Genomic DNA, 72,089 nt, shown 5'->3' on the forward strand with positions numbered 1-72,089 from the left:
CTCTCTTCCACCGCTGAGACATGACCATTAGTCCAGTGAATAAATAAAAAACTGTTATTTCAATTTGTGCCTCGTAAGTAATAGGCTACAACAACTGACCTCTGACCAGTGTTATCATATAGCCTAGCTTAAGACTTAACTTTGAAATATAAGGGACACTACGTTATTTATAATAAGGGATAGGCCGACATGGAGAAGAAATCAGACCTCTCTTACTATATATGAAAATAGGCAAATGAATGAAACAAATTTACTTCCAGTCAATGTTAATAGCCTATAATTTTTAGGAAATGCACTCGGCTTGCATTTTGACTCATGAAGGGATCTCGACTAAAAGAGGTTGGTGACCACTGTTCTGGTCTATATAGCAGGGATAATCAACTACATTCAGCCGAGCGGATGGTCAGGGGGCTGGAACATAATTACAAATAATTAGTAGACTACAAACTGACCGCAAGAAGCCCAAACAGATATCATACTGTGACTAAACAGAATCATTTCAAACCTTGCTTACATTGTATACGATCACATATACTGTATCTATCTATTATGGGTGGGAATACTTCAGAACAGATTTCCAAAATGTAAATTACTTGGAGCTGATTTGCTGATGTTTTTACAGTATTTTATGTACAAGAACAAAACTTGGGAGGCCAAATAAAATCCCCCACTGGGCCAAGTTCGGACAGTTGGTGAACTCTGTTACATTAGGGATTATTATTCTTATACCAAGGCATTATGTTCTAGTCTCATAGTCTATTAATTATAGGCTAATGGTTAATGATGTGTAGGTCTATGTCAGTCACATGTTAAATGCAAGAGTCATGGATTTCCGTAGGCCTACAAGACTATTTGGTCTGTAAAGCGAAATCACATGTTAGATGGTTTGTTGTGTGTAATCGATTACAGTTGGGTATATGGTAGGCTATGCTTTTATGATTATTTAATGATGATTTGAGTTCCCAAATTGTGGCCCACCTACATTTTTGCTGGCACTGCAATCAACGGATTTCTGGCTACGCCACTGCCAGGAACACTCCATATTATTCAGAGCCACATTAAATGACACCCTATAAAGATTCTACAGACACTACTGAGTTACTCCCCACCCCACTTTTACATCAGCACAAATAATATTTTTTCCTGTACAGTGCTGTATTTGTACCATATAGTATCCAGTCAACACATTTTCAGCTGTTTGACCACAGTAAAAGTCCAGCAACACTCCGTATTATTCAGAGCCCCATGAAATGACACCATATCTAGATTCTGAAGACCCTGCCTACTGAGTTAAATATGAACAAAGTATGAATCCTTATTCATGTTTAAACATACTTCATGAATAACTACCGGTTAATGCCACTTTTCTACCATTACGCGCGGGACTTTTATTTGAAATAGTCCGCCGTTCCGTAACCGAAGTACTTATTTTTAGTGTTGCTGATAAGATGCTGATAATTTATTCGCTCCGAATAATCTTTTGTCGAATTCATAACAACTTAACAGTTTAGAGCTAAACCGTTTCCTAAAATGTAACGTTGGCTGAAAACTTTTACTGAGTGTCCCTTGGATTGTCTTTAAATTCTCACATAAAAGGGTTCGTATTGCTTATTTCTTTACACTAAAAGACAAAGGTTGCGTTAGCTTCCGTTCCTTCCCCCCTGGCTGGAGTGAGAGGGTCTGCAGTCAGCTCTCTCCAGCCCTGCCTCAACTATCAAATCCCTGATGAGCAGGGGGTTGCGGGATTAGTAGCCTATATAATCAGGTGTGTAGAGTAAGGTTGGAGCAAAAGTCTGCTTACCCAGTAGTAGCTGCTATTAGCAAGGCTTGTTGTGTTTACACTACAGCGTTGGCCCCTTTTGTATTGGCATTGAGTGTTCAGTTCGGAAGCAGTTGATCGTTTAAGAACCAAACGGCAGCAAACAGCAACACGAGAGTTTGTATTGAAAAAAGTAAGGTATGTCCCTCCCCGTTTCGTTTGCTTCCGTTTAAGAAACGTTTTGCAACAGGTTCGGTGTAATGAATACGCCTCAGGAAGTTAAATATAGCGTTACTTACACAAACGGACTGTGCCGGTGGTCATGACGGTTGGTCATTACAACGGGGGAATTTGAGTCAAAATATCTGAAGAAATAACATTTATTAAAGAGTTTCCAAACGTGGTTCTGTTGTAGACCCATTCTTCTCCACTTACCTCGTTCAAAATAACAGTCCTTCAGGTGCGCCATATGTTGACAAAAAAGGAATACTTGTGGGGGACTTTATTTTGACAGGAGGTAAGCAGAGGACTTTTGTCCTACAACAGACCCACGTTTTGGAAAGTTGTTTAATAAGTTGCTTTAGATATTTTGACCAAATTCCCTCTGTGTAAAGGACCAACTGTCCTACCACTGGCTCAGTAGTTGAAGTGGAATTTATGTAAGCACCTCAAGGTCTTAGCACTGTGATAGCCTGTATTGTGGTGGTCATTGTTGCAAATCATGCGTGTTTGTTTCAGAGATGTGAGGGGTACATACAGCTGACTGAAGTGAAGACCGAATCTCAACCATGGGGAAGCGGTATTACTGCGACTACTGTGACCGGTTCTGTCAGGACACATGCACAACAGGAAAAAACACCTGTATGGTGTTCAACACCACAGATCTAAAAAGGCCTGGTTTGACAATTTCAGGGGTAAGTCATTTCATTTCCCAGAGTTCATGTGCGTTTAAGACAACTGAGAACAAAAAAAACTAAACAGGTCAGGGAAGTCAGAAATTTAGGATGATGGCCGTCTTTCCTTCCAGTTCTCTGCTGCCAATGACTGGAACGAATTGCAAAAAATCTCTGAAGCTGGAGTCTTATATCTCCCTCTAACTTTAAGCATCAGTTGTCAGAGCAGCTTAGCGATCACTGTACCTGTACACAGCCAATCTGTAAATAGCCCACCCAACTACCTCATCCCTATATTGTTACTTATCCTCTTGCCTCTTTTGCACCCCAGTATCTCTACTTGCACATCATCTGCACATCTATCACTCCAGTGTTAATGATAAATTGTAATTATTTCGCCTCTATGGCCTATTTATTGCCTACCTCCCTACTCTTCTACATTTGCACACACTGTACATAGATTTTTTTCTATTGTGTTAATGACTGTACGTTTGTTTATGTGCAACTCTGTTTTGTTTTGTCCCACTGCTTTGCTTATCTTGGCCAGGTCGCAGTTGTAAATGAGAACTTGTTCTCAACTGCCTACCTGGTTAAATAAAGGTTCAATATTATTCTATTTTTTATTTTTTTATGCCTGAGCTTCGGACTTGTAATTCCGAGTTGGATGACCGTAAAAAGTGTCTTCCCAGTCAGATTTCTTTGGGGGTGGGAGTTCCCAGTTGTCTTGCATGCACCATTTGTCCAACATGGTTTGTGGGTCAGAAAAAAACTGCATGGTGCTCTTAAAGGGCCAATCAGTAGTTAAAACAATAACAAAGCCACTGTTTCGGTAGAAAGCTGAGGGATGGGGCTGGAGAAATGTAATCACTCCCAAATTCTAGACAGAGCTTTGGATGCAAGGACAGGGACTGACCATCGATTAATATCAGAATTATTGTTTTAACCATGTTTTTTTTAGGCTATACAGTGTTTGTTTACATTTACTTTGTTTACAAACATTGGAGTAAAACAAGCATATTTTGCATTCCGATGACGGTTAAACTAAGCTCATGAGGCATTTATAAGTTATAGTCTTTAAGAATCAGTGGGGTACATATCATTAATTTGTAACTCTAAAAATGATTAGGCAACTGCTGATTGACCTTTAAAAAAAATGGCTCATAATGGAGACTTGGTATAAGGTTGCTCTTTGAAAAGGATGGTGGCCACTACTTCAGAAAATGTTAAATGTAGAAAAAATAATTATCTTGTGCTCTTAAAGAACGAATGCAGGCACGTCTTGATTTAAAAAGGCTTTATTTACTTGGCATTTCAATAGACATATTTAAAAATAGCAGGGCCAACATGTTTTGACATCAGATCAGGGCTTTAAAGGTTTGACACAGTAACCAATTAGAAGACATGTAACGTAATTAAACAAAATAACAGCATAAAGAGATGGTTGGGGTTCAATTCAGATGATGTGATCAAATACATTTCAGTTCGAGTCCTTTTCTAATGAAATTGCAGTCCATTGTTGTTTATGACAGTTGCCAGAAGATGCCAATCCTACCCTTACGCTTGTTACACTGAGCTGCACTGTGGTCAGAAAACATACCTCAGTACAGGGATGGGGATATGCCACTGTACTCCAAATGTTTACCGTTATCCACACTGCTCCATCGAGAAGATTGAAAAACTTACTGCCAGTTTTCCTGGAAAACTGCCCTTATCGTCTTCATGCTAGCTAGCAGTAGCCACAGCAGTCATTATTGAATGGCACATCACGTTGAACAACATGGAGATAATTGGCTGACACTGCCATTCCAAAGTGGCTGCTGTGGCTACTGTATGTTTCCGTTAGGGTTGGTATCTTCTGGCAACATCTGACAGATACTTGTCGTAACAGGCTGTAGACAATATGACACCCTCTTCTCTCATCACAGATGCAGCAGCCATCCTGTATGATGAACAACTAAGAAACCCTGCAGGAAATTTCTTCAGACAGGTAAAGACAACAAAGATATAATGAACATTTAATGAAAGACCCTTACAACTATCGGTGTGTAATGCTTCTTTTTTTGTCTTTTGCATCAGGCCAGTGTGTGTTTGGCAACAACTGTAGGTTCTCTCACATGTCAGAGAGGGACATGGAGAACTTAAGAATGCAGATTGAAGGTAAGTTGTTTCCACAAGATGGCACTGTCTGCCATGGACATGGTCCTCATATTGAGAGTGTTAATTTATGAGCAATGCTGTCGTTGTTGTCGCACCTTGCGTGATGCTAACATTTTTAAGAAGTACAATTTTCCATCATTGTGGTGTCAAGTTACTCTGGTATTTCAATTATGAACACACAATGCCACTCTGTTAATTTAGGTGGTTCAATGAAATCTCTAATAGTAATCATCTTCACTAATTTCACTCAGAATCAATGTTCCCATGGTGATTGTGTTAATGAAATCCATATTAAGAGGTGTAGTCTAATGTCTAGATGAAAGACGGAGCAGAGAGGACCCGGAGCACAGAGCGTCCCCTGAGCGGAGCATAGAGGAGTGGCTCACCAGGAGAGAGAAGAAGAGAGCCGCCCTCAGCAGTGGAAGGTACAGTATGAATCAATGGTCAAAGGCTGTCAGTACTTACATACAGTGCATGTTAGTGCTAAAATATGTTATTTACGCTTGCATGGAGTCAGATTTGATACAGTTAGTGTGAAAATATACTTTTCCCCTTTTTCTTAAAGTATTATATTCTCTACAGTGTTCTGAAAGAGGAAGATGAGGAGGATTGAAGATAATCAACCAGAGAATGACATACCTCCACATTTCCTCACCATTCCTGACCTTCCTCCCTCCCTTCTGCCCCCTCCCCCTGGAGGATGGAAAGTCAAAGTCAGAACTGAATGGGGTTGAAGGGGCAGTGCAGTAATGGCAAGTCCACACTGAGGTCAAAATAACAACCTGAAATTTGTTACAATTGTGATAATGCCCCTTTCGTGAAAAGCTGTTTGGGGGGGGGGGGGGGGAACTAGAATTTCAAACTAGGGTGGATTTTTTTATTGGCAAACTGATCTGATTATTCTGACCAATGACCAGTCATCTTCTATTTGCATATGTATCCTACTTTGAAGGGGTAAGCAGGGTAGGCTCAGAGTCTAGATGATCCTATCTGCCAATCAGGGTTGTGTATGTTAATATATTTAAATTTGTATCAACACGATCAGACTGAGCATTTCAATGGCAAAAGGAGCCTCAGGGAAATAAATATTTTCATGAAATAAACACACACAGTGATTTATTAGACATACAGTGATTTAAAAATTATTAAGACTGCATGGTAGCTTTAAAGCTGGTTCATCATTTCTTGCTCAAAGTTTGATGTGGTGATGCAAGAACGGATCATAATTGCTATTAGGGCTCAAGCTTTTACTTGATAGAAGTGAGTGAATTTGTAATCTTCACATTTTAATTGATTTTCTCCATCACAGACTACATTAAAATTGAGGTTGCGTGCATGGCAGAGATTTTGTTGAGTAGGTCCTTGTTTTAAAGAAAATGTATTCTGAATTGGAAATGTACAGAATGTGAGGTTCTAATGCTTTTTAAATGATGGCCTCTGGAAAGCATCAGAACAGGAGTGGCTACCGTGATATAAACTCAGAAAAAAAAGAAATGTCCTCTCACTGTAAACTGTGTTTATTTTCAGCAAACTTAACGTGTAAATATTTGTATGACCATAAGATTCAACAACTGAGACATAAACAGAAGAAGTACCACAGACATGTGATTAACAGAAATTGAATAATGTGTCCCTCAACAAAGGGGGGGTCAAAATCAAAAATAACAGTCAGTATCTGGTGTGGCCACCAGCTGTATTAAGTACTACAGTGCATCTCCTCCTCATGGACTGCACCAGATTTGCCAGTTCTTGCTGTGAGATGTTACCCCACTCTTCCACCAAGGCACCTGCAAGTTCCCGGACATTTCTGAGGGGAATGGACCTAGCCCTCACCCTCCGATCCAACAGGTCCCAGACGTGCTCAATGGGATTGAGATCCAGGCTCTTCGCTGGCCATGGCAGAACACTGGACATTCCTGTCTTGCAGGAAATCATGCACATGTGTTTTGTTCAATAAACTCCATATTTATGTCCAAATACCTCAGTTTTGTTCGCACGTTCAGATCACTAATCCAAAGGCATAATGCGTGAGAGCAAAACCCGAGACGAAAAGTCAAATAGTTCCATTACAGTTCGTAGAAACATGTCAAACGATGTTTACAATCAATCCTTAGGGTCTTTTCAACATAAATCTTCGATAATATTCCAATTGGACAATAGCGTATTCATTACAGAGGAAAATAAGGAACGGTGCGCCGGCGTGAGCGCGCAGTAAACAACTCACTGGTCCCAGGCTTGAAACGGCTCTTATTCTCTGCCCAGTAATAGTAGGAGCATGAAACAAGGTTCTAAAGACTGTTGACATCTAGTGGAAGCCTTAGGAAGTGCAAAATGACCCCACAGACACTGTAGTTTGGAAAGGCAATCAGTTGAAAACTACAAACCACTTCCTGGCTGGATTTTTTCTCAGGTTTTTGCCTGCCATATGAGTTCTGTTATACTCACAGACATCATTCAAACAGTTTTAGATACTTCAGAGTGTTTTCTATCTAAATCAGAGTAGCAGGCAGTTTAATTTGGGCACGTTATTCATCTGAATTTCCAGATACTGCCCCCTGTCACCAAGAAGTAATGCTGTGACACACCGCCCCAGACCATGACAGACCCTCCACCTCCAAATCGATCCCGCTCCAGTGTACAGGCCTCGGTTGTAACGCTCAGTCCTTCAACGATAAATGTGAATCCGACCATCACCCCTGGTGAGACAAAACCGCAACTCGTCAGTGAAGAGCACTTTTTGCCAGTCCTGTCTGGTCCAGCGACGGTGGGTTTTGTGCCCATAGGCGACGTTGTTGCCAGTGATGTCTGGTGAGGACCTGCCTTACAACAGGCCTACAAGCCCTCAGAAGAAGGATTACTTAATCCTATCCCAGTATTCCTTAAGAGGTGGGGTTCAGGTGTCTCCGGAAGGTGGTGATTGACTCCGCTGTCCTGGCGTCGTAAGGGAGCTTGTTCCACCATTGGGGTGCTAGAGCAGCGAACAGTTTTGACTGGGCTGAGCGGGAACTGTGCTTCACAGAGGTAGGGAGGCGAGCAGGCCAGAGGTGGATGAACGCAGTGCCCTCTTTGGGTTGTAGGGACTGATCAGAGCCTGAAGGTACGGAGGTGCCGTTCCCCTCACAGCTCCGTAGGCAAGCACCATGGTCTTGTAGCAGAGTTCATTGAACAAGCATGGGTAACAGTGTTTAAACCCTTTACAATGAAGATCTCTGAAGTTATTTGGATTTTTACAAATTCTCTTTGAAAGACAGGGTCCTGAAAAAGGGGCGTTTCTTTTTTTGCTGAGTTTATTTAAAAAAAACTTTTTGTATTTTGTGATTCTATGTGATGGGAAAGTGGTTTGTCCATGTTGGGATGATTTATTTCTAATGGATGGCATACTGTTTACCACCGATTAAGTTCAGGGTTCGTATTAAGAGAACGAGGATCGGAAACCGGAACAAAGAGCTCCACCCTCTCTCTGAGTTACATGCAAGTCTATTGTCCGAATGTCCCCTTCCCTTATGTTTTTCGAAAGAAGAGAAATCATGATTTGTCCAAAGCATCGGAACTAATGCTGCTCGTTATCAAACCTTCCCGTATCATGACAGATCTACGATACCATTTATGTTTACGTAGTTTGTCCACGAGTGATTACCTCGCCAATGATGTTGGCCACGTACCAAGGATGGCTGGCCACTTTGTAACAAAATGGTTTTAAATGTCCTATCTTCTGGTAATAAAATAGTGTTTTAACTGGACGTATTGTTATTTCCCCTGTTTCACTTGGAACAACAACTAGGGGATAACAGAAGAAGTGGTATTCAGGACATTACTTCAGTGTGTTAATGGAGGCCTGTCCGTATGTGCCACACAGCTGCGGTCCAGACCAGATCTTGGTAGGATGTCCCATCACCCTGTGACAGGGACCCTTTGCTGGCAGCATCTGCCTTTCCTGTGACAGTGACACAGATTGAAACCGAAACCGCTACACCCTAAAAGAACATTTCAATTTGTTTCAGATAGTCTCCCTGAGGGAGATAACAGGACAGTTGGACCCTTCCCTGGTGGTTGGCCGGCAGTGTGAATAATATTCTGATGAATATTATGACCATGCTGGCTGTCTCGCATCTCTGGGTTCTGTGATAAAAACTTGGCAAGGCCAATATTGGAGCTGGACTACAGTTAATGACTTGTCTCAAAGCCTTAGTGTCTGTGTAACTGCACCGAGAGCTTTGATATGTTTCACTGGCCATGAGATTCCCAGGCATACAATAACTTCACATAATTAAGTTGATAATTACCAAAAAGTTATTACATTTTACTGTGGATAACTTGCATCCACACTTGTACTTTTGCATGTACTCAAACTATTCACCAACATGTACCCAAACACAATTCCAAGTACAAAAGTTTTTAGCTATCACTAGTAACGTCAATGTCATTAATATGCAGCTTGCATTGATTGCTTAATTGTCAGTTCACTCTGTGCCCTGCTCTCCTTTACCATCATAACTGCTCTTTAAGACCCTTAACCTTCACAAACGAAAAGTTGCAGTACTGAATACTGAGTCAATTCCCTGCTGAAATGTGACACATCAACAAGCTCTCTCTCAACTCAGCAAGAGAGACTTACAAGCCGAGTCCCAATGGAGCTCTGTTGTACATAGAGGCTGTCTCCTTGAATCCATGATGAAACAAGTTGCCTGGTCTTGGAAATATCGCAGTAGGCTATTTTATAACAGGATGATGTTGAGCGTTCTTGCGAGAGTGATTGCGTTTGACATAGGTGTTACTAAAGCACCTTGTGTTGTTTTGTTATTCTTCAGAAGTCCCTACAGATGTTCCGTTATTGACTTGTGCTCTAGGCACCAGGCAGTAGCAGAGGTCCGTTCGCTGTGACTGTGAGTCAATTTGTTTTTCACAATCCAGTCATTCAAGCATCGAATCTGAATGTTATGGGCTTAAGGTTAAATGCAGAGTAAACACCAAATCAACACTAGCATTTTTTACTTTTGATTTGCAACACAGTTGTAAAGATGGCTCCCTAGCAGCAAGTCTTCAGCTTCTCTGTTGAAAGCATATGCACCAGGAACAGATGTGGATGTTGACTCAGTTGTTTGAGGAGCAGCACGTGCCAGCCAGGTCAAACCTCATTTCACAGATTGGTCATTAATCATTCATGTAATCTTTTTATCTTATATATCCCCCTAGTAGATAGCTTGGAATTAGGGTCAACACGTGGAATTATCATGGTAAGAATGTAGATCATTATGCAGTTCTAGAAAACGACAACATAAAACAATTGAAAATTAATATTGGCTGATAAGTATCTAATAAACATTTCACTGCTTTGTTTGGAATCCAAAGGTTGATTGAAATTCATGGAAATAAAGTTTGATTAATGCATTATGCCGCAATAATAGTTGTAAAGACGAATTGGGATAATTTATCATATATTCATAGTGTAGGCGGCTGCTTGGTTGGACCCATCATTAGTAGGCAGTCCGAGATGCATGAATTAATCATTATTGAGGCTGGGCACATTCTCCCCTTCCCGAGACAAGCACCAAAAGGTCCTAAACATTTAATAAGAGACGAGCAGCCTTCTGCATCGCTTTTGGGGAATGAGTCCAAGGCTTACCCCCAGTTGATCTCTTGCCTCTCAGTAATTCAGTACCTGCAGGCACTATTCCAAATGTAGATCTGTTTTTAAAACCGTCCCACCATTTCATCTTTCTCTTCAGTGGATGCTCCTCAGAGGAGGAATGGGAGGACCATCCTCCTCAATGAATTTCATAAAAATTGAAATAGTGAAACAGAAAACATATATATCCTTTTTAGATAAAAATATACTAAATACAGATTCACTTAACCAAATAACTGATTGAAACACAATGTTTTGCAATGAAGGTCTACAGTAGCCTCAGCAGCACTCTGTAGGGTAGCACCATGTTTAGTCGGAAGACAGCAAGCTTCTGTCCTCCTCTGGGTACATTGACTTCAATACAAAATCTAGGAGGCTCATGGTTCTCACCCCCTTCCATAGACTTACACAGTAATTATGACAACTTCCTGAGTATGTCCTCCAACTATCAGAGCTCTTGCCAGCATGAACTGACATGTTCTCCACAATCAAAGGATATAGAGAACTGAATCTAGTATGAAAGCATAAGTTATCAGCTAGCTAGCACTGCAGTGATAACATTGGTGATTAGTTGTAAGTCGCTCTGGATAAGAGCGTCTGCTAAATGACTAAAATGTAATGTAAAATGTAGTGACTCAAAGAGAGAGAACGGACAATAGGTTGAACAGTTGTTGAACATTCATTTCTTCCAAAATTAAGGAGACGCAACAGAGAGAGAGAGAGAGAGATTTGGTTGTGTTTTTTACTTTCACATTTACTTAGCTAGCAAATTCAGTTAGATAGTTTAGCCTACTCAAACACCCGCCTCAAACAGAGAGGGATGATTTGTTAGCTAGCTGGCTATGGCTATTCAATACTGGAACTTCCAAGTCAAGGTAAGCTTTTGGTTTTATGAATTTATTGCCACTGGGGCCCACCGGTGTAACAGCTAAACTGCTTATGCAGCTAGCTAGTTTAGCCTACTCAAACACCCGGCTCAAACAGATGGGCATGCTATGTTAGCTAGCTAGCTATAGCTATCCAACACTGGAACTCTTCCAAGTCAAGGTAAGCTTTTGGTTTTATTAATATATTGCAACCAGGGCCGTTGGTGTAGCTGCTTAACTGTTTTCTGACTCTACACTGTACTGCATGATTGTAACGTGTTTACTAAGTTCTAATAGTTCTAATTGACTATGAAGTGACAATGATGTAGGCTGTGTGTAGCGGTTAGCGGTCATAATATGAAGGTTTGGCCTGGAAAGGTTTTTCCGCCTGGTCACAGACAGCTGACGTGTTGTGCACTGAAGTCCACAAGCAAAGGAAAAAAGAGAGAGGAGGCGAGCACATATATAGTTGCAAGAAGGAATTATATATACAATGAGCAAAGTGATCATGCTGTTTTTATGTGGCAGCTATGAAACTGAGCTGTTTGTGTGTGATCAGGGGTGTATTCATTCCGTCGTTTCGTAAACGGAAGCAAACGGAATGAAACGGAGATAAACATACTTGTCCAATAGAAACTCAAATTTGCAACTGTTGGACTAATGATTACACCCTAGATCAGATAGATGCAGGCAAGAGTGTGCAAGGCGGTATTGAATGTGTCACTGTCTGTCACCTTGATTACTCAAAATTCTCTACCTGTGCACCTACATTGTAAACTTTAATTAATAGGCTAGGTTGTAGCAAACTCATGATCGGTACAGGACATTTTTGAGTATTTTATAGTAGCCTAAACCTATTGGTGTTACATTGATCTGGATGAATGGAATATGAATGACAGTCATCCAATATGCTGTAATAGAAATAAGCCCGTGCTCATAAAAAAACGAATTATCCTCCCTCATCTTAAACGGCACTGACCTCCACTGTTTCTCTTCGAACAAATATAAATACTTTAAACGGCTTGGCAAATCTCAGGAGAATAACATGTTGTATGAATCTTTAAAACAGAAGTGTTGAGTCTTACTCTACCCACAAAAATATGCTAAACTTAAAATGTGTCTCAGGGATTTATTTTTTCCATTGTCTGGAAAGTTGTCTAGATGTTTTCAAAGGGATGTCGATATTATTAGATTTTGTAGTCCCCTAGAATATAATTTATTTAGACTCTTCTCTTTTCTAAGATGGTATGTGTTACAGTCTATGAAGGGCGATAAGGAAACCGGATATGCAAAAGAAAAAAGATGGAAAAGGAATAAAGGCATAGATTACCATCATTCAATTTTAATTAGTTTCTGCATATCTGCGCTGCTGAAAGAAAGCCATTATAAACAGCACTGTGGTGTATGGGCACCATTTCCTCTTTTAGATCCATTACATCATCATTTCAGTTTATTGTATTCTTTGGCTATTTACCAGCATTCAAAAAAATAAGTTCCTATGATCAAGTAAACAATTAATTCTGTTCTCCCAGGGGACCAAATATACAGTTGTCAATATGATCCAAAGTCTGTCTAAAAGTCTGAATTGTCCTGCCAGTCACATCCATCCTCTTCTGTGTCATCACTTCTGGAGCTCTCCCTTAGCGCCATTAGAGTCCTTTGAGAGATCTTTGGCTATAGACAGTCTGCCAGACTCGTGTTGTGAGATGGAGGGCCTCGAGGGAGAAAGGGAGTGCTTTCCCTGTGTGTGAGTCATAGCCCTGTCACTGTCAGGGGGTAAAGAGAAGGCATGCCTTGTTTGGGACTAAACTCAGAATTCAGTGAGAGCCTCCATGTTAGAGCCTCTCGGGTCATCAGCTTGTCAAGACACGATATCATCAAGTAGGATTCTGACACGTAAACAACCAGAGATTTGGGAACCCTTTGGGCAGTAACTGGTGAAATAACAATAAACAAAGTATCTGTGAAGAATACCGTGTAGGAATTTCAATATGTTTAGCTTAGTTGCTTGGTTTCATAGAAAATCGAGCCGCGTGATCAAATGACAGATTTAATTTGCAATGGGACAGTAACTTATTACTGTCAACTATGTTTCATCTGTTTCCAACGGAACCTTGCCTTTACTATGGTGTATTGATTTTACACTATTAATATTGATTTTATATTCATGGTGATATAATATTAATGCTAGGTTGGCTGTCAGGTTAATATGCCACCCATCCATCCCTTGAAAATATATTTCCATACAACAGCATAGCCATATGTTTTACTGCTGATTTATCTTCAGATAATGTCACTTTATCAATCACACTTGAGTATTCACTGTTTTATCATTTGCATCATGTTAGGAAACAGGGCAGAAAGATGTTCCATTCTGTTGTTATCAGACCCTAGAGGCTGTGGGTGGGAATTTCATACAGGTTTCCTGGTATTTTGCCATATGAATAATTGATTAATAATTATAGTCACCTAAAACAGAACTTTCAATTCACTCTCCTCTCTGGTAAGACTTCCCATGTGATTTAATAATGGTAGGCTGAAAAGAAGGTGAAATGGACCAAGAACATTGACATTCCAATTTCCAATCTGTCTCCTACCCAGTCTCTCCTTTTCCATCACTGTATGGTTTACTGAACATTGGGATGTTTCGTAACAGAAGTGGGATGATAAACTGAAAACTATCGACACCGACCATACCAATCACTTATCGCAGGCATTTTGCTGATGTAGTTTATTACAACAAGTAGCCTATACTAGAGAAATGTGAAGTTTGAAATGAAATAAGTTTGCTACTATGGGTGATTGTTAATGGGACCCATACAACCATCAAACCAGTAGTAGTACTTTAAAGGATCTTTTTTTAAACGGTGGTGCACATTGTTATAAACGTATCGTTCTATTTATTGTTATTGCATCAATTCAGGCAATTTATTGAGATATGGATTTTGTCCATATCAACCAGCGATTTATCTTAATGATGTCTGCCACTGTTCAGTATAAAACTGAAAACTGTTGTCCTGTCTACACATGCTGGGGTTTGAGTCCCAGGGACCCAGAGCTCCTTATGTCTGTCTGAAGGGAGGGCCACCATCTGTCCTGTTGGGATTAAACCGTATAGATACAGCCACAACACTAATGGTGTTGTCACAGAAAGCAGCTTGAAGATTCATATTCAAACTTCATTAGAAAGCAGCTACACAATTCTGTATAATTTCCTAATTTCTGTCACATTCTAGTAACTTCCCTGAGTAGATTTTGAGACCATCTGATATGAATGTGTATATCACCTATTGGCTCACATCATAACACATGGTTTCCAAACTTCGGGGAGCTCCCGTTAGGGATGGCGCTGTGTCGTCCCCCCCCACCCCCCCACACACACACAAAAAATTACAATAATATATATTTTTGTTTGTTTGTTCAGGAACTCAGTCCGGCTTTAAACGTACTCTTGAAAGTTGTAATAGTAGAATGCATAAGGTGCAATTTCAAAATTGGGTTGTGCATCATCAGTTCCTCTGTCATGTCAGTCATTACATACCTTAGAAAGCTATTTATAACTTGTCAGAAATGTCCAGATCAACTAGCCCATGTCAGCTAACGTTTTTTTATTTTGTTTTTTAGCCCATAGATATTGTTGTAATTTTTTTGTCACTCAAATAACACATGAAAACTTATTAGACATGGCAAAATGTATAGAATTGCAAGCAAATCTGCTTTAAAACGGCAAAGTTTTCTTTGCACCCCATGACAAAATATGTAGAATTTCAGGAAATAAGCTTTGAACCTGCAAAATTCTCTCCACCAACAAGAGGGGTGTGAACAGTTTGTGTCATAAACAGTGCTTGTGCCCATAGAAATAGTGGCGTGTGTGAACGCTTGCGCGGCGAGGGAGACTTGTACACACTAGAGCTTGAAACATTACAATACTCATGTCTGTTCCGTTAAAAGTTACAGTATCCGTACGATAGGTATAAAAACAACATTTGACAAGGCTATTACGTTTGTGTTTGTTTATTGGACAACATGCATCCAGACATCATGTTTATAAATGTATATTTGATGTGGTGACGGGTACATATGTGCAATTACAGTGCATAGGATGAGATTACTGATGCTGAAAGAATGCCATAGAAAGTTCAACCAAAGGCAACAACAGACAGTGCGAGGACACTTGAAGGTTCACATGAGAGGTCATTTCTATACACCATGTCCATACAGTATACAGTATATTGCGTTAGTTTTTATTTGCAAGACATTTATTTCTGATAAGAAATACATTTGTTTGCAAGTTATGTTTCTATCAAGAATATTCGATCCCTAAGACATGTTATTCTGAAATGATTGATATGTGCATTTTCCCCCGCGTTTGGCACAAAGTATCAGAGCTGCACTATGTTTGACTTGATGAAAATCACAGTCACATATAGAGAACAAAACTGCTTCATATGACAACACATTGAGGGATATGAAAAAACATCAGATCACGCTCAACAAACTGTACATTAACATATTCTCCTCATTATTGCAATGTAACATTGGTCATATACAATATCATTGCTTTACAATTTTTTTATGTATTGTCTATTACACTGGCTATTTCACATTTGCACAAATGCATATAATGTCAAATAGTTATTTCTCATATATGAACAGATAACCGAGCAACATTTTGTCAACCTCATCAAGGTAGACTTTTGCAAGCCCTGTTCTTTTTCACTATTTGATATACTATTTTCTGGTATGATACAGACTTGATTCAGCTTGTGATAAAAAGAGCAAGAGATATATATAGCATTTCATTAAAATGATAGTTAAATTCTTCATATATGATAAAGAGAAAACAGATTTCTAAAAAAGTAATATGACAAAATGTAAAATGTAAAATGTAAGTACATGGCCATTAACAGATTAGTAGTTGTGTTAGAATGATGTTTCAGTAAACCTGGGAATCATACATTAGAACCCTGATTTAAAAAAAAAAAGTATATATTTGCATTCTTGATATCTTGATCTTGATATAAAGTATCTCTTCTTCCATTAAGAAAATAGAACCATGTAAAAATCTAAACAATAGCTTAATGTTGTTTTGGTGGATCATGTCAAAAGCCAAACAAAACATATGTTTAAATGTCCTTTGAAACTGTCTCCACATTCACAGAATATAAATATTTACAGAAAACGTTAATGTACGATGTACTTTTTTGCAATAATAACTATCATTTGCATAATCATTTCAATAAATACATCTGACTTTGGAGGTAAACACCACAGAGGAAGTACACAAATCATATAACTTGGTATTATTTACATGTACATGTGCTGTGTGTTTAGAAGGAGAATTGGGCTGAGCCAGCAATCCGAACAGTGACTCGAGAGATAGAGATTGGCAGATGCATCTCAGGTTTGCTGATGATAACTATTATTATCTGTGTCTACGAAATTCCCCAAATGATATCTCCACATTTCTAAATTCATTCTCTACAATAGGTAGGATACTTTCTTTAGAAACTGCCGTTGGTACTGTAGGTTTATGTTGTGTATGTACTGTACATGTTCTTTATGTGCTGTTGAATAAAAATGTATGTAGAAAAAATGCCGTTGGCTACGTGCTTTGCAAGGGCAGGCTGTAATGCCACATGATATACACTAGTAATGTCGATATGTTTCAGACAACATAGTTACCAACAGAGCACAGACACTACGGCTTTACTCATTTATCTCATAGGAAATAGAAGGCCAATAAATTACCTTATGAATGGTATAGGGTGACATTATGGTGAGTTACATTTTAGTAGCCGCTCTTTATCCAGAGCAACTTACAGTAGTGAATGCATACGTTTCATACATATTTTTTCTCCGTACAGGTCCCCCGTGGGAATTGAACCCACAACCCTGGCGTTGCAAACACCATGCTCTACCAACTGAGCCACACGGGACCTAGTTGAATCAAAGAGATTGTATAATTGCTTAGTATTTGTTCTTTCTTTTTGTGTATCATACAGTGTGTTTGGTGACCTTCAGAACATCTCAAACATGGTGAAGGGTAAACAAGACATTTTGTTCCTCAGGTTCCTGGCCTATATCCATTTATCCAGTTGACAGTTTTGGTATCAGGGTGTTCAGTCTGTGTTTTGGCTCTAAATGGATCTCAGGACAGAATGGTCATTAAATATATGTCTCTGAAAAAAATTATATGCTCTCTCGGTTTCTTTCTATCAGTTCGATTTGTCTATGCTTAGTCACTGGGTTGAGTGTGAAAGGATAAAAAAGGAAACAATCCTTCTGGTAGTAGAGGACAGGGCTTTCTACTTCATACCTCTACGAAGCATCTGGTTAGCTGCAATAAGCATTACGCTGATGATAAATGCAAAGGCGAAGGCACAAATCAGGCTCTTCCGCACACATGTGTGCTTCTGTTGTGTTGGGCTGGCTGTGAAGATAGAGAGAACGTCAGAGAGAGTTATATACTGTATATAGATAGAGAGAAGGTCAGAGCAAGAAAACAACAGAGACAGATATGTACAGTTGAAGTCGGAAGTTTACATACACTAGCCAAATACATTTAAACTCAGTTTTTTACAATTGCTGACATTTAATCCTAGTAAAAATGCCCTGTCTTAGGTCAGTTAGGATCACCACTTTATTTTAAGAGTGTGAAATATCAGAATAATAGTAGAGAGAATGATTTATTCCAGCTTTTATTTCTTTCATCACATTCTCAATGGGTCAGAAGTTTACATACACTCAATTAGTATTTGGTAGCATTGCCTTTAAATTGTTTATCTTGGGTCAAACGATTCGGGTAGCCTTCCACAAGCTTTCCACAATAAGTTGGGTGAATATTGGCCCATTCCTCCTGACAGAGCTGGTGTAACTGAGTCAGGTTTGTAGACCTCCTTGCTCGCACACACTTTTTCAAATCTGCCCACATATTTTCTATAGGATTGAAGTCAGGGCTTTGTGATGACAACTCCAATACCTTGACTTTGTTGTCCTTAAGCCACTTTGCCACAACTTTGGGTATGCTTGGGGTCATTGTCCATTTGGAAGACCCATTTGCGACCAAGCTTTAACATCCTGACTGATGTCTTGAGATGTTGCTTCAATATATCCACATAATTTTCCATCCTCATGATGCCATCTATTTTGTGAAGTGCACCAGACCCTCCTGCAGCAAAGTACCCCCACAACATGATGCTGCCTTTCCCGTGCTTCACGGTTGGGATGGTGTTCTTCGGCTTGCAAGCGTCCCCCTTTTTCCTCCAAACATAACAATGGTCATTACGGCCAAACAGTTCTATTTTTGTTTCATCAGACCAGAGGACATTCCTGCAAAAAGTACATTTCTCAAAAAAGTACAATCCTTGTCCCCATGTGCAGTTGCAAACCGTAGTCTGGCATTTTTATGGCGTTTAAAAAAAATACACTGCTCAAAAAAATAAAGGGAACACTAAAATAACACATCCTAGATCTGAATGAATGAAATAATCTTATTAAATACTTTTTTCTTTACATAGTTGAATGAGCTGACAACAAAATCACACAAAAATAATCAATGGAAAATCCAATTTATCAACCCATGGAGGTCTGAATTGGAGTCACACTCAAAATTAAAGTGGAAAACCACACTACAGGCTGATCCAACTTTGATGTAATGTCCTTAAAACAAGTCAAAATGAGCCCTCAGTAGTGTGTGTGGCCTCCACGTGCCTGTATGACTCCCTACAATGCCTGGGCATGCTCCTGATGAGGTGATGGATGGTCCCCTGAGGGATCTCCTCCCAGACCTGGACTAAAGCATCCGCCAACTCCTGGACAGTCTGTGGTGCAACGTGGCATTGGTGGATGGAGCGAGACATGATGTCCCAGATGTGCTCAATTGGATTCAGGTCTGGGGAACGGGCAGGCCAGTCCATAGCATCAATGCCTTCCTCTTGCAGGAACTGCTGACACACTCCAGCCACATAAGGTCTAGCATTGTCTTGCATTAGGAGGAACCCAGGGCCAACCGCACCAGCATATGGTCTCACAAGGGGTCTGAGGATCTCATCTCGGTACCTAATGGCAGTCAGGCTACCTCTGGCGAGCACATGGAGGGCTGTGAAGCCCCCCAAAGAAATGACACCCCACACCATGACTGAACCACCGCCCAAACCGGTCATGCTGGAGGATGTTGCAGGCAGCAGAACGTTTCTCCACGGCGTCTCCAGACCTCTGTCACGTCTGTCACATGTGCTCAGTGTGAACCTGCTTTCATCTGTGAAGAGCACAGGGCACCAGTGGCGAATTTGCCAATCTTGGTGTTCTCTGGCAAATGCCAAACATCCTGCACGGTGTTGGGCTGTAAGCACAACCCCCACCTGTGGACGTCGGGCCCTCCTACCACCCTCATGGAATCTGTTTCTGACCGTTTGAGCAGACACATGCACATTTGTGTCCTGCTGGAGGTCATTTTGCAGGGCTCTGGCAGTGCTCCTCTTGCTCCTCCTTGCACAAAGGCGGAGGGTAGCGGTCCTGCTGCTGGGTAGTTGCCCTTCTACGGCCTCCTCCACGTCTCCTGATGTACTGGCCTGTCTCCTGGTAGCGCCTCCATGCTCTGAACATTACGCTGACAGACACAGCAAACCTTCTTGCCACAGCTCGCATTGATGTGCCATCCTGGATGAGCTTGCACTACCTGAGCCACTTGTGTGGGTTGTAGACTCCGTCTCATGCTACCACTAGAGTGAAAGCACCGCCAGCATTCAAAAGTGACCAAAACATCAGCCAGGAAGCATAGGAACTGAGAAGTGGTCTATGGTCCCCCACCTGCAGAACCACTCCTTTATTGGGGGATGTCTTGCTAATTGCCTATAATTTCCACCTGTTGTCTATTCCATTTGCACAACAGCATGTGAAATGTATTGGTCAACCAGTGTTGCTTCCTAAGTGGACAGTTTGATTTCACAGAAGTGTGATTGACTTGGAGTTACATTGTGTTGTTTAAGTGTTCCTTTTATTTTTTTGAGCAGTATATATATATATATATATTATTATTTTTAAAATTATTATTCTGACATTTTACATTCTTAAAATAAAGTGGTGATCCTAACTGACCTAAGACAGGGATTTTTACTAGGATTAAATGTCAGGAATTGTTGAAAACTGAGTTTAAAGTATTTGGCTTAGGTGTATGTAAACTTCTGACTTCAACTGTAAGAGCAGCACAGCATTTGTTTATGGAAGTTTGTCCTGTCATTATCAGAGAATAAAGATCACACTAACCCTGATCGTTTGGTCAACTGTAAGCCGATTAAAAACACAACGAAGGGAAACTTACACTGGTCACAGTTTATTGATAGTGGTTGAAAACTCTTACTGTCAATGTCCACTTGGCACTCTTGACTGTCCAGGTGGCTCTCTTCGGTCATGATGATGTTCTCAATGTCTTTCATGGTTAGGTGGTCACAGAAGGTGTCATACAGTAGCCTCTTCAGCTCATCCACTTGTCAGCTTCGACATGTCACACTGGGGGACAGTACAGACACAAACACTTGAGCACAGGTGTCTGTCTGCATATCAATGTTTGAGCAAGGTTACACAGAGGAGCATTTCTATGTAAGACAATTAGAGGTGGTGCAAAGGTTTTTATCCCATCCCATCACCGACACAGTTGTGGTGAATACATTTCAAATAATGGATTATGTTATATCAGATTTCACATATTTCATTTAGGGAATCATCAATTTTGATTAGCTGAGCTTTTTAGATGTGAATTCTTTGTACTGCTACAACGTTTAAAATCATTGAACATCCCTCCTGACTATTATGACATCCAATGTAATGATTCATTCATCACAGTGATGAAGAATTTAAACGATAAAGCAACTAATAAAGTGTTTTGTTTTAATTGTCTGAACATGGCTCTGGAATAGACTCTCTCTCATGAATAAATTGAATAGAAATTTGAATCTCTGGGGAACGCTTGCAACGGCAATTAGGAATATAATACGTGATGTCATAACCACAGTGGAATTGCCCTCTCTTTAATGATTATTTAGCTCCTATCATGTTTTTATGGAAATTTTAATTAGACTGACTGTGGTTTATAATCACAAAAGCTTTGAAAGCCCTCAGGAAAATTATCTCACTCAATGAGGAAATATTAAGCCGTAATTAGCTCTGATAAAGAAAGAGGAGAAGGAGGTAGATGAGGGGGCTGATGGCAGATACCTTACCTTCCAAAATACAGAGTCAAAGTCCGCCCCATGGAACTTATCAGGCATCCCAGCAGCAACAAGTTTAGGTCCAAGCAGTGCAACAAATTCCTCGAAGTCAACCTGGCCATCACCTGCAGGGATAGGAGTGTGGATATTTAGTCCAACATGTTGGTCAGCCAGACACTTTTACACATGTAATGGAGCAAAGGCCTTATCTTGAATGATCTCAGTGAACAGCATTTAATTTGTGTGTGTTTGTGATTCACCATCCATGTCCAGCCTTTGGATAATAATCTCCAGCTCCACCTCATTGGGCATGTATCCCAGCGACCGCATAGCCACCCCCAACTCCTGCTTTGAGATGTATCCGTTTCCATCTCGGTCAAACACCTTGAAGGCCTCACGGATCTCTGTGGAGAAATGAAGGAACAAAACTCAGATAGGAGAATTGAGACTTGTCTGACATTCTAATGCACTGATAATGGGAAGTTCAGATTTCCCCACCACACAACATAGCTGTCCTGACCTTTCAAACTACCCACAGATAACTGTTAATAATGCTCAAACTTAGAGTTAGTTGCAGCTAGTTGGCTGATATTTTTATTGCTCAGCTGAATTTGTAGAGCTTTAAATCTCTGAGTGTGTATTTGAATCAAACAGCAGAGGAGACTGAAGTTTTGCATATTTGATGCCAACTGTACCTTTTTCACTTCAAACAGAATACTTTAGCACATGATGAGAGGCTACAAGCCTATTAGTAGTAGCTAGGGTGTTTGGAATAGTTTCCATACCAGATCTTGGAGGAAATAAACAAAATCCTCATCAAAATTGTAAAGGGCTTTATAAGTTTGTTTAGATCAGGTGTGAAATATCCTTGACCTGGAGTTTAGCTAGATACAGTGCATCACTATTGAGAAATGTGTGCATAAGAAGATCACAAAAAAAGGCTGAGCCTGGGCAGGACAGGGAAACACAACAGATAATAAGGTGAGGGCCTTCCAGAATCAGCAAGTACCAAGTGAGCAAATTATTTTTTATTTTATTTTATTTCACCTTTATTTAACCAGGTAGGCCAGTTGAGATCAAGTTTTCATTTACAACTGCAACCTGGCCAAGATAAAGCAAAGCAGTATGACAAAAAACAACAACACAGAGTTACACATAAACAATCGTACGGTCAATAACACAATAGAAACATCTATGTACAGTGTGTGCAAATGTAGAAGAGTAGGAGGTAGGCAATAAATAGACCAAAGAGGCAAAATAATTACAATTTAGCATTAACACTGGAGTGATAGATGTGCAGATGATGATGTGCAAGTAGAGATACTGGGGTGCAAAAGAGCAAGAGGGTAAGTAATAATATGTGGATGAGGTAGTTGGGTGTGCTATTTACAGATTGGCTGTGTACAGGTAGAGTGATCGCTAAGCTGCTGTGACAGCTGATGCTTAAAGTTAGAGAGGGAGATATAAGACTCCAGCTTCAGAGATCTTGCAATTCGTTCCAGTCATTGGCAGCAGAGAACTGGAAGGAAGGCGGCCAAAGGAAGTGTTAGCTTTGGGAATGACCAGTGAAATATACCTGCTGGAGCGCGTGCTACAGGTGGGTGTTGCTATGGTGACCAGTGAGCTGAGATAAGGCGGGGCTTTACCTAGCAGAGACTTATAGATGACCTGGGAGCCAGTGGGTTTGGTGACGAATATGTAGTGAGGGCCAGCCAATGAGAGCCTACAGGTCACGGTGGTGGGTAGTATATGGGGCTTTGGTGACAAAATGGATGGCATTTTGAGAATGACGCAAATATTAATTTCCACAAAGTTTGCTGCTTCAGTGTCTTTAGATATTTTTGTCAGATGTTACTATGTAATACTGAAGTATAATTACAAGCATTTCATAAGTGTCAAAGGCTTTTATTGACAGTTACATGAAGTTGATGCAAAGAGTCAATATTTGCAGTGTTGACCCTTCTTTTTCAAGACCTCTGCAATCTGCCCTGGCATGCTCTCAATTAACTTCTGGGCCACATGCTGACTGATGGCAGACCATTCTTGCATAATCAATGCTTGGAGTTTGTCAGAATTTGTGGGGTTTTGTTTGTCCACCCGCCTCTTGAGGATTGACCACAAATTCTCCAATGGGATTAAGGTCTGGGGAGTTTCCTGGCCATGGACCCAAAATATCAATGTTTGTTCCCCGAGCCACTTAGTTATCACTTTTGCCTTATGGCAAGGTTCTCCATCATGCTGGAAAAGGCATTGTTCGTCACCAAACTGTTTCTGGATGGTTTGGGAGAAGTTGCTAAACGGAGGATGTGTTGGTACCTTTCTTTATTCATGGCTGTGTTCTTAGGCAAAATTGTGAGTGAGTCCACTCCCTTGGCTGAGAAGCAACCCCACACCTGCATTACTTGCCTGTTTGGGGTTTTAGGCTGGGTTTCTGTACAGCACTTTGAGATATCAGCTGATGTAAGAAGGGCTATATAAATAAATTCGATTTGATTTGATTGATTTAGAAGCACGGTGTACAAGGTGTAGAAGCATACATTCATATCAGATTTCAGCACACCAAAACTTAAACAATACTGTGCTCAAATGAGGTATACAAATTAAATCAAAATGCTATACTAAACCTGTACACAATCCATGCAAATGTGCGTAGGCTGTTTCCCCCTCAACTTGTGCCAATTTAAATCCACATTTGTTGGCAAATAAGCCTTCTAGTGCAAAATAGGTTTTAAATATTGCAGTTACTTAATTTTAACAAGACTCAACGGGTTTTGAAAACGACAAACTGCAAAGTGGAGCATGTGTTTCGAAGAACTGGTTCCTATATTCCCCCTGCTGAGTGCATAATCCAGGTTATTTAGACAGTAACACAATTGTATGTTTACTGTGAAACAATGAGCAACTGAGTGGCCATAGGCCATTTATATTTAGTGAGCTTAGACAAAGTCCGAAGGATTTGGCTAGTGGGATCTAGCATCACATACCTCCACAGCATCCACTATAAAACATGCATGGGGTCTGAATTACAATATAGTGAAGTAATTAGACACCACAAACTCAGTTCCATTGACAGGAGAATGGAAATAGTAATAGTAATAGCATGCAAACGAATTAGTCGAGACTCCCATTACTTTACATTTACATTTACATTTAAGTCATTTAGCAGACGCTCTTATCCAGAGCGACTTACAAATTAGTGCATTCACCTTATGATATCCAGTGGAACAACCACTTTACAATAGTACATCTATATCTTTTTTTGGGGGGGGGGTAGAAGGATTACTTTATCCTATCCCAGGTATTCCTTAAAGAGGTGGGGTTTCAGGTTGTCTCGGAAGGTGGTGATTGACTCCGCTGTCCTGGCGTCGTGAGGGAGCTTGTTCCACCATTGGGGTGCCAGAGCAGCGAACAGTTTTGACTGGGCTGAGCGGAGGAACTGTGCTTCCACAGAGGTAGGGGTCCCAGCAGGCCAGAGGTGGATGAACGCAGTGCCCTTGTTTGGGTGTATAGGGACTGATCAGAGCCTGAAGGGTACGGAGGTGCCGTTCCCCCTCACAGCTCCGTAGGCAAGCACCATGGTCTTGTAGCAGATGCGAGCTTCAACTGGAAGCCGAGTGGAGTGTGCGAAGGAGCGGGGTGACGTGAGAGAACTTGGGAAGGTTGAACACCAGGGGCTCTGCGTTCTGGATGAGTTGTAGGGGTTTAATGGCACAGGCAGGGAGCCCAGCCCAACAGCGAGTTCCAGTAATCCAGACGGAGATGACAAGTGCCTGGATTAGGACCTGCACCGCTTCCCGTGTAAGGCAGGGTCGTACTCTGCGAATTTAGTTGTTATGAATACTTTGAGCACTTGCATTCATGTGTTTAACCTTCTGTTAAATGTTTGCAATTGATAAAAGGCATATCGGAAACTCTTTTGTGTACTGAGGACTGAAACTAAATGTGTCTGTGTGTCCCTAACCATAGGCAGAGCGCCACTATTCTGCGGCCAGGGTCAGCCTGACCTTACTGCTCTGGGACACAACAGCAGGATCAAGACAAATCACACGTTACAATTACAGTAAGTGCTTTTATAGCAAACTGTTATGCTTCCCAGAAAGCACATCAAAGGAAAACTATGATTAAGGATTTCTATAACAGTCAAATCAATGAGTAAGTTGTTTTGATAGCTATTGTTCAGTCTTCACATCCTATGTATGATGGAGATGAATATGCCATTGCCAAGGTTATCTTTTTCCGTACACTCTTAGAAAGAAAGGTGATATCTACAACCTAAAACGGTTCTTTGATTGTCCCATAGAAGAACCCTTTGAAGAACACTTTTTGGTTCCAGGTGTAACCGGTGTGAAATGGCTAGCTAGTTAGTGGGTGGTGCGCGCTAATAGCGTTTTCAATCGGTGACGTCACTCACTCTGAGGCCTTTAAGTAGTTGTTTCCCTTGCTCTCCAAGGGCTGCGGATTTTGTGGGAGCGATAGGTAAACAATGCTTTGAGGGTGTCAGTTGGTGATGTTTTCTTTTCTTTTTTATTTTACCTTTGTTTAACCAGGTAGGCAAGTGAGAACAAGTTCTCATTTACAACTGCGACCTGGCCAAGATAAAGCAAAGCAGTTCGACACATACAACAACACAGAGTTACAAATGGAGTAAAACAAACATACAGTCAATAATACAGTACAAAAACAAGTCTATATACAATGTGAGCAAATTAGGTGAGATAAGGGAGGTAAATGCAATAAAAAGGCCCACGGTGGCGAAGTAAATACAATATAGCAATTAAAAAACACTGGAATTGTAGATTTGCAGTAGGTGAATGTGCAAAGTAGAAATACTGGGTGTGCAAGGGAGCAAAATAAATAAATAAATACAGTAGGGGATGAAGTAATTGTTTGGGCTATTTATAGATGGGCTATGTACAGGTGCAGTGATCTGTGAGCTGCTCTGACAACTGGTGCTTAAAGCTGGTGAGGGAGATAAGTGTTTCCAGTTTCAAGAGATTTTTGTAGTTCGTTCCAGTCATTGGCAGCAGAGAACTGGAAGGAGAGGCGGCAAAGGAGGAATTGGCCCAGGGGTGACCAGTGAAATACACCTGCTGGAGCGCGTACTATGGGTGGGTGCTGCTTTGGTGATCAGCGAGCTGAGATAAGGCGAGACTTTTCCTACCAGGGTCTTGTAGATGACCTGGAACCAGTGGGTTTGGCGATGAGTATGAAGCGAGGGCCAGCCAACGAGAGCGTACAGGTCACAGTGGTGGGTAGTATATGGGGCTTTGGTGACAAAACGGATGGCACTGTGATAGACTGCATCCAATTTGTTGAGTAGGGTGTTGGTGGCTATTTTGTAAATGACATCACCGAAGTCGAGGATCGGTAGGATGGTCAGTTTTACGAGGGCATGTTTGGCAGCATGAGTGAAGGATGCTTTGTTGCGAAATAGGAAGCCAATTCTAGATTTAACTTTGGATTGGAGATGTTTGATGTGAGTCTGGAAGGAGAGTTTACAGTCTAACCAGACACCTAGGTGTTTGTAGTTGTCCACATATTCTAAGTCAGAACCGTCCAGACTAGTGATGCTGGGCGGGCGGGCAGGTGTAGGCAGCGATCGGTTGAAGAGCATGCATTTAGTTTTACTTGTATTTAGGAGCAGTTGGAGGCTACGGAAGGAGAGTTGTATTGAAGCTAGCATTGAAGCTCTTCTGGAGGGTAGTTACACAGTGTCCAAAGAAGAGCCGAAGTATACAGAATGGTGTCATCTGCGTAGAGGTGGATCAGAGACTCACCAGCAGCAAGAGCGACATCATTGATGTAAACAGAGAAAAGAGTTGGCCCAAGAATTGAACCCTGTGGCACCCCCATAGAGACTGCCAGAGGCCCAGACAACAGGCCCTCCGATTTGACACACTGAACTCTATTGGAAAAGTAGTTGGTGAACCAGGCGAGGCAATCATTTGAGAAACCGAGGCTGTTGAGTCTGCTGATGAGGATGTGGTGATTGACAGAGTCGAAAGCCTTGGCCAGGTCAATGAATACGGCTGCACAGTATTGTTTCTTATCGATGGTGGTTATGATATCATTTAGGACCTTGAGCGTGGCTGAGGTGCTCCCATGACCAGCTCGGAAACCTGATTGCATAGTGGAGAAGGTATGGTGGGATTCGAAATGGTTGGTTATCTGTTGTTAACTTGGCTTTCGAAGACCTTAGAAAGGCAGGGTAGGAAAGATATAGGTCTGTAGCAGTTAGGGTCTAGAGTGTCTCCCCCTTTGAAGAAGGGAATGACCGCAGCTGCTTTCCAATCTTTGGGGAATCTCAGACGACACGAAAGAGAGGTTGAACAAGCTAGTAATAGGGGTTGCCAACAATTTCGGCAGATAATTTTAGAAAGAAAGGGTCCAGATTGCAGAGGGTTCCTGGTTCGAGCCCGGGTAGTGGCGAGGAGAGGGACGGAAGCAAACTGTTACACAGATAGAGCCCTTTTGGGTCTGGATAAAAGTCTTTTGGGTTCCATGTAAAACCCTTTCCCAGAAAATTCTTCATGAAACCGAAAAAGAGTTCTACCTGGAACCAAAAAGGGTTCTACCTGGAACCAAAAAGGATTCAGGCTCAGGTGGAACTATTTTTGGTTCCAGGTAGAACTATTTTTGATTCCATGTAAAACCCTTTCCACAAAGAATTCTTCATGAAACCCAAAAGAGTTCTACCTGGAACGAAAAAGGGTTCTACCTGGAACCAAAAACAGTTCCACCTGAGCCTGAATCCTTTTTGGTTCCAGGTAGAACTCCTTTGGGTTCCATGTAAAACCCTTTCCTACAGAAAATTCTACATGAAACCCAAAAGGGTTTCTACCTGGAACCAAAACAGTTCCACATAGAACCAAAAAGGGTTCTAACTGGAACAAAAAAGGGTTATTCTATGGGGACAGCCGAGTGTACAAAGTAGTTTTATGGATTTCTCTTCTCTTGGCTGTATAAGGAAGGTTGACACAAATACCAGGGCCTCATGTAATTAACAGTTTTGCGATAATAATGAGGTTTTCACCACATACAATGACAGAGATAGGCAGTTAAAACAATAAAAGGAGTGGCTCAATAGCTTACGTTGACAGTCCTTTGCCAATAAAATCCTTGTTTAGTGTGTTCTCTTGGAAGCAGACAGCTAGGCTGATGTTTGTTTATTCTTCATCTCCCTCCTGCGTGGCTCTGTTTGTTGGCTCTGTTTGATCTGCTGTCAGGTTATCACCTTTGTCTTTCCTTCATCATCTCACTGAAAGAGAGATCCTCCTCCTCCTCCTCCTCCTCCTCCTCCTCCTCCTCCATCACAAGTCTCACATAACCCTATTTGTGATTTCAAGTCTTTGCATCAGTCAGACAGACATCCCATGAGCTCTAACAGAGAGATGGGGTCACGTCGCCCTGGGCCATCAGACATCATTCAGCCCTGCTCAATGCCTCACAACAATAATAGCAACCAATGTCCTACTTCCACCTGACCAATGGTGTGATTGAACAATTGTCTCATAGCTCATATAGTGCCAACTCTTGTTTTCTTTTACTTGTTGAGATATGATGCCATCAGACTGACAAATGCAACAACCCTTGGAGTGTTGTGGCTGTAGAGACAGTCACCAGTGACTGACTGTTATGTGGGTAGCAATAAATCACTTATTTTAGTTTATACTTCTTTACTATTTCAGCACAGCCTCACTGATATACACATATCTTGATATGTTCATTGACAAATACTGAATATAAAGGTATAATTTTTGCTAGCAAGGTGACCTTGGCTCTTGTCAGATATGATTTCTGAATGAGTTATTAATGAGTGAGAGAGGTTGAGGGTCATAGATTCTTGACTAGGACCACCTTCTTGGAAAATGAGTTTGTCTTAGTTCTTCATTAAATGTCAAGGGTATGGCCACCGCATTGGTCCTGTTCCAAGAAGAGTTACACTTGAACGCCTTTTACGTTCCTTGGCATATCCTGATTTCATTTTTTTTTCTCTGTAACTTTGAAAGTCGGTCAAAACGTAATGTTTTTCCACAGTTAGCTTAAGCTGTAGAGGTATTGAGTTAAAGTTCATGGTCTGTTGCTTCAATAATGTAAAACGACAAAGTCTAGCTTGCTGCCTGCGCCTGTCAATTTTCTTCAAAGTCATTGCACAGCTGCAGATCATTGACTGGAGTTGAAGTCTCATGTCAACTATCATTATTAATGCTCACAGTACAAGTCTGATCTTTGGAATTGCGGACATCCTGAGCAGTGACAGCACTATGAATACGCACCAACCACATTCCATTATTGTATAATTAATTTACATTCAAAGTCAATTCCTCCATTTCCACCGGGAAGTCACTTGAAAAAGATTCCAATCTAGATATGTAGATATCTAGATATGTATTAAAATCTCCTCGATCAATCTGCTCTTTATTAAATAGAGCAGAAATAAACCATTTCTGGTGTAGCAAGCCCAGAAAGGGGATCTCGACAGGGGTCTGTCTGCACCGTTCCCCTTGAAAAAAAAGGTCACCTCTGAGCCTGAGCTCTAGGACAGTTTTTTTCTGCTCATCTGTCTCACTCGGCTTGTAGCTCTTGTATGGGTGATATAGCTGCATTCTGCACTGTCCCTAATGCTTTCCCAACCGATGACTAACGACAATGAAACCAAAATGAAAAAGAAATTGCTAGACTGTGCGGAGCCAACTGACTGATAATGGGGTTTATATGGTCGGCAAATATTTAAAAGCCTCTTTGGTGTGCATACATCTATCAAAGATTAAATTACTTTATTCACAGCCATCTCACTGTATTTGCTGAAGCTGGTGTCAGATATATATTTTTTAGAGACCTCCCACTGGGCACAAGCTGGTTGAATCAACATTTTTCAACATCATTTGTCATGTATTGTGACGTGTAAATCTACGTGAAAAATACATAGGATTTGTAAAAAGTAATCAATTGTTGTTTTTGAGGGTGAATTTCATCATGGCAACCACATTTCAACACAGACCATACTTTATATAGAATATGTTTGTCACGCATGATCTGTTTCAGTTGTCCTTGTGCTTGTCTCCACCCCCCTCCAGGTGTTGCCCATTTTCTCCAATATCCACTGGGTACTTATACCTGTGTTCTCTGTTTGTCTGTTGCCAGTTCGTTTGTTTCGTCAAGACTACCAGTGTTTTTCCCTTTGTTCCTGTCTATTGATTGTTCCTGGTTTTCCCGGTTTTGTCCTTTTCTGTCCGCCCTGACCCTGAGCTTGCCTGACGTCCTGTACCTTTGCCCCACTACTCTGGATTATCGACACTCTGCCTGCCTTGACTTGTCGTTTGCCTGCCCCTGTTGCTGTAATAAACATTGTTACTTCAACACAGTCTGCATTTGGGTCTTACCTGAAACGTGATAATGTTAAATTATTTGTACCTTTAAAATAACATCAGATCTTCAACTTTAAATCCACAAAAAATAAATATTTTTTAAATAGGCTGGGTGGGCAGCACCTTCTACTGGAGAATTAATCTACAGTGCCTTGCAAAAGTATTCACCCCCTGTCACGCTTGTCGTACTGATAGGACCAAGGCGCAGGGGGAATGTGTATGCTCATCTTCTTTATTTAGAAGAAAACCAAAACAAACACTTAATCAAAAACAACAACGAGAAACAGTCCTGTGAGGCACACAGCTACACATATGGAACAACTACCCACAAAAACCCATGGAAAAACACCCCTACTAAATAGGACCTTCAATTAGAGGCAACGAGGAACAGCTGCCTCCAATTGAAGGTCAAACCAATAAACTAAACATAGAAATAGAAAAACTAGAATGAACATAGAAATATACTAACATAGAACATTAACCAAATAAAAACCGAAACACATAAAACAAACACCCCCCTGCCACGTCCTGACCAAACTACAATAACAAATAACCTCTTTACTGGTCAGGACGTGACACCCCCCCTTGATATTTTTCCTATTTTGTTGCATTACAACCTGTAATTTAAATGTAGTTTTATTTGGATTTCATGTAATGGACATACACAATATAGTCCAAATTGGTGAAGTGACATGAAAAAAATATATAGTTAAAAAAAAAAGTGGTGCGTGCATATGTATTCAACTAATTTGCTATGAAGCCCCTAAATAAGATCTGGTGCACCCAATTACCTTCAAAAGTCATATAATTAGTTAAATAAAGACATCTCTCACATGATCTCAGTATATATACACCTGTTCTGAAAGGCCCCAGAGTCTGCAACACCACTAAACAAGGGGCACCACCAAGCAAGCAGCCCCATGAAGACCAAGGAGCTCTCCAAACAGGTCAGGGACAAAGTTGTGGAGAAGTACAGATCAGGGTTGGGTTATAAAAAAATATCAGAAACTTTGAACATTCCACAGAGCACCATTATTTAATTTTTTTTAAAATGTGGCACCACAACAAACCTGCCAAGAGAAGGCCACCCACCAAAACTCACGGACCATGCAAGGAGGGCATTAATCAGAGAGGCAACAAAGAGAGCAAAGATAACACTGAAGGAGCTGCAAAGCTCCACAGCTGAGATTGGAGCATCTGTCCATAGGACCACTTTAAGCCGTACACTCCACAGAGCTGGGCTTTATGGAAGAGTGGCCAGAAAAAAAGAGATTGCTTAAAGAAAAAATAAGCTAACATGTTTGGTGTTCACCAAAAGGCATGTGGGAGTCTCCCCAAACATATGGAAGAAGGTACTCTGGTAAGATGAGACTAAAATTGAGCTTTTTGGCCATCAAGGAAAACGCTATGTCTGGCGCAAACCCAACACCTCTCATCACCCCGAGAACATCGTCCCAAGAGTGAAGCATGGTGGTGGCAGCATCATGCTGTGGGGGTGTTTTTCATCGGAAGGGACTGGGAAACTGCTCAGAATTGAAGGAATGATGGATGGCGCTAAATACAGGGAAATTCTTGAGGGAAGCCTGTTTCAGTCTTCAAGAGATTTGAGACTGGGACAGAGGTTCACCTTCCAGCAGGATAATGACCCTAAGCATACTGCTAAAACAACACTCGATTGGTTTAAGGGGAAATATTTAAATGTCTTGGAATGGCCTAGTCAAAGCCCAGACCTCAATCCAATTGTGAATCTGTGGTATGACTTAAAGATTGCTGTACACCAGCGGAACTCATCCAACTTGAAGGAGCTGGAGCAGTTTTGCCTTGAAGAATGGGCAAAAATCCCAGTGGCTAGAAGTGCCAAGCTTATAGAGACATACCCCAAGAGACTTGCAGCTGTAATTGCTGCAAAGGGTGGCTCTACAAAGTATTCTTTGGGGGTTGAATAGTTATGCACACTCACGTTTTCTGTTTTTTTTTGTCTTATTTCTTGTTTGTTTCACAATTAAAAATGATTAGCTTCTTCAAAGTCGTAGGCATGTTGTGTAAATCAAATGATACAACCCCCCCAAAAAATCTATTTTAATTTCAGGTTGTAAGGCAACAAAACAGGAAAAATACCAAGGGGGTGAATACTTTCGCAAGCCACTGTATCTACAGCTACCATTTAGTCTCCCATCCAGGGTTTTATCCAAGAACAGCCTTGCTTATTTTTCACTGTCTATTACCAATGTGCTATTGTGAAAATAATTGTTGAGAGATCTCCATTCCAACTAAATAGATTCACTGTTGCTATCAAAGTCATTCCAAAGGGTAGGTTCAACATAATAAATTAAATGTGACCGACCATACTTTCTCACTCATACAGTATATCATCAATGATGCTATTTAGGCCTATATAGCAATTGCAGTCATCCACAACTATTCAGCTAGATTAAACCCAGAATTCAACAAAAAATAGACAATACAATGGGCCTAGGGTTTCAAGCTCTGGTTAATTTCAGATTAAAATAAAAGTTAAAGAATGGGATTAAGCCAGTGTCTCAGATGGAACTATCCAAGCAGTAGATACATCTCCTTTAAATGTTGATATTTGGTTGAGTTGTCAACCAAACACAATTCAATCTTACTTTTCTAATACAGTAATAGCCTAAAGTTAAGGCTATCTTGCAAACTAATTTAACATTCAACCTGAAAATGAGTAACACATCCATGGCCACATTTAGAGGTTACTGTAACTTAAAATGTCTTATGTAATCTTGTAAATGTGAGTAAGGGTCTTAATACAGCTGTGTGCATGTTTAACCTGTTGAGTATAGGGGGCAGTATTTTCACGGCCGGATGAAAAACGTACCCAAATTAAACTGCCTACTACTCTGGCCCAGAAACTAGAATATGCATATTATTAGTAGATTTGGATAGAAAACACTCTGAAGTTTCTAAAACTGTTTGAATGAGTTCTGTGAGTATAACCTGAGAAAAATCCAACCAGGAAGTGGGAAATCTGAGAATTGTAGTTCTTCTTTTGAATCCCTATCGAAACTACAGTGTCTGTGGGGTCACGTTGCACTTCCTAAGGATTCCATTGGCTGTCAACAGCCTTTAGAAAGTTTTTTCATCCTTCTCCTGTTACTGGGCAGAGAATAGTAGCTCAGTCAATGAGTGGACTGCCTGAGGATAAAGGGCTTGGTGATGCGCGAGCCTGCGAGCGCGCCGTTCCTTATTTTTCTCCTGGAATGAATACGCTATTGTCCGGTTGGAATATTATCGCATTTTTACGTAAAAAATACCCTAAAGATTGATTGTAAACAAGATTTGACATGTTTCTACAAACGGTAATGGAACTATTTGACTTTTCGTCTCTGGTACTGCGCTCACGCGTTATGCCTTTGGATAGTGATCTGAATGCACAAACAAAACGGAGGTATTTGGACATAAATATGGAGTATTTTGAACAAAAGGAACATTTCTTGTGGAAGTACGAGTCCTCGGAGTGCATTCTGACAAAGATCAGCAAAGGTAAGAGAATATTTATAATACTAATTCAGAGTTTTGTTGATGCCAGAACTTGGCGGGTAGCTGTATAGCTTGCTTCGATGGCTGAGCTATGTACTCAGAATATTGAATAATGTTATTTTGAAATCTGACAAAGCGGTTGCGTCAAGGAGTAGTGTATCTATAATTCTTTCAATAGCTGTTGTAAATTTTATCAACGTTTATGATGAGTATTTTTGTAAATTGATGTGCACATTCACCGGTGGTTTTGGTGGGAATACATTTTCTGAACATCATGCGCCAATGTAAAATGCTGTTTTTGGATATAAATATGAACTTTATCGAGCAAAACATACATGTATTGTATAACATGAAGTCCTATGAGTGCCATCTGATGAAGATCATCAAAGGTTAGTGAATATTTTAGCTGTACTTTTGGTTTTTGTGATGCATGTCCTTGCTTGGAAAATGGCTGTGTAGTTTTTCTTGTGAAGTTTATGTCCTAACATAGTCTAAATTTATGCTTTCGCCGTAAAGCCTTTTTGAAATCGGACAATGTGGTTAGATTAACGAGAGTCTTATCTTTAAAATGGTGTAAAATAGTTGATTTTTTGAGACAATGAAATTATGAGATTTTTGCTGTTTTGTATTTCGCGCCATGCTATTTCACTGATTGTTGAATAGTGTGTCCCGCAGGTGGGACGCTAGCGTCCCACATAGCCCTGAGAAGTTTTAAGATAGCATGCATTGGTCATCACAGCTCTGTGGAGATTTTCACAATTGCTGTAATAATCTGCGCAGAATCTTGAATGGCATTGATCACTTGGACCATGTAAACTTTTAATGTAATCTCAACTGCAATCCAGGTCATTTGGTTCTGATATTAGATTAAGCACAGTGATAACAGAATCTGTTTTATAAATAAACAAAATAGCCGACATTGTTTTCCCATTTGAACTTTACTGTGCTTTTAATTTGTTGAAAGTGCAGTGATTGACGTTTGGGTTACAACTAAACTAAAAATCAGACATTGTTTTTCCATTGGAATTTGGTTGTGCTTTTAGATGGTTGAAAACATAGTGACAACACATTGGCAATTCAACAAACTTTTGGCTGTCTTTTTGAGTGGGTGAATATAGGTTGTAATCTCATTGAATAACGTTGCAACCAAATATTACCCAATTATCAACGTTGAAATGACGTGGTGTGCCCAGTGGGATGCTCATCCATTTCATGAGATTTCTCTATCTTTCAACAGGCATTTATTTTTACGATAATACAGCTGAACTCGCACTGTGACATTGGTTCTGCATTCAGTGAGGCTGCATCTAAGAGAGAGAGAGAGAGAGAGAGAGAGAGAGAGATAGAGAGAGAGAGAGAGAGAAGAGCCCTCCTCTTCAAATAGCTTACTGTAAGCCTAGAGCGCGCCAACAAATTATCACAATCTCCATTCCATCTTTGTTATGACTAATCCCGGGTTATCTCTTCAGGTTTACAGATACTACAAGAGACTAAGCTTCTTCTGATGTGCCATGGGAATTGCAGTACAAGCTGTCTGCTTAGATATAGCAGAGCTGGGCTCTTCACAGTGGTGGTGAGATAAGGTGAGGAAACCACCTCATAGTTCACAGTATTCTGGGACCCTGCAAATGAGAGGAAAAGCCTCACTGGTACTAATTTAAACTGCTGGTGAGTCCATTGGGACGCCACTGCTTACCATATGTCAACATTTGGCATAGGATTCCCCATTCTGGGAATTTACCCACCTACATACAGTAAGTGATCAGGGTAACAGTGTTTGATGAGAACAGCGCTATATACTACAGTGTTCTAGTTTGTTCAAACAATGCCATGCCATTTTGTTCTATAGCACTTAGAAAAGCGTGTAAATCTTGCTCAATAAAATATAATGCTGATGATTCTTTCTATTACAGATGGAAGATCTTAATTTGATCACTCTTTTGTTGCTGAGAGTTTTCCTGCAGATGAGCTTCGTTATTTACATAAATTCACTAAAACATGGTTATATTAACAGTTTTCCACTTTTCATGTAGCCTCATTTTGACCAGCTAATAGTTTAACCACCGATCAAGCAACATTATGGACTAAACGTTCAAATCCTGTTGCTGCAGGATTATTTTGCTGCGACGATACTGGTCAAATTAAGATCCTACACCTGTATGTATGCACTCTATTATATCCAGATTAGAGTCCAGTGTGTGTTCAACTGTGTGTTTGGTACTATGTGGGAATCAGCTTATGGGGGACTAGAGGTTTGTGGGTTTCTGTCAAATGTTAACATTGTATGAAATATAATAGTAGATTCATTGACTTGCAGATTTACAGATAGTAGAGTCAGAAGCCTCCGTCTCCTTTATATGAGGTGCTTACTGCAACCTCTTCCCATTTGTAACCATGCATGAAGATAGCTTTTGCATATAAAGTGGAAAGTGATCTGAGCCCTACTCCAATGCCTGGTGTCTGGGGGATTCTCTGACATGCTGTGATCTATAAATAATGTTTGCAGGCTCCGTCAGTTGTGCGTTGACAAACAGGAAGAGGGGTGGGGAGAGACCGAGACCTGGGACCTCACTCTAAGGAAGTCAGTGCTGTGTGGGCGAACCACCAATCTTATCTAGCTCGGGAGACATGTTCAAGTGCCACAACTGGCAGTTAAAAACACTTTCCTGACTATGCAATAGTTGTCGAGGTACACTTGAATTAACTGTGCAGTCTGATTATTTTGAGGAGTTGACACTTGTTTGTAAGGACTGGGGATTGGGAAGAATAATATAAAGTGCAATTCTCTTTAATCCCTATTCCCGTTTGTTTTCACTGATGAGGACTATAGTAGCACCTTCCCACTACATATTTAAAAACGTATTTTCAATATAATTTTTAAACGCATTATTTTGGTAAATGTTTTTTGTCATATAACAACTATAATAATTGTAATTTTGGTGAGAAAATGTAAATGTCACAATTGTCATATTAACACATTGCAGTGTTATCTTCAAGGAGCACGCAGGTTTTCATATTGGAACTTGGACAGTGCAGTATTACAGTGTAATCAGTCACAGCAGCCAGCCAGCCACCCAGCCAAAAACACAAGCCAATTATTTCAGGAAAAAAAGACAATTGGCTCCTGTGCAAATTTTATCAAGCCTTTCCCCTCATAATCAACCTGTCCTTTTTCCACCCCCCTGTCTGAATTTGGAAAGCTCACTGTGCCTGTTACATTGGATGATCCTCAATGAGTAAACAGCAGTCAAATGGCTTCCTCAATAAGTTAATGATTTGCTGCAGAGCTCTGCCTGCTGCACTGTCCTTTGGCTGGCACTCCACCTGCAACATATGGCATCTTGGGCATTTTTGTTTTGATCTAATTCTATAAGTTTGGCCCCGTCATGGTTGGTCTTTTGATAAGAGTCTCAGTCCCCCAACAGCTATTTTTTTCTCCATGCCAAATAAGTTGCTCAAAGCAATGATGGAATTTTAGGGCGAGACAGCTTGGCCAGATCTGGGGCCAGGGCGACCAACTAACAGCAGAAATAGAAATGTCATTATCCGTGTGAAAGACTCAGCCATATCTGATCTGACTGTCATCTCTATTTTTCTTCTTGTTGACTTTGCTCCAAAAACACTAGCCTTTTAAACAGATTTTGATTAGGGTGTTACAACAACAAAATCTCCACTCTCAACTTTCACGAAATGTATGAAAACACATTCTATTTCATGCAGGGCCTCGTTTGTGCCCGAGGCCATCTCCCTGGTTAATAGGAACATTAAGGGAGTCTGATGGACTATTCTAGAGATAATTTAGCCCTACAATTAATTAAGAACCGCGAATACCATTAACTTTTAATTTCTTAAATTGCACTATGCACCCTTAACTGATGCCTTAATAAGTGTTTCTATTTATTTTTTACACTGTCAGTGTGTGTTTGTCCTGTCTGAGGCACCCTGTCAGCCCGGAAGGAATTGCCCCTTGGGGATTAATAAAGTTGTGTTGTATTGTATTGTATGTGTATCTCATCATTGCTGGAACCACCCAACTGCCCTTTCAGACAGGAAGTATGCTACTATATTCAGGCAGTGTTTTGTTTTTTTACCCAATGCCAGATAGAGGATCTCTTCAATGATCCCTCTGCTGAGATGCAGCTGGCCACCAAAAGCCAGGGAGATTTTGTTGCTATGTGAACTTTAGAATCTGACTTTTTAAAATGAAAACGTCCCCTATGAATTTAACTACACAGACCATTCTTCCTGGAGTAGTAAATGAATAATAGTCTCGAGTTGTGATATTTGGTTGATCTCGTAACCCAGGACCAAATCTACTGTGGAAAACGAGGTTCTATATTACCCAAACCCATAGGTTCTCTATGGTTTGCAACCTCTATCGACAAACTGACGTCAACTAGAACAATGATGCATCAATGTCAATCAATCCCTAACTAAAGATTTGTATTATACTGTTGATTGATTTAATGTCTATGTATTTAGTTCACAAATCTCCACCATGAACCACTTGTTTTCAGAATTCACTATGTAGATTTTTTCATTATCATCTGGTGCTTCTAGGTAGCATTCACTCCTCCCTGCCCCATGTCATATTCTGCTGTCAATCATCAATGACCTTCAGAAAAGCAGCCAATGTCATGAATATATTCCCTTTTTATTGGCTACTGTGAGTCACATTCGTCATTAGCAGTCATCACAGATTGTGAGTTCCAATGCCATACCATGCAACACAGTGCACACATATGGACTGAAAGGCACAATGTCCTCTACTTCAGGGTCACGTCACGCTGGATTGTACTCTAATGACTGTTCTTTCCTTATAGTGTGAAAAAGTGAATAATTGCCAAATGTTTTTTTCTTCCATTTGAATTGTAAGTACTTTGTTCTCTATGATTCAGATCTGGAAAAGACAGACATACACAGGTTATATTCTGGAGTGTCGGCTCGTCTTTGCTACTTTATGTTCTCTCAGGAAATGCCGTTGGAATTATTTTTTTTTTTTATCCTGCTACACAGTTACACTTGGTGATATCATCTGTCTCCTGATTTTTACTCTATATATCCCTTCCCTGCAGCACCAATGCATTCATTATAAGTCATAACTTTAATTGAATTACCTCAGAAAGGTTATTAGAGTAGGCAGATAGATACACTCTGTGGATGCTGGGTGGCCTCCAAAGGAAATACTGTAACTTGGAGTGGGAAAAAGACAGGGGCTTCGATAAATAATGTATTTATCTGATTAATGGCGTTAATTGAGTGATTGCTGTTGAAATATATAATATCTGTAACATACACATGCTTACTCACAGTCTGAATCAACAATGTTTTGCAAGATACAGAAGATTGATACATCATGAATACTGAGTGAGAGCTATTCCATTTACTGCTAGACATAACAAAGATTTGGAAGATGTAGGTCCAACAAGTTTTCTGTGAAACAGGAGTATATGGAGTCACTATAAGTATCATTATGTGGGTGTTCTTGAATTACGGTGGCATTTGGGTCCTTTGCCTTTGCAACCATGAAGAACACTTTAAAATGACAAATAGTTACACATCATTTAGGGTTGCAAAGGGTTGGGAACTTTCCTGTTAATTTCCGGAATTTTTCCGGAATTTATTCATGGGAAGTTAAGCCCGGGAATTTGGGGAATTTTGCTTAAATTCATCAAAAAAAGTTAGCTTTAACAGTGAACCTTTTTTGTGGTATACACATAAGGCAATTCTAGGTCTTGTGGCATATTTTGGTTAAACTATCCCCAATTCAATGGAATTGCAACTCTCTGCATGCACAGTACATTCTTCCATCACATGTGCAGTGCACTCCTCCATCACATGTAATCAGCTGTAGGTGAGAGACATTTCACTGCAGTGGACATTTCACTACAGTGGACATTTCGATGCAGCTAATGTAGAAGGAAAACCTGTGTACATTTGCAAATATTGTGCCAAATCATATGTGAAGAATGCAACAAAGATACAGAATCATCTGGCCAAGTGCATTATGTTCCCTCAGCAATCACAACAAGCAACCTCTGACAAAAGTCCCTCTACTTCTATATGAGGTGAAAATGATGAATCAGACACCTTATCGATATCATCAGCTCATGGTCCTCCTGGAATCAGAGGTTTTTTGACTCAATGGAGGAACGTAGTCAGAGAAATGCTGATGAATGTCTTGCTCGAACTGTGTATGCAACTGGTTCACCGCTGATGCTCACAGGCAATGTGTATTGGAAGAGATTTCTGAATGTTCTTCGTCCAGCATACACCCCCAACCAGACATGCTTTATCTACTCATTTGCTGGATGCAGAGTTCAACAGAGTTCAAGTGAAGGTCAAGCAAATCATAGAGAAAGCAGACTGTATTGCAATCGTCTCTGATGGGTGGTCGAATGTTCGTGGGCAAGGAATAATTAACTACATCATCTCCACCCCTCAACCAGTATTCTACAAGGGCACAGACACAAGGGACAACAGACACACCGGTCTCTACATTGCAGATGAGCTGAAGGCAGTCATCAATGACCTTGGACCATAGAAGGTATTTGTGCTGGTGACAGAGACAATGCTGCGAACATGAAGGCTGCTTGGTCTAAAGTGGAGGAGTCCTACCCTCACATCACACCCATTGGCTGTGCTGCTCATGCATTGAATATGCTCCTCAAAGACATCATGGCACTGAAAACAATGGATACACTCTACAAGAGAGCCAATGAAATGGTTAGGTATCTGATGGGTCGTCAAGTTATAGCAACAATCTACCTCACCAAGCAAAGTGAGAAGAATAAGAGCACCACATTGAAGCTGCCCAGCAACACCTGTTTCGGGTGGTGTTGTCATCATGTTTGACAGTCTCCTGGAGGGGAAGGAGTCTCTCCAAGAAATGGCCATATCACAGTCTGCCGATATGGACAGCCCCATCAAGAGGATCCTCCTGGATGATGTATTTTGGGAGAGAGTGGTAAGCAGCCTGAAACTCCTGAAACCTATAGCAGTAGCCATTGCACTGTTTGAGGGAGACAATGCCATCCTGTCTGATGTTCAGACTCTGCTTGCAGATGTAAGAGAAGAAATCCCTACTGCCCTGCCCACTTCAATGTTGCTCCAAGCAGAGAAAACTGCAGTTCTGAAATACATCAAAAAGCGTGACGACTTCTGCCTGGAGCCCATACACGCCGCAGCAGACATGTTGGACCAAGTATGCTGGCAAGAGCATCCTGTCTGGTGCAGAGATCAACAAGGCCTATGGTGTCATCACTACCGTTTCTCGCCACCTTGGCCTGGATGAGGGCAAGGTTCTTGGCAGTCTGGTGAAATACACTTCCAAGCAAGGGCTTTGGGATTTTTTACATTTCTATCAGAGGGATTTAATCATTTGCAATTATGTCTACTTATGATAAGGTAAAAGGTTTATGTTTCTGTCTCCGTATGATATGGTAAATATATCCAATGCAAAAAACATCTAAATTTAAATGGTATTAATATTAATTTGCATATATTTCCGTTAATTCCCATATATTCCCGTTAATTCCCAGAGAAAGTTTCCACCTCTGAATATTCCCCAAAATGTGCAACCCTACACATCATACATTCTTTTTTTTATATTGAACAGTTTGTCAATGATAAAACATAATACAAGTTCTTTATATTGCAAAACATTATATTTATGCATTGTTTAAGGTACTTAGGCTAAGCTAATTGGCTTCTTCCAGTTGTGACATGTTTTGGGGGTTTAGAGATATCTATTATTTTGAATGCTAGAAAGTGAACAAAAGTATGTAATATATTGTGTAGATCAATAAAAACAAAGAAGGCTATTAAAAGTTGTATGTCATTGGTGTTAACGCCTTAAAATTCACTCATTACAAAGATATACAAGGACCATTCAAGCAACATTCAAACAAATATTGTCTAGCAATATTCAAGGCATACTTTTCCAAGCCTGTAAGCCTTGGAATAAATAATAGTTCATCATAGCACTCATTCAGATTGGCATGCCTACAGGAAAAAGGGTTAGAGAGGGGTATTCTAAAGGGTTCTTCGGCTGTCCCCATTGGAGAACCCTTTTTTCTTCCAGGTAGAACTCTTTTGAGTTCCATGTAGGGATCTCCAAAATGGTTCTACCTGGAACCTAAAAGGGTTTTTCAAACGGTTTCTCCGACCTATGGGGACGGCCAAAGAACCGTTTTAGGTTCTAAGTAGAACCTTTTGTTTTATAATTTTTTAAATCATTTTTATTTAACCATTATTTAACTAGGCAAGCCAGTTAAGAACAAATTCTTATTTACAATGACTAACTACCACGGCCAAACCCTAACCCGGACAACGCTGGGCCAACTGTGCTCCGCCCTATGGAACTCACAATTAAGGCCAATTGAGATAAAGCCTGGAAACGAACCAGGGTTTGTAGTGACGCCTCTAGCACTGAGATGCAGTGCCTTAGACCGCTGTGCATACATTCTCTTTGGTTTTAATTACTTTGCAGATGGTAGAACTACCATCAAAACAGATTATTAAGAACAATTACAAAAATGTTGTGCTAACTGATGTCTACCAACAATAAGTAAAATGTATCCACGCATGACTGTAAGTCGCTTTGGATAAAAACGTCTGGTAAATGGCATATGTTTATACCGCTATTTTAACAGCTGGGAACATACATGTTCGTTGTCTTCTGAACAAGTGAATGAGTCAAGACAAGTATGATAGAACATACTAGGGCAATCTGCGTGCATTTGAAGTTGTAATTGCTGCTCTTGTGTGAGACCATTGTGCTGTGCTAACATTTAGCCCCGTAGCTGTGGGGCGCTCTCCACGGTGCTGAACGGCTGAGATCGAGTGACTCATTGCGCCGTCAAGGCAAGGGTCATTTCCTTGACCTGGCTGTATCGATCCTCCACATGCAGAATGGATTTAGGCAAGACATGAAACAATAGATATAATAATCATGACTCACCTTCCACCTCATCCTCGGGCAGGTTAATGGGGGTCCGGTATGATAGGATATCTGGAATAGTGCAGTTTCCCTTGTACATGAACCTTGTGGTCCGCACTGGCATTCGCACTGGCATTTCTGCGAGGGAAAATCTGTGTCGCGATCTTCATATAGCTCACTGTAGTTTGCTGACCGAAACTTTGCTATAGTCCACTTTGGAGAACAACATTTTGCAACCGGAAAAAAGATCTATGTTCAGGTTCTGTCACTTGACCGTTATTGTTTTTTTGGTGTAGCCTGTTGAGAAAACAGCGGCGGAATCGAAGCTCGCGAAGTCCCGGACAAAGTGGCAGGTGTCTCTGCTATGTCTTCAATGCATGTAATGCCTATATATCAAGAGTGCTTGTGTAGCCTATATGTCACATCAACTTTGCATTACAATTACCGAAGGATATAAGTAGGCCTACTAGATATATTGCTGAAACTTTCTTTTTGGTCGTAATTCTATCTATTTTATTGTCTCAAATAAACCTAGCAAATATCTTTGTTACATCAAAACCAACTATTTTAATCCGCACATTGTAAGATATTTTATTCCGCATGTATGGGAATAAAATAATGATACAAAAATAGAAACTACAACTATATATATAAAAAAACGTGTCAACTACAAATCCAATTCGAGAGCAGTTTAAGTCTGCGCTGGCTTTGAAATGCATATCATTTCATATTTGTTAGACTGAAGACTTCTATTTTCTGTTTGATAGGATTAACATGAACAGATGTTTTTTTAAAGTCCTACAGGTCGTTGTTTTGTACAAGGTATGTATTGCCTTCCGTCTCCTCACACTTTCCTTTTCCGTTTCCTTTATCTTCACTTCTGAAGACCAGTCGATAAAACTGTAAGTAGCCTAACTAATAGCCCCCAAAAGCCTCTACCGGTAGCCTATTGTAGAGATTTTCGTCTGTAACGTTCTCATTGAAAATAAAACAAGAAGGAAAAAAAAGAAATAACATCAAAACTAAGAACTAGAGTTGTCAAAGTATTCAACTGTCAAGGGATTTCCTGGGCGACACACTGCGTCTTCAGATGGATCCTTGAGGTTGATCCTCCTCGAGCCGTCTGCTCTGCACACTGCCGTCTCATTTTGTTTTTCTCAGTCCAAGCTCCCCAAGCTTTTCTCTCCCCTCCAGTGATGACACCTCCTCCACCTCCCCTTTCTAAGTAGACTCAATTATCTAATCGAACAAAAAAGTGTCTCTCAAGGTTGACATTGATGACTGACTCGTTTTTCTAGTGATGCTTGAACATGATGGTCATTGTATCTTGTATTTCGGCAGGTAATGTTGAATGAATAGATGGACAGTGTAATAGCCTACCCATGGAGATAGAGACATGATGTCGTTTTATATAACAATATCGTTTTATTTCTAGAGATTTGTATATGATAATACAAATGTGCAAGGGCTGATCCCGAGTAGCAAGAGGTGAACTTCAGTTTGATTTTATTGGAGAACATCTGCTGTGGTAGGAAGGTCATAGCCGCGCGTCGTAATTCAATTTCAGCACCAAGGATAGCGCATTCTAACGTTCATACACTTACCGCACTGCCTCTGCTGCATGTCAGTCTGAAATCGAAGAAACCAAATGCCCCTACCATTTCCTTTTGAAGTTCTTCAATATGTGTTTTCAATGAAGCATCATTTAATAAAGCATGCATCACTCAAATCTGTGGATGAAGCAAACCAGAATCACAATTTCTGAACTGTGTAGAAATTATTCAGCATCGTGTGTGTGCATATATGTGTGTGTGTGTGCGTGCTTGCGTGTATATATCTTTATGCGCTGCTTGTTTGTTGGCTATGTGTCAGGATTCTTTACATAGTTGAATGAGAATCCTGTGGTGAGGGCTCTCTATGGTTTCTTTGGCTGTTTTAGTGCTGGTTTGGCTGACAGGTCTATTCCCCTCTGGATGCTGGGGGATTGTCTCTCTCTGCTGCACCTGCGCCCCTCCCTGAGCCTCTGTCTGGGCACTGCATGGGCTCTGACAGCAGCAGGCTTTATGAAAGCTGAATAACAGGCCCCTCTCATTCCAAACCCCTCCACAGTACAATGGATATATGATGGCTCAGACCCTGAGTCATCCTCTCAAACCAAGAAAGACAGGCACAGCTTTTTAGAAGAAGAACAAAACAGTAGGCTACTAGAAATGTTTATAGGAACCCACCTGTTGACCTTAACATCAACGTGCGTGCAGTTCATAAAGTGAACAACAGGTAGCTAGCATGTCTTTGCTGAGATCACCATTCCACGGTTAGCGAGACTCTGTTTTCCCCCACACTGCACAGTACGTGTCTTGTTTTCAAAGGCATCCTTGCATATATGGTGAATGAGTACGTCACCTTTAAATATGTATTGATTTTCAATGTCCTACTAGCCCTGCTAGTATAACATATAAAATAACCTGTTGTTTCTTCACTGTGTGGGCACTGCACTGCATGAGTTTGTTTGTGTCTTTGTCTCTGTGCGTGTAAATGTGCACGTGTGAGAGAGCAGGTTTAGGGCAAAAGGTGCTCCTCAACAGTGTACACATTCTTTGTCCACAGGCGGTATTAGAAGGTCAGACATCCATACAGTGTTTGACGTCCAAACTGCTTTCAGTCAACAGCCATCATGGGTTCCTCTTTTGTTCTTGTCAAATCTTTAATGGTCTCAGACCATTTTTATAGACCCAGGGGTGACAGGGTCTGTCGATATTAACACGTTTCTTCCCTTTGTTTCTTTGCTTGTACTGCACAGGTGAAAAATAACGATTTGTCCCTCTTTGTAACAGTAAACCAATGAAGTAAGATCCCCTAACTTGTCAGTATCAATTTCATTAGTGCCATAACTTCTTCAATCGTGTGATGGAGGTCACAGTGAAATGATGTTGGAGTCACGTTAAAAAGACAGACAAAATCCCATTAAAACAAACCTCTATTGCTACTTGTTTGTTTTATGGTTGTTTCAGAGAGAACATATGTTATATAAATCATTCTCCACTGGGGGAAAACCTACATTAAGGGATTTCAGACTGTATGCCTCGGCAGGGCAAAATAAGTAGAAATGTTCTTAGTCGATCCACTAGACGAGGGATCGGATTTGATGGCTTGAAATGTTGTTTGTCTTTTGCCTAAAGCAATCAACCTCTCAGATGTCTGCACCCAGTGTTACAGACGCACTGTAACTCCTCCTGGAAATGCTAGATAACACAGGGAAAAAGATTCCTCGTTCTCGACTAAAAGAGTTTGAACATGCGTTAAGATGTCTCATTTTTTACATAAGATCATACACAACACACAACAAAATTATAAGAATTCTTAGGTAGAATCTATTGGTTGTAAGTGTGTTATTTTACTGTTCAGCACACACACATTGTCGATGACAAGATTTATGTCAGTTGTTACCAACAAATGCTCTGTGTGGTGGCTAATTTCTGCATTACCAAATGAGGAGAGTTATAAACTTCACACACACTCTCAGAGTTATACTTAAAACTACATCTTTAATAATTAAGATCCTTTTGCAAAAGCACTTGACCTTCAATGAACCATTGAAAAGTGATTACACCAAAGTACAAAGATATTTTATACCCAAACCCCTCTCAACGTACATGACGAACAACAGATCTTAGGAACTGTTCACAAAGGTTAAGTTTTGTATGAAAGATATCAATAAAACATAGCAGACAGCAACTGCTGTATCAACAGTGTTCATTGTATAGACCAGTATCTGGTCCTCCCACCCCAAACTGGAACCGTCTCTCCCTGGTATGGTATAGAACAGAACCATTAGCTCATCCAATGGTATAAATCAATTGACAACTCTAGATACTCCCATCTCAAGTAAACCCCCTCTTGACTCCACTCCTGGACAAGTTCACTGAGGGGAGTGACTTGCGCACAGACATTGTGGAGACAAATAATTGGTTCCCCATTAATCACATCATCCCTTCACATGGTTTAACAGATACATTCATATATGAAGACAATGTTCCATTTTGTCCTCCCTGTCTGATATTCTGCATAGCAACAGAGATATGTCAAAGACAAGTCTGACCTCTCCCCTCTCTGGGCCCCAAGTGACTGAGCCCCAGCTAAGGGAACAGTGTAACTAAAAGACACCAGAGTCCAAAGGATACATTCTAATGACAAGTTACTCACATAAGCATATTATGCAAATAAAACATCTTAATTATCTATGTTACCCAACTAATTCTGATTCATCCACCACATCTGATGTGAATAACAATGGTTTACATCTATTTGAGAAATAAATAAATGTGGAAATCAGCCTCTGTTATTCTAGTAAATAGCCCATCGGTGGAGGTTGAAGAAATTCCTGTAAAATACCTTTTTGGTGAGATGTTGTTGAAAACAGAAAATAAAACAATTATAATCTGTTAAACAAACAAACTAGAACAGATTTTCCCTCCATGAAAAATACAATCTGTAAAACTAACAGAGCAGAAAGAAGTCTCATCAATGGGACCTGCCTTGCTGCAGCTTACTATGGCCGATTCTATTGGCAATTTTGATTGCTTCTGTAATTGACTGGAGGACCCTCAATTCCAGAGTATACACTTCTCTGACAGCATGCATGTGATCAGAATGAAACCTTGCCCATTATCCAAGTAACACACTCTCAACTTCCAAGGCTTATCTATGGCAGTACTTGTAGTTGGCAGTAGTTGGTCTGCCAGTACTCTCACAACACTGTCATGGAAGTAACACGAATGACCACAGTACTCTAACAACACTGTCATAAAAGTAACACAAATGACCAAATACAGCTGTGTTTGATGTAATTTGTTGACTGGCAAAACTACCCATTTATGTTGTAACATAATCTTAATATCCAAGTGGTTTAATTTAGAAGATTTAATGGGCCAATCAGCAGTTGAAACAATAACAAAGGGTTATTGAGGCTATACAGTGTTTGTTTACATTTACATTGTTTAGAAACATTGGAGTAAAACAAGTGTACATTTTGGGGTTCTGATGGGGTACAACAGTTAAAACTCTTAGATGTAAAGTCCTCTGTTTAGGGGACTTGCGTGATTCTGGTACTGTTTCTGACCAACATTTGCACGTGTAAATAGATCTGTGGACACAGTAGATCGAAATGGCTTGCATTAAGCGACGGCGCTGGTTCCCACAGATACAATAGTATATTGTCTGAGCCTGTGTATCGTAGGATGTGAAATCTGAAATCACTTGAAGCTAGGAGGTCCCTCCTACCATTTTATTCGATATTCCGACTGTCCGTCAACTCCTGGCTGAATCCTATGTCATAGCCATTGACAAAGCACATGCCTGCAATCCTTACATCGTAGCGCAGCAGGAGAGAGTGGTTTCATCACTGTAGCACATTCAGAGATTGATTTCTAGCCATTCATCTACAATAATTCATTGATTCTAAGCACAAAACACGTACTGATTAAAATGAGATGAAAGGCGAGTTCCTAACGAGTTCAAGAAGCCAAGCTCTGTGAGACGTTAACAGCGATGGGAGAAGACGTTTGATCAACAGAGACCATTAGAAAATATGCGCATTTTCTCTAACACTAAATATACAAATATGTACAGTATTTTCCAGTTATAAGGAAGGTGAAATCTTATACTTAGTCATTTTATAATTTGATTCTACTATATTTAGAAAGGATATAAGTCATTTCAAGCCTTATTCATACATTGAATTGGAAATACATCATATAAAATATTTCATATTTTTATCGTATTTGTGTCCTTGAGCTTGTGTCCTCAGAAAAACTATTTTTATGGCCCTCATGATAAATAATACATACAGTACCAGTCAACGCTTTGGACACAACTACTCATTCTAGGGTTTTTCTTTATTTTTACTATTTTCTAGATTGTAGAATGATAGTGAAGACATCAAAACTATGAAATAACAAATATGGAATCATGCAGTAACCAAAAAAGTGTTAAACAAATCAAAATGTATTTTAGATTTTAGGTTCTTCAAAGTAGCCACCCTTTGCCTTGATTACAGCTTTGTACACTCTTGGCATGCTCTCATCCAGCTTCACCTGGAATGCTTTTCCAACAGTCTTGAAGGAGTTCCCACATATGCTGAGCACTTGTTGGCTGCTTTTCCTTCACTCTGCGATCCAACTCAACCCAAACCATCTCAATTGGGTTAAGGTTGGGTGATTGTGAAGGCTAGGTGATCTGATGCAGCACTCCATCACTCTCCTTCTTGGTAAAATATCCCATACACAGCCTGGAGGTGTGTTGGGTCATTGTCCTGTTGAAAAACAAATGATAGTCCTACTAAGTGCAAACAAGATGGGATGGTGTATCGCTGCAGAATGCTGTGGTAGCCAAGATGGTTAAGTGTGCCTTGAATTTTAAATAAATCACAGACAGTGTCACCAGCAAAGCACTCCCACACCATCACACCTCCTCCTCCATGCTTCACGGTGGGAACCACACATGCAGAGATCATCCGTTCACCTTCTCTGCGTCTCACAAAGACACGGTGGTTGGAACCAAAAATCTCAAATTTGGACTCATCAGACCAAAGGACAGAATTCCACAGGTCTAATGCCCATTGCTCGTGTTTATTGGCCCAATCAAGTCTCTTTTTCTTATTGGTGTCCTTTAGTAGTGGTTTCTTTGCAGCAATTCGATCATGAAGGCCTGATTCACGCGGTCTCCTCTGAACAGTTGATGTTGAGATGTGTCTGTTACTCAAACTCTGTGAAGCATTTATTTGGGCTACAATTTCTGAGGCTGGTAACTCTCATGAACTTATCCTCTGCAGCAGAGGTAACTTTGGGTCTTCATTTCCTGTGGCAGTCCTCATGAGAGCCAGTTTCATCATAGCGCTTGATGGTTTTTGCGACTGCATTTGAGGAAACTTTCAAAGTTGAAATTTTCCGGATTGACTGACCTTTATGTCTTAAAGTAATGATGGACTGTCATTTCTCTTTGCTCATATGAGCTGTTCTTGCCATAATATGGACTTGGTATTTTACTAAATAGGGCTATCTTCTGTATACCACCCCTACCTTGTCTCAACTCAACTGGCTCAAACGCATTAACTTTTAACAAGGCACACCTGTTAACTTCCCTGGGCTTGCATCCCACCCTAGTCAACAGCCAGTGGAATCGCGTGGCGCGAAATACAAATACCTAAAAAAATGCTATAACTTCAATTTCTCAAACATATGACTATTTTACACCATTTTAAAGACAAGACTCCCGTTAATCTAACCACATTGTCCCATTTCAAAAAGGCTTTACAGCGAAAGCAAAACATTAGATTATGTCAGGAGAGTACCCTGCCAAAAATAATCACACAGCCATTTCAAAGCAAGCATATATGTCACAAAAACCAAAACCACAGCACTAACCTTTGATGATCTTCATCAGATGACACTCCTAGGACATTATGTTATACAATACATGCATGTTTTGTTCAATCAAGTTCATATTTATATCAAAAAACAGCTTTTTACATTAGCATGTGATGTTCAGAACTAGCATACCCACCGAAAACTTCCGGTGAATTTACTAAATTACTCATGATAAACGTTCACAAAATACATAACAATTATTTTAAGAATTATAGATACAGAACTCCTTTATGCAATCGCGGTGTCAGATTTTAAAATAGCTTTTCGGCGAAAGCACATTTTGCAATATTCTGAGTACATAGCTCGGCCATCACGGCTAGCTATTTTGACACCCACCAAGTTTGGGACTCACTAAACTCAGAATTACTATTAGAAAAATTGGATTACCTTTGCTGTTCTTTGTCAGAATGCACTCCCAGGACTTCTACTTCAACAACAAATGTTGTTTTGGTTCCAAATAATCCATAGTTATATTCAAATAGCTCCGTTTTGTTCGTGCGTTCAGGTCACTATCTGAAGGGTGACGCGCGAGCGCATTTCGTGACAAAAAATTTAGAAGCATGTCAAACGCTGTTTAAAATCAATTTTTATGCTATTTTTCTCGTAAAATAGCGATAATATTCCAACCGGGCAACGTTGTATTCATTCAAAGGCTGAAAGAAAAAAATTGAGAATTCTCGTGCATGCGCATCTCAGTCTCACTGTCCCCAGGCTGACCACTCACAAACTCTCCTGTTGTTTTTCGCCCAGAGACAGCAGACACCACATTCCACTTTCTGCCGGCTTTAGAGAGCCAATGGGAGCCTTAGAAAGTGTCACGTTAAAGCACAGATGCTGTATTTTCGATAGAGATGCAAGAGAAGGACAACAAATTGTCAGACAGGGCACTTCCTGTATGGAATCTTCTCAGGTTTTGGCCTGCCATATGAGTTCTGTTATACTCACAGACACCATTCAAACAGTTTTAGAAACTTTAGAGTGTTTTCCATCCAAATCTACTAATTATATGCATATTCCCATTTCTGGGCAAGAGTAGTAACCAGTTTAAATCAGGTAAGCTTTTTATCCGGCCGTGCAAATACTGCCCCCTAGCCCCAACAGGTTAATTAAAATGTTTTCCGGATTACTACCTCATGAAGCTGGTTGAGAGAATGCCAAAAGTGTGCAAAGCTGTCATTTTTTTGTTGTTTAACCTTTATTTAACTAGGCAAGTCAAATTCTTATTTACAGTGACGACATACCATCAAGGCAAAGGGTGGCTACTTTGAATAATCTCAAATATAAAGTATATTTTGATTTGTTTAACACTTTTTTGGTTACTACGTGATTCCATATGTGTTATTTTATAGTTTGGATGTCTTCACTATTTTTCTACAATGTAGAAAATAGTACAAATAAAGAAAAACTCTGAACTGAGTAGGTGTGTGCAAACTTTTGACTGGTACTGTGGATTATATTTTGATTGCAGTTAGTTACATTTAACTGGTTTTAAATTAAGCTCATGAGGCTTAACTTTATAAGTTATGTCCTTCAAAGATCAATGGGTACATACCACAATCGATGTAGTAACTGCTGATTGCCCCATTAAGAGACTTTAGTATTTTGTTATTTTATTTGCTTTGGTTTTTATTTATCCCTCAGTCTGGATAAACTATTAGGAACCTGAGAGCAGATCATCTGAATGGATGCTTCCAATATGAATTCCTGGTCGTAAAATGTAATCGTAATGCACTTTCGCATATCAATGGCGCAATAATCGTAATATTGCGGTGGGGTTGACACTAATGAATTTCCTCCTGATGATGAGTTGAACACATTTTCCTTAGATTGATGATAGCATTAAGCAGCAGAATTAACATTCTGTAAATGAAAAGCTATGATTTCCATTACTATTGTCCCGCTTTACACAGGGAATTCTCACTCACTGTCGTTGCCTGTGTGAATGTTGTGATCATCACCAGTTTAATCACCAGTTTAAGCGCCTAACCCACAGGATGTCTTGCTCTAACACTGCCAGGGAAGAATGCCAGGGGTGTTGTGTTACTTCTGCCATGACACACTGCATTATAACTGCCTAACGTCACCAAACAATAACATTTTGGAGTGACAAGGTTTTTCACCCGCAGTTATTGTCAAGTTGTTTGTTTTAAGTACAAAGACTTTTTGCCAGGAACATAGACCTCTCAATACTGCTTAATGTAGTTTGGGGACAACATCCTGTTGACTTCAATAACTCTGTGTTTGTATCAAGCTGACATCTGCAAAACAGTCATCCTACTTAATATTCTCTGTATGCTCTTGACTTGCCTAGAGTGCTTGAGAGTAATGAGGCACAATGATTTTTCGCATATAATTGTATATATTTTGGATTTTATTTATTTATACTTTGAAATCATTATCTTTTGTCCAACCACCAAGTATACTATTACCAAACCTTTCTTTCTAAAAATAACTAATGATATTTACACAGCATATCAACGAGCCTCTTTGACAACTCAGATATGCACTGAAAATGAAATCCAGAGCTTTCAGCTCAATTCTCAAAACCAAAGAATCAACAGCAAGGGGGTTTTATGTATTTTTCTTGCACATTCAGTTTATGCTTTAGTATGGGAGAGTATGGAGAGAGGGACCAGTTGTCGCTGTGTAGGTTGTCACAGTGTTCACAAATAACAAATCTTGAGGGTGCTGTCAGCTTCAGAAAACTTTTGAGATAGGGACAACTTTCTGCTTTTCGTGACCAAGGAAATGTTTTTCATTGTTGTTGTTGTTGGTTATGTCGTTACTGTTAAACTGTCATTAAATCACACAGGCAGTCAGTTTAAACTACTGTATCAATTCTCATGTAGAGCCATGAGTATAGAGAATCTTCAGAAATATTTTGCATAAGCATTAGCTGTACATCTCACAGAGACCATCAGTCAACTGCACAAAAGTTCCCCTGCTTTGACACCAAGATTACTCAGAATAAGCTAACATGTTCATGAAGTGAAAGTAACATAAGTGCCTTATGTCTTCTTTGGAGAAGTTTTTCATGCGGAGTTCTGCACCAGTCAGCCAGTCAGGAGAAAAATGGGCCGCATGACACGAGCTAAAAAAACAGATTATGTAAGAAAGGGCCTTGAGGTTTTTCTGTAGTTCTTTTAGATTGCTTCCCAGTTGAGGGATGCTCCTCTGAATAAAAATACTTCCTTTCCAAAGTTATTTTCCTATTCCCTTTTTCTGCAAAGTATTCGACATCCAAGCAGAAGAGTGGTACAAGGATGAGCCTGCGGTGGTTTAGCAGAGTGCTTCTTTTCCAGCGCAGATGTGACATGCCTCATCAGGCTCCAAGTTATAGAGCTGATTTGTAGGAGCTGAATCAATATTAGAGAGACGTTTTAACACCAACTCCCTTTCTTGACAATCTTCCACTTCTCAAAGAAGTTTCTCTTGGTAGAAAAAAAAAATCATTAAAACACTCAAACAGACCCTCAGCTTGAATATAAGACAGTTCATCTTTCATCAAACGATGCTCTTCTTGAACACAACTTCAGCACAACTGCAGCCCTAAGCACAACGTAATGGGTGACATAAGCAATAATGACAGAGCAGTGTCACAGTTGGTGGTGATGAATGATGCAGCAGCAAAGCCTTGTGAGTCAGCCCCCAGATGAGCCTGTCATTGTTAGCTCGACTATGGTGGAATATTGACAGCATTATAGGCCTATAAACTCTAAACTATATTGCCCACTGTATGTCAACTTCCATGCTCTCCCTTTGACAGCATGAGGTACGGTAGGCATATTGATGGACGGTTCCAATCAAATGAAAATGATGGATCAAACGAATTCATGTACATGTTGACTTCAGATTATGCACTTGAAGGCCCAATTAAAAACCAGTTTATTCAGAGGAGAGTTTGTCGGTGGGTAAAGGTGGAGAGCAGCCAACATGTTGATCCATCCTCTGCAGCTGTTCCCTTCACTTTAGAGAGGCACTCCAGATCACATATACCACTGAATAACAAATATTGTTTGCAGGGAATCATGTCAAGAAAGGATGAAAATAAACAGTCAAAGTGTTCTTTTCCAAACCCTGTTTACGTGAGTCTCTGTGGGAGATCTGAGTTATGCTTGCTATCTGTTGTTAAAGGATGTACATGGACATTACAAGTTATGAGGGTCTAACTGAGGCATTCTCAAGAGTCACCAAGTGAGTGAGTGGGCACTGTATATTACTGAAGGTGTGAGACTGACCTTATTTTCTTCCACAGCTATTGCCAGGGCCATACGGGACTCCAGCCAGGACAACTTTCTCTCTGATCTGATTACCCTTTCATTAACTGTGACTGTAACTCAATCAGAACTTGGGCCCAATGTTTGCCTGGAATACATAAACCTTTTCTACCCCTTTAGTAAAGATTGCCATTGACATTAACGCATCTGTTGAGGCGGCTCTCACTGCAGGGAATAGTCTTCATTTTCATTTCCTCTCATTTACATGTGGATTTCAGCACCACAACCATGCTGAGATGTAAATGTAATTAGTGTGAAGGAAAACAAACAAATACTCATTGAGTAGTTAACCCAGAATGTTATTATTATTTACACTATTCAGCCATATGCTGCGTCAAGTGTGATCAACTGGATACTGGATTGTTGGAATAATTAGTTTGTTGATGGTTGATATTTTATTTTCTTGAAGAGAGAGAGGGAGTGAAGGCTTACTGCTGTTGCAGTTTTATCTAGGTGATTTGCAAGATTGAGTTGGACAACTAAAAAGTGGCCAAATTACATTAATGTCTCAACCTTAAGTCTGCTCTCACAGCCAACTGTTGTTCAATTATAAGTTGTCGATAGAAATTACTCCCTAAATCCATCAGTGTAGGAAGTATTAAAAACCAAATATTGCTTTTCTGTTCTCATAACAAATGAGACGGACCTCTCATTACATGTTTCATCTCTCAATATTGGCTTACATTTCTGTAGATCAACATATCATTGGATAGGTGTTCATTGAATTACAGTACAACAGTGAGATTACCTAAAAATACTGCATGTGTTTTTATTCTGTTTATGTATAAGCTGTGCCTTGACAATACACTTCCTGGACTGTGTCACTGTGTCTGATCACCGAGATGTATCTTTTCCTGCTATGCATAAACTCAGGGAGAGGGAGATGTGGAGAGAGGGAGAGAGAGAGTAAGGGAGAGAACACCATTGTAGTGCAGAAGAGCCAAGGTCATTCAGATTGAGACATTACATCCGCCTCCAGAGACAGACTTACATTAAAGATGTACTATGCAGAACTTGCTCCGCCATTTCCTGGTTGCAAAAATTAGAATAGGTCGCCTTATTTCAGTTTATGTGATAAAATGAGCAAGTGTAGAAAATCATTGTACCATCTAAACTACTGTGAAATATATTTTCCATAAGCAAAAATATTATATATTCAGCTTTTTGAAGCTGGTGCACAAAATCAAAAGACGCAAAAACGAAACTTAAGAACGGGAAGCATACAAATAGTGCACATAGAACAGATCTTAGACTTGCATTCCATGAGAATGACAGATCTATAACATACATTTCTATGTGAATTTGGTCGGGTCACCCAAAGAGTTACATATTGCAGCCTTAAATAACAGTAAAGAATTTTCACTTGGCAGCTATGACTTATAGCTCTATTTGGCTGCTTGATTGCTGGATGAGGGAAATTAGTATTGCTTTAATATGGGGAAATAGGGCTCTCTATCACACACACACTGCTTACTGGACTTGTACAATACCAGGTAGTATATATTACTATATAATAATTTAATACTATTACTATACTATACTATATATAGTACCAGTCAAACGTATGGACACACCTACTCATTTCAGGGTTTTTCTTTATTTTTACTATTTTCTACATTGTAGAAAGTAGCCACCCTTTGCCTTGATGACAGCTTTGCACACTCTTGGCATTCTCTCAACCAGCTTCATGAGGTAGTCACCTGGAATGTATTTCAATTAACAGGTGTGCCTTGTTAAAAGTTATTGCTTGTTGTAACCATTGCTTTCCTTCTTAATGCGTTTGAGCCAATCAGTTGTGTTGTGACAAGGTAGGAGTTCTATCCAGAAGATAGCACTAGATTATTGCAGAACAGCTCAAATAAGCAAAGAGAAATGACAGTCCATCATTACTTTAAGACATGAAGGTCAGTCAATGCTGCCGTGACTTGACTTTAACATCAATCTGAAGACTGTTATTTATCCAATTAACTAACTATGTTTAATTGTTATGCGATTAAATTAATAATGTAACAATTAACTCATAAGGATCTGGGGCACCACGAGAGCGGTTCTTTAAGAGTTACCATCTCTAGAATTAAACTCAAAAAGGTCTTTACCTATCACATCTATAAACAGTCAACTTATTAATCAAAACCTCCTATCATATCACCATTCTGAACAGTCGTAACCTCCTTGCATCTGAAAAAAACAGAGCCTCTTATGATTCAGTACTACACAAATTTGTTTAATTATTTATTTACTAGATAATTAAATGGGAACACAAGATAAACGTACACATGCTGCACCGGTTATTGACTGTAATAAACTGAAAACAGGTCCCTAGCGGAATGACAACAGCATTGATGCTTGTTAAAGGAGAGATGGAGAGGGAGAGAGAGGTACAGAGACACTTAACATTGGTACATTCAGAAACGACTCTCATCTACAGTAACCATATATTTTGAACACGAACTGCTGCCCACTTTGAGTAAGAAATCATGAATGTATTTACGTGAAATGCCTGGGTTTCGCGGCACGCTTGTAAGGCTCGGATTGTCCGAAATGGTTACAAGTCTTCTACTGTTATCCTTCTTTGTAGTTGTCCGGTAGCCGGGGACTTGTCGTGTAGTCTTGAACAGAACTACAGAGTTGACTTTCCTTCCATTCACTGTTGAAGAGGCTTCTTTGAAGATAGGCTAGCCTTGTGTTGAGATTCAAAATTCAAACCACTTTAAACGTGCAGCGGCAGCTTCACGCTTTTCTGGTCTAATGGTTTTTTTTCTTAACCTACCATTTATATGCTCAAAAGGGGCTCTCTGGCCTCACTCCAGGCGGTAACTACTCACTGTGCAAAGTTAGGTAAAAAAATATATTCTTATAGCTTCTCAAATCACATCTCTCTCGTAACAAAAACACTTTCATAATTCTTCATATTACATGCACAACACGGAGTATGGAAACTTCATATATGTAGTGTCTATACTTTCTAAGTTACAGTATTTCCTTTTTAACATTTTTAATAACATCACAAAATAACAAACAAAATTACATTCGTGTTCTATATATCGCCTCTGACCATTCCCCACGTTCTAAGTCATAAATATTGTGCCAGCTTTCACTTATGAACGAGTTAGAGTTTCAGCGGGAAAAGTTTGCTTTGGTGATATTGAGAGCGCAGATCTGAATCTTCTCCCTTGATTTATAATAGGGCTGTTGTTAACCCCCATAGTTCTTTCCTTCCTGCTCTAGGGTGAGAGGGGGTCTGATTGAAGTTATACATTGCAAACCTGATTTGACCCATTTGTATTCTCGTGGACAGTCAAGACAATGCGGAATATTTCAAGAACTTTTAAAGTTTCTTCAAGTGCAGTCGCAAAAACCATCAAGCGCTATGATGAAACAGGCTCTCATGCGGACCGCCACAGGAAAGGAAGACCCAGAGTTACCTCTGCTGCAGAGGATATGTTCATGAGAGTTACCAGCCTCAGAAATTGCAGGCTATACAAATGCTTCCCATCTCAACATCAACTGTTCAGAGGAGACTGTGTGAATCAGTCCTTCATGGTTGAATTGCTGCAAAGAAACCACTATTAAAGGTCACCAATAATAAGAAGAGACTTTCTTGGGCAAAGAAACACAAGCAATGGGCATTAGACCAGTGGAAATCTGTCCTTTGGTCTGATGAGTCCAAATTTGAGATTTTTGGTTCCAACTGCCGTGTCTTTGTGAGACGCAGAGTAGGTGAACGGATGATCTCAGCATGTGTGGTTCCTACTGTGAAGCATGGAGGTGGAGTGATGGTGTGGAGGTGCTTTGCTGGTGACACTGTCTGTGATGTATTTAAAATTCAAGGCACACTTAACCAGCATGGCTACCACAGCATATTTCAGCGATACACCATCCCATCTGGTTTGCGCTTAGTAGGACTATCATTTGTTTTTTAACAGGACAATGGCCCAACACACCTCCAGGCTGTGTACGGGCTATTTTACCAAGAAGGAGAGTGATGGAGTGCTGCATCAGATGACCTGGCCTCCACAATCACCCAACCTCAACCAAATTGAGATGGTTTGGGATGAATTGGACCGCAGAGTTAAGGAAAAGCAGCCAACAAGTGCTCAGCATATGTGGGAACTCCTTCAAGACTGTTAAAAAGCATTCCTGGTGAAGCTGGTTGAGAGAATGCAAAGCTGCCATCCAGGCAAAGGGTGGCTACTTTGAAGAATCTAAAATCTAAAATCTATTTTGATTTGTTTAACACTTTTTTGGTTACTACATGATTCCATATGTGTTATCTCATAGTTTTGATGTCTTCACTACAATATACACTACCGTTCAAAAATGTGGGGTCACTTTAAAATGTCCTTGTTTTTGAAAGAAAAGCTATTTTTTTGTCCATTAAAAAAAGTATCAAATTGATCAGAAATACAGTGCAGACATTGCAAATGTTGTAAATGACTATTGTTAGCATTTTAAAAGGCTAATTGATCATTAGAAAACCTTTTTGCAATTATGTTAGCACAGCTCAAAACTGTTGTTCTGATTAAAGAATCAATAAATCTGACCTTCTTTAGATTAATTGAGTGTCTGGAGCATCAGCATGTGTGTGTTCGATTTCAGGCTCAAAATGGCCAGAAACAAATAACTTTCTTCTGAAACTCGCCAGTCTATTCTTGTTCTGAGAAATGAAGGCTATTCCATGCGAGAAATTGCCAAGAAACTGAAGCTCTTGTACAACGCTGTGTCCTACTCCCTTCACAGAACAGTGCAAACTGGCTCTAATCAGAATAGAAAGAGGAGTGGAAGGCCCCAGTGCACAACTGAGCAGGAGGACAAGTACATTAGAGTGTCTAGTTTGAGAAACAGAGTCCTCACAAGTCCTCAACTGGCAGCTTCATTAAATTGTTCCCGCAAATACTCTGGGATGCTGGCCTTCTAGGCAGAGTTCCTCTGTCCAGTGTCTGTGTTCTTTTGCCCATCTTAATCTTTTCTTTTTATTGGCCAGTCTGAGATATGGCTTTTCTTTGCAACTCTGCCTAGAAGGCCATCGTCCTGGAGTCGCCTCTTCACTGTTGACGTTGAGACTGGTGTTTTGCAGGTACTATTTAATGAAGGTAACATAATTGCAAAAGGGTTTTCTAATGATCAATTTGCATTTTAAAATGATGAACTTGGCTTACACGACCTGCCATTGGAACACAGGAGTGATGGTTGCTGATAATGGGCCTCTGTACACCTATGTAGATATTCCATTAAAAACCAGCCGTTTCCAGCTACAATAGTCATTTACAACATTAACAATGTCTACACTGTATTTATGATCAATTTGATGTTATTTTAATAGACAAAAATGTTGCTTTTCTTTCAAAAACAAGGACATTTCTAAGTGACCCCAAACTTTTGAATGGTAGTGTATGTGTTTGATCTTTTGACTGGTACATATATATACGGGACAGTACCTGGCTGTATTGCAAAGTGTTGGTTTGTATTATTTAGATTATTAGCGACAGGAAGTTGATGTGTGATATTCCGAATGTTAGTGCACATAATGAGACTGGAATTACATGAATATTTAATCAACTAGGTGATGAAGGGAAGTATAGCATAGAGTTGTGTGTCCAATGTCAAACAGATCGATACCTTGAATTTGGCAGAAGATATTTGTCTCACTGTCTGTGGCAGACAGGTATAAACACTGTAACCTAACCCCTAACCCAGGGTTCCCCAACTGGCGGATTGCGGGCTGTATTTGGCCCACAGGTGGTTTTATTTGCCCTCCCAAGTTTTATGAGCAAAAAAATAAATGTTTTTTATTTTTTATTGTTGGACATAAAAGAAAATAATTTTTATTTAAGTAATCTGTTCCCAAGTATTCCAACGCATAATAGAGAGACATTTGATCATTTACAAACATAAGCAAGGTTTGAATTGATTATGTTTTAGTCAAACATTGTATCGGTTTGGGCACCATCGGTCAATTTGCAGTCGACAAATTATTTGTAAGTTTGTTCCAGCCCCCCAACCATCCACTCAAGAAAAAAATGGCCCGCGGCTCAATCTAGTTGATGATCCCCCCCCAACCCTTCTCTTTTATTAGTGCAAAACATGACAAAATCTGATTTGTGTGCCTGTGCCTGTGTGGTTTTATATGTTGCTTAAAAAACTCCAAACATGCCTTCTCTATCTGTGTTCTACAGAGTAGAACATCTAGCAGTGTAGCCTGTTTTTCTGTTTGTGAAGGGCACACAGCCACTCTGTATCCAATTAGGTTACCTTCTGGAGCTTTCCAGTACGCTCACTGGGAAAGTCAAAACAGCATAGATACATAAATTACACAGTCCTTTTGTGCTGCGCTCCTGGCACTTGCCAGCAATGCACAGCCATCAGAAATGTCTTCAACAGTGCAATGGAGTGTTCAGTCTATTCAAAACAATGACCTTCTAGATTCAAAACACTAATACACTTGAATGTCAGCTAATAATTTGCGCCGTTTATTTGCAGGATGGACCAACATGAGTATAGTGGGCTACGTTTTAAGCAATAGTATCACTACTGTTTTCGATTTTGGCATGATAACCTTCACAGACTAGTCTGGGATGAATTCAAATGATTATTAAAGTCTAGCATCAGTGGATGAAACTCAGGGTAAAATCCATTGACTGGTGCAGCCTGAAGACAAGCATATCTTGTTTGTGCTGTTTCAATGATCTAAGTATTTTGTCACAGATCTTAGACACAAGATAGTGTCTTTACCCTCAATGCAACTTAGATAATTAACAAAAATGTATCATCGTTGAGGTGGTGTAGAATGCTCCATGTTAATGAGCAGGTTTGTAAATCTCTGAAGACAAACAGAAGACTTTCAATTGAGATTCCTGATGAAGACCAGTCATTATCCTATGAGGAGAAATGATAACTGAGGATAAGCAAGCAAAAGTTCTTATTTTCACCACACTCTCATTTGGAGATTAAGGAAGGAAATTGTCAGTTCAAGATGACCTAGAAATGGTTAAAAAGTTAACATATGCTCAAAAATGTCATTATTGCATGTATGTTTGGACCTATTAGCATTATAATTCAAATACATTTCACACTTATCATGCGTAGTCATCATGAGTCTGTGAACAATATAGTAATTACCCGTTCAGTTGTTTTACTTTTTGATGGTTAAATCTTGTGACAACGGCCCTTGATAATACCTTTAGCAAAGCCTGACAATCTGATTGAAATCTGATTGGAATGTAAAAATTACCATGAGTAATAAACCAATGGGCAAAACTTGATTAATTCCAAATTATTCAGAAAGACAGTGGCGTGCCTCTGGTGAACAAGCCATCGTGAACTGAAATTGTTCAATGTAGGCTTATAGCAGGTGTTAAAATATTCATGTTTTTTTTAAAGGCAATCAAAAAGTGTTCCATTATTTCTTGAGGTGACGGGAGCTGCCACACTGAGAGGCATCTCTATTACTGTGACTGCTAATAGGGCAGTCTCCTCTTTGACATGCCAATGGGGCCATAGAATGACAAGCGTTGGCATTTGTGACAAAGAGGAAAAATTATTTTGGAGAGAAGCAAAAAGACAGGAAGGGAAGAATGAAAGAATGAAAACAGGACAGATGAAGATATGTCACTTCCTTCCAGTCTGACCGACATAAGGGAAAATGACACCTCAAGGGCATCCTTGTGGGTTTCTTTGTGAAAGTGCTGTTACTGTCAACAAATCTCATCCAAACAATTATATTTCCACAGAATTGGTTTTCAAACGTTAGTCCCTTCTCTGCAGTCTCATGCAGTGACTCATACTTGGAAGATTCTATGATGACTTTAGTAGTAATTCCAGGTATAGGCTCTCAGTCAAGTCAGTGTTATAGTTCTATTATTAATGTACAGTTATTCAGTACAGTGTGTCTCCAGCTGTTTCTACTATTATTCATTCACTGGGAGAAGAAAGAGGACACTCCACTCTTCCACTCTATTGTGTTCTGACATGACTATTTTCCACCATCAGCAAGGATGACTGATGCAGAGTTGAATGTGTGTGGTATGTGTGTTAAGCTTGCAAGAAGGTATCTCAGAGTGTTTGAGTTCCAACTTAAAATGGCCACCTTATCTGGTTTGACTCTTATCTGGTTTGATCCTGATATCCATTGTCTATCAAATGGATTTGCATGATTAACAGGCTTTTTCACCAGCTTATGTTTCAGCATAAGTATTGATTTTCATTCTGCAGACCCTCTGTGTGAAGAAAGAGATGATACGCCTGGTTTTACATTAGTTTGAGATGCACAATCTGTCACTGAGCATTATCCTAGGGTAGAGCATAATCCCAGGATAGCTGGCTACAGTGCCTTGCAAAAGTATTCACTCCCCTTGGTGTTTTTCCTATTTTGTTGCATTACAACCTGTAATTTAAATGGATTTTTATTTGGTTTTGATGTAATGGACATACACAAAATAGTCCAAATTGGTGAAGTGAAATGAAAAAAATTAATTGTTTCAAAAAATGAAAATAATTTTAAAAAAAAGGAAAAGTTGTGCGTGCGTATATGCGTATATATTCCCACCCTTTGCTATGAAGCCCCTTAATAAGATCTGGTGCACCCAATTACCTTCAGAAGTCACATAATTAGTTAAATAAAGTCCACCTGTGTACAATCTAAGTGTCACATGATCTCAGTATATATACACCTGTTCTGAAACGACCCAGAGTCTGCAACACCACTAAGCAAGGGGCACCATGAAGACCAAGGAGCTCTCCAAACAGGTCAGGAACAAAGTTGTGGAGAAGTACAGATCAGGGTTGGGTTATTAAAAAATATCCAGAACTTTGAACATCCCCCGGAGCACCATTAAATCCATTATTAAAAAATGTAAAGAATATGGCACCACAACAAACCAGTCAAGAGAGGGCCACCCACCAAAACTCACGGACCAGGCAAGGAGGGCATTAATCAAAGAGGCAACAAAGAGACCAAAGATAACACTGAAGGAGCTGCAAAGCTCCACAGCTGAGATTGGAGTATCTGTCCATAGGACCACTTTAAGCCGTACACTCCACAGAGCTCAGCTTTGAGGAAGAGTGGCCAGAAAAAAAGCCATTGCTTAAAGAAAAAATAAGTGAACATTTGTTTGGTGTTCGCCAAAAGGCGTGTGGGAGACTCCCAAAACATATGGGAGAAGGTACTCTGGTCAGATGAGACTAAAATGTAACTTTTTGGCCATCAAGGAAAACGCTATGTCTGGCGCAAACCCAACACCTCTCATCGCCCCGAGAACACCATCACTGCAGTGAAGCATGGTGGTGGCAGCATCATGCTGTGGGGGTGTTTTTCATCGGCAGGGACTGGGAAACTGGTCAGAATTGAAGGAATGATGGATGGCGCTAAATACAGGGATATTCTTGAGGGAAACCTGTTTCAGTCTTCAAGAGATTTGAGACTGGGACGGAGGTTCACCTTCCAGCAGGACAATGACCCTAATCATACTGCTAAAGCAACACTCGAGTGATTTAAGGGGAAACATTTAAATGTCTTGGAATGGCCTAGTCAAAGCCCAGACCTCAATCCAATTGAGAACCTGTGGTATGACAAAGATTTCTGTACACCAGCGGAACCCATCCATCTTGAAGGAGCTGGAGCAGTTTTGCCTTGAAGAATGGGCAAAAAATCCCAGTGGCTAGATGTCACGAGAATTTTCAATCCCAATAATAATAATTAAACAATCATTTAATCTTTGACCAATTTCCCGAGGTTTGTAAGACCCTGGGTTCAATAATAATTGGGCAAAGTCTCAGATTTTAAGGTTAGTCTATTTTTATTCATGAGAGCTCTAAAGTCAAGAATGAGGACCCAGTCCTTTTATAATACACACACACACTCCTATCTTTAGACCACTCCCTGCTCAAACAACCAGTACTTTTCCACTAACCACAAAGAACCATACATATTATCACATCCTTCAAGGCTTTCACCTCCCCTCCCCGTTGGGGCCCTCTTGGTTTGAAAACTTCTAATGATTTTCTATTATCTACTCTACAACTTCACTCTGCTTACATCTCTACTAAAGAATATAATACCCTAGTATTAAAATTCTAACAGATCTACTCACATCCTCGTTTTATCTTCTCATGATTCTCAAACATTTCACACTATCATACAATTTCAGAGTGGAACACTTTAGCCATTATTCTAAAACATACAAATTATTCTATCACAAGATGTGCCAAGCTTATAGAGACATACCCCAAGAGACTTGCGGCTGTAATTGCTGCAAAAGGTGCCTCTACAATGTATTGGGGGGTGAATATTTATGCACGGTCAAGTTTTCTGTTTTTTTTGTCTTATTTCTTGTTTGTTTCACAATAAAAAATATTTTAGATCTTCAAAGTGGTAGGCATTGAGTATAAATCAAATGATACAAACACCCCAAAAAATCTATTTTAATTCCAGGTTGTAAGGCAACAAAATAGGAAAAATGCCAAGGGGGTGAATACTTTCGCAAGCCACTATATATCTAATCTGCCGTATTCCTGTTTTATTTCAACCTTACTTACATGCACTTCATCAACCCATGAATATGTATCCTCATGCCAGTACAATACTTGGAAAACATTCCTATTTTATATCTTTTTATAAGCTCATGTTTTTGACAATTGCTTTTTCATTCTCATTGCATCCTAGATTACAAGCTGTTATCTTCATTGCTCTGTTTATCAGCTCAGAGTTGTGTTTTCAGTGGGCGGTAGATTTGTTTTTTTGTTATGATATTGTTATTCACGTCTAAGGAACTCTTGCAGTCCTTTCAACCTCGAAAGCTGGTTTACAGGTATTGACCAACTCTGGTTTACACACTGACCAACTCATCAACCATTACATCATCAGCCTGGGTTCCTGTCATGCACTGAAGGATTGTCCCTGTCCCTATAAAATGTGTTAAGCCCTATTTAAACCACATGAATGATTTTATTAATTCTATCCTGACAAAAGAATGATAGTAATGTTTGACTGTAATCTCTTGAAAAAAAATAAGCTATTATCACAGACAAAACAGTCTGTTGTTAGGTCCCGTTGTCATTGAGCTCACAACTAGTCAATTTTGCTGTTTGCTCAAGGTGCGTAAATACAATCCGTCCTATCCATCAGCCAGCGGTCAAGTAATAGTGTCATCTTCTTGCATGTCCTTCATGTGTGGCATCTCACCACGTGAGAATCACCATTCACATTCATTTGCTGACAGTGAAGAGGCACATTTCCTACTAGCCCCTCTTACCAGAGGAGGACCCGGCTCAGGCAGAGTAACAGAATTACTGGAGACCCAGACTGCACTTCGCTTTGAGCGTGGGGCAAACAGCCCAGTCGCTGCCTGCGCTCTGCAGCACAAATTATACACAACAAAGATACATTGGCATAAAAGCAGATACACACACAGACAGGCATACACACATAGAGACACACATACAGTACAAATGCATACGAGCACACACACACTCACATTCATGAATAATCTCTTTTGAACGGGCGCAGGGGAACTTCATAAAGGTTGAAGAGTTGGTGGATTCACCTGGGAATACTAAAAGAATACTAATAGGCCCCTTAGCTTACATAGTTTGAGAGCAACCTGAATAAGGGATGGGGGGGTCAGTAGCCATAGGAGAGGCCATAAAGGGAACTCCAAGAGCGTTTTGTGATGGCATTTGAATCATGTCACGCTCCTCACTTCACACTCCCAATTGCAATTAGGTCTTATTCATTTACTATTCATTCAGTTCTCTCCTATATCTCCTCAGCATGCATTATTCAGAGGTCCATAAAACTGTCTAATGGTGCCACAATAGCCTCCTCATGTACACATGGGACTGATGGGAAGCTATCTGCATTCCCATCATCAGCCACACTGACTGCTCTCTCATTGTCTTTAAATCTAAAAAGGAGCGTGGACCTCCTTTCAGTTAGGCAAATTACCTTGGACACAGTCTCATTGAACTATTCACACACATTGATTCCCACATGCTGTTAGCCTGGTTCAGTCTATGAAGTCAAGTGGGTGTATCAGCTATATGACTGCACATCTCTTCACATTCACAGATCATGCCAAGGCAACAGCATGGGTGGTGGTGAAACGTAACTCTTAAATGACCTGTTGCTGCAGCAGATGCCAGGCTTTGTCAGTAACATAAACGCAGGGAAATAACATGGCTTCCGGATTAGACATTCAACATGGATGTTCATGACTAATGGCTGTGTCATTCATGTGTTCCTCCATCCTGTGAGGACAGATAAAAGGCCAACAGAGACAGATAGAGCTTCCAGTGTTAAAGTGTTGTAGTTATTAAAATATTTTTGAACGCTTTCAAGTAAAACACAGGCACATTTGTATTTACCTCATTCTGGACATTATCTTCTTTCTTTTCATGAAATTGTCTTATCATCTCTTCTGTAAAGTGAGGTTTTTGAAACAGGAAATGAGAATAAATAAATGGTTCTGGTTTCTCTAATGTGGTTGACAAGATGGTTTCACACACATACTGTATGATGACATGTCAAGACATGGCTATGTGGATAACACTCAACTACTCTTCTCCTTCCCTCCTTCTGACACCCAGGTGGCGACATGCATCTCTGCGTGCCTGGCAGATATCTCAGCTTGGATGTCAGCCCACCACCTCAAGCTCAACCTAGACAAGACAGAGCTGCTCTTACTACCAGGAAGGTCTGCCCGATCCAAGAGCTCTCCATCACGGTTGACAACTCCACAGTGTCCCCCTCCCAGAGTGCAAAGAAAATTGGCGTGACCCTGGACAACACCCTGTCATTCTCTGCAAACATCAAAGCAGTGACCCGCTCCTGCAGGTTCATGCTCTACAACATCCGTAGAGTACAACCCCACCTCACACAGGAAGTGGCACAGGTTTTAATCCAGGAACTTGTCATCTCCCGTCTGGACTACTACAACTTGTTGTTGGCTTGTGCCATCAAACCCTTGCAACTTATCCATAACTCTGCTTCGCGCCTGGTGTTGAACCTTCCCAAGTTCTTCAATGTCACGCTGCTCCTCCACACATTCCACTGCATTCCATCGAAGCTTGCATCCACTACAATACCATGGTTCTTGTCTATGGAGCAGCAAGAGAAACTGCCCATCCCTACCTTCAGGCTATGTTCAAACCCTACACCTCTAGTCTCTTGGCCCTCCCACCCCTATGGGAGGGCAGCTCCCGCTCAGCCCAGACTTAGCTTTTCTCTGTTCTGGCACCCCAATGGTGGAACCAGTTTCCCCCTGAAGCTAGAATAGCAGAGTCCCTGCCCATCTTCCGAAAACATCTGAAACCCTTTATAGAGCATCTTAAATAATCACACAGCACTCCCCCCCCCCCTCGCATCCCCTCTTCACCCCTCCCCCATCCCACCTGAAAAGTAAAAACCTTTTGTGAACTAACACTCTAATTTGTCTTTTTTCCCCCTTACTGGCACTGACTTTGCTGATAGTTACTTTATTGAGGGAAAATGTACTTACTATCACTGAGATATGTGGTTGTCTAACCTAGCGATCTTAACTAACTTTAAGTTGCTCTGGATAAGAGTGGGATCTCCGCCATCATGTTGTCTGCAAGGGCCACGCGGCAGTTGCGTACCGCAGTTTCATGGAGGCCCCGGCGACTGCCATGCTGGTCATGAAAGTGCACATGCTATCCCTCTGCTTAGTCTCTCCATCAAGAATGCATGCCTGGTACAGGCAGCCTGGACATGAAAACTTCCTGACAGGTGGAAAAGACCTCTAAGGGGACCCTTCATGTTCAATGGCCAGCCCCTCATGGAAGACTAGTCTCACAGGGGCACTTGGAGAGTCTGCCTGGAATGAGAAACATGTTCCTGCATCTCTACCATTCTCTCTCCCTCTATCTCCCTCAATCTCTCTGAGCATTTAACCCTCAAGCCTGACAGGCTTTATGGAATACATTCCACATTCAGAGACACACTCATCTGGTGCTGCCAGATTACCCTCAAGGTAACACAGTCCTGTTTCACATGGTATTTACCTGATATTTCACATAAATTACTTGGCAACCATGGTTACTTTGCCTTAAAAAATATACAATACATTGGAAACCATAGAATTAGGAATTCTAATAATTGAATAGGATATCTATGATGGTAACTACTTGGTAGGGAATTGAATGTAATGTTGCTTGTTTTAAAACAAAAGTGACATTATTACTGTAGGTAAGATTTATGTCATTACCATTTCGCTGTGTAATTGAACAACAAGTAAATAGTGATCTCAAAAAAAGGATCAGTCAAAATTGAGTAGGTTCTTTGAGGGAACTTTTTGGCAACCTGCCTCAAGATATAGACACCTCAAAGTTAAACTGTTAATTTTCATTTCACAAGGGCTATGAGTGTTTTTTTCTCTAGCTCAGTTTGTTTTGTTTCTCTGAGCTAAAAACATATTGTTCAGGGGCCAACAGCTATGATGTAGCTTGTTTATCTCACTTTGTTGGTTGGTGTATGAACCCTACATTAAGTGTATGTGTGTGTGTGTGTGTGTGTGTGTGTGTGTGTGTGTGTGTGTGCGTGCGTGCGCGCATGTTTCCATCGTCTCTATCTAGCTGTAGCATATAAGCAGCTGTTTTCCCCTCTCTTCCTGCGACTGTGCAGCTCTTCCATCCCAGCCTTTCTCTCAGGTTATGTCAGTCGTAATGGAGGTGTAATGGAAAATCCCCACCTGTCATATACTTTCCACTGAAATTCCTCTTGTGACCTTCTCTGTGAATCCATGTGAAATCCATGAGAGGGAGGGGGGCATCTCTTGGTGGTGAATCCCTGGACGCGAGACAAGAGAGAGATGGGGGTCTCAACCAGAGGGGATTATGGAACTTGGCAGGCTCTAACAAATGCCCTGACAGATTTCTGTGTGACCCCTGCAGGTGATCTCCACAGCCTCGCCTCTCATCACAACCATGTCACACAGCTCACAGTCAGTCTCATCAGGTTTGCATGGCAGCATGCTGGACATTAGGGCCTTGTGAAGTCTCTCAATGCCTCTCCTCCTCTTAAGGATCGTGGCTGATGGGTGTGTAGGAGACTCCACGTGCTTTATGAAACTAAACGCAGCACATTCAATGAATAGAGGCATATTGATGCAACACAGACAGTGTCTATACTATGAGTTATTGACACATTCAGCAATATAAAGCCTCCAGTGCATTCCGGGAAGTGATTGTGTCAATAGCTGCGGCAACGAAACATTAACAGTCAGTGACCTTGACCAGTGTGTGTCACAAAGCGGCAGCATTAAGTTGCAGACGGCACACTCATCGTTAGGTCTCAGGATGCTCAGAAAGCACCAAGGCTTTTTCAGAACAAAAACTGTTTAATAAATCCTTATGTCTACTGCTGGGTCGTGTGGCACCGTGGAATCCCAGGGTACTTCAGGTTATATGACTGGAATACACTAAACATTATACAGATGTGTTTGACCGTGTGTCTCCATGGATGAACCATCGTCCCTTGTCACACAGGGAAAAAAATAGAACAATTTAAGTCACGAATGCACGATATGGGGGACATAATTTGCCCATTTGACACAGATATTAGAGACAACAAAACTGCCACAAGGATTTAAAGGATTTCTCTAGTACTCTGATCATTTTATGACAGTGTTTGTGTTAGTGTTTCCGTGGGGATGCTCATATGCGGCCAAGGGTCAGTCTGGACATTCAACTAGTATTACTGTCACATCCCTTGAGGGGGCCATTAACCACTGAGAGTGACACAGTGGTAGGCTGTCTCTGTCGAGCCACTGAACGCCTGTGTGTGACAATCAGTCATGGTAAGAGACACAGCAGACCGACAGATGCTTGATGGGTGCTGACACTAAATATGCTGTCATTGGGCCAGGAAAGAGAGCGAAGCTCAATTAACCAGCCTCCCCAAAGAGTCAGAGCCAAGTTCACTTCTCCTTGGTTCCTGCTATACACCTCTTTGTTTTCTGATGGACTGGAGGAATACACTGAGTGTACAAAACATTAAGAGAACCTGCTCGTTCCAATGACATAGACTGACCAGGTGAATTCAGGTGAAAGCTATGATCCCTTACTGATGTCACTTGTTAAATCCACTTCAATCAGTGTCGGTGAAGGGGAGGAGACAGGTTAGAAGAAGGATTTTTAAGCTTTGAGACATTTAAGACATGGATTGTCTATGTGTGCCATTCAGAGGGTGAATGGGCAAGACAAAATATTTCAGTGCCTTTGAACGGGGTATGGTAGTAGATGCCAGGCGCACCGGTTTATGTCAAGAACTGCAACACTACTAGGTTTTTCTCGCTCAACAGTTTCCAACAGTGATTCAAGAATGGTCCACCACAACTGTGAGAAGGATTGGAGTCAACATGGGCCAACATCCCTGTTGATCCATGCTCTGACGAATTGAGACCGGGTGTTCCTAGTGTTTGGTATACTCACTGTAAATGCCTGGAGTGTTAGCTACTAACTAAATTGCCTCCAGTGTGTTATATTCCCTGTGTGTTATGTTGTTTATCACAACTTTTCACATTTTCAAGTGTTTTAATGAGTTAGAGAAGGAAAAGTTGTCACACCTTGAGGTGTTTGGCGAAGCACACTGAATAATTTAAAACAGAAACTCCTGCACACTGGCTGGCATCACTTCAAAACAATATTTTGGTCAGTAGACCTTCATAAGGGTTTACAAGTGTTAGCTTTTCAAGTTTAAGAGAACATACAGAACTGTGGGCCAAATTCAATTAATCCTGTAGTAGGCTATGTCCCGTATAAATCATTTTATGCTTGTTGCACATTTCGATTAATGTACTCACCAAAACAATGTCTACAAGGTGAAACAAATAAAGCATGAACAGCAAGTCAATATAAACTTGAATTCTCATAACACAGGGAGAACAGTCATTGACTTATAACGTTACAGGTTACAGTTTTTAATTGAAGAGGGCCCTGGGCTAGTGAGAGTGTTGGCCTCTTACAGATGCTACTCTACACAAGGTCATGTATAATGGCTTTACTTTTTTACCTTTTGGTCTGCATATTGGGACGTCTTGACATGA

At 40.4% G+C, this 72,089-nt stretch overlaps 2 protein-coding genes and 1 long non-coding RNA gene across 3 annotated transcripts in view; 1 reads left to right on the top strand and 2 right to left on the bottom strand.

Moving 5' to 3' along the window:
* LOC115159388 (uncharacterized) overlaps nt 1–1,893 on the bottom strand; it is a 4,285-nt gene extending 2,392 nt beyond the window's left edge. Inside the window, exon 1 of the long non-coding RNA XR_003868881.1 lies at nt 1,802–1,893. This is a non-coding gene — a long non-coding RNA (uncharacterized LOC115159388). The remainder of the gene's footprint in view (nt 1–1,801) is intronic.
* Nucleotides 1,609–6,208, top strand: zmat5 (zinc finger, matrin-type 5). The gene is given in 9 exon segments (XM_029709047.1): nt 1,609–1,952; nt 2,498–2,593; nt 2,596–2,673; nt 4,578–4,601; nt 4,604–4,639; nt 4,729–4,809; nt 5,126–5,234; nt 5,392–5,419; nt 5,421–6,208. Coding segments are annotated over 8 exon segments (525 nt in total). The 5' UTR covers nt 1,609–1,952; nt 2,498–2,547; the 3' UTR covers nt 5,544–6,208.
* Nucleotides 6,209–17,171: 10,963 nt separating this feature from the next.
* LOC115159389 (calcium-binding protein 7) lies at nt 17,172–44,547 on the bottom strand. Its single transcript, XM_075074250.1, is given in 6 exon segments — nt 17,172–17,734; nt 20,663–20,789; nt 20,791–20,811; nt 21,522–21,634; nt 21,770–21,913; nt 43,353–44,547. Coding segments are annotated over 6 exon segments (645 nt in total). The 5' UTR covers nt 43,468–44,547; the 3' UTR covers nt 17,172–17,609.
* Between the last annotated feature and the right edge of the window lie 27,542 nt (nt 44,548–72,089).

The sequence above is a fragment of the Salmo trutta genome, chromosome 23, assembly GCF_901001165.1.
Source record: "Salmo trutta chromosome 23, fSalTru1.1, whole genome shotgun sequence".
Lineage (NCBI taxonomy): Eukaryota > Metazoa > Chordata > Actinopteri > Salmoniformes > Salmonidae > Salmo > Salmo trutta.